Source organism: Oryza glaberrima, chromosome 2 (genome assembly GCF_000147395.1).
Source record: "Oryza glaberrima chromosome 2, OglaRS2, whole genome shotgun sequence".
Lineage (NCBI taxonomy): Eukaryota > Viridiplantae > Streptophyta > Magnoliopsida > Poales > Poaceae > Oryza > Oryza glaberrima.
This window is the reverse complement of record NC_068327.1, coordinates 7,225,832-7,297,147: the sequence shown is the minus strand read 5'-3', so window position 1 is coordinate 7,297,147 and position 71,316 is coordinate 7,225,832. Positions and strand designations below refer to the sequence as shown.

Sequence of the window (71,316 nt, the reverse complement as noted above, 5' to 3'; positions counted from 1 at the left end):
AAAAGGGAAAGGAAAAAAATAAATATGTTCGCTAGATTATATATACAAGGATATGTTCGCTAGATTTCGATTAATCATAGGGTACTAACTCTCGATCGAATTAATTTACACTTGATATTGTGGAAAAATACAAGGTGAAAACTAGATATGCAGATAGAACTTGAAAACTATTGTTGGATTAAAAATGAACGTTTGAGATTTGTCCATATTATCATAAGTAAAAATTTTACTGGTATGTTTACTCATAACGAGTAAAAAAGTTACAGGGAGTAAATTTTTTATTTATGGTGACACGGAAGAATCTTAGGTATCTATTTTTTTTTATTCAACAGTTGTTTCTATTACATATATGATTCGTATTATATATTTTATCTTATATCGGTCGAGTACCGATGAGTATAGTTTAATGCTCATCCTGGATTTACAATTTCTCAATAAGGTATGCGTGCACATATATGATAAATTGAGTATATTTTGTACACGCATGGAAATATATGGTTCTTGAGAGATAGCTCTGGTTGGTCCTCTTGTCGACAACATGCAATGACAAGAGCTAGCGGCTGACACGCGTATTCACACGCGGTGCCCTTTTGTGTGTCCAACCCAACAGCAAAATCTGAGCGTCACTGGACCACATCAGATCACGACGATTTAGTTTCGATTGTGAAAATGTCCAATTAACGATCCCAGATTAGTCACGCGTGGATTATTTCATAGTAGGATGTTTATTTTTCCATGCCATTGCTGCATGCCTCACGTACTTGTTCAGGGGCCGGGACAGCAATGTATCTTGACGGATATGATTTGCAATAATGTACCCACTTGTTGTCCGTCCGTCCGTTTGCATGGCCTCCACGTAAGCACAGAATTATTTGAGCCTAATAAAAAGAGGACTACTCCCTCCATCCATCAAAGTTACATATACATATGTATATATACATATACATATATGTATATATATACATATATACATATATACATACATACACATACTCCCTCCGTACTCGTAAAGTAAGTCGTTTAGGATAATGTTTAAGTCAAACCTTGAGAATATAAATCATGAATAACTCTTAAGTTGTTGAGTTTGAAGATGTAAAAATTATATGAATAGATTTGTCTTGAAAAATACTTTCATAAAAGTATACATATATCACTTTTCAATAAATATTTTTATAGAAATAAGAAATCAAAGTTGTGTTTTGGAGATCTTGCCGCTATCTTAAACAACTTCCTTGACGAGTACAGAGGGAGTATTACTTTTAACACTAAGACTAAGGAGAAATTAAATCACCTTGGATGTTAAAAAACAAAGAATGAATGCAAGCATACAACCAATGAGTATTTAGATGTCTCCTTGGTTCTAATAAAATATTTAATTTATATCTTCATTTAAATCTTTGAATGCATAAAGACTACAAATAGAAACAACTTATTTAGAAAAACTGAAATGTAAAATAGACGTAACTTTTGTGGATGGAGGGAGTACTACTAAACGCTCACTACTACAAAACTCCTCATAGATATCGGTTTGGATCTTTCCCATCTCTGTCCTTAAAAAAATGTAGAACCAGCATCTTTTATCACTGTAGGTGCCGGCTCTAGAAAAAGCAAGCACTAGTACTATAGGTGAAATTTTCTTATAATTTAGACCTTTCAAATATATAATTTTATTGACAACGGTGGCGTGGTCAAACTGAACTACCACGTGGCAAAAGCTGCTCAGTGGCAGTTGTTGCCATTGAAAACGTCAACCGGGCGCCTACGTGGCGCGGGGGAGGAGGGAGTGGTCTTGCCACGCCAGGCTCAGTGGCGTGATGCTGCCATGCCAAATATCCCCAGCCACCGTTGCCTCTTTCTTCCTCCTTCATCTCTTCACCTCTTCCAGCCCTCTCTTTTTTCTCTCTCTCGTCCGCGAGTTTCAACTGACGCCCCCTCCTCAATTCCTTCCAAATCCACTCAAAATCCAATGTTCTTGCCCCCAATTTGAAACCCATTTGAGTCGGCGCTCAGTTGACATATTCAATGGCAACAACTACCACGGGGTAGCTTTTGTAACGCCACGAACATTGGTGTTGCAGCTCACAGTTTGGCCACACCACTGCTATTGGCCAAAAGGTTCATTTTTGAAAATATTTTCCTAGGTGGTTTGTTAATAAAATCATATTTTAAAAAGGTCTAAATTATATAAAAAATTCACTATAGGTACCCGATTTTTTAAAAGAACCGACATGTATAGGTATCGATTAATTAAAAACATATACCACATGTTTTAAAAAAACCGACCGAACCGAGCCAAGCCGTTCTTATCCACCCACCCATCCTTATCCACACCAACACCTCTCTCCCCTTCTCCTGCTCTCCGAAGCCACCCCTTCCACCATCTTTTGCCTTCTCGTACTCCAACGACTACTACCTCCCCTCCTCCTCCCCCACCGCCAATGGCTACTTCTCCTCCTTTGCCCCCAAGACAGACGGCTTTGTGGCCAAAGGTGACCATCGGATCTAGATGTACAGCACAACACCCCTATCGCTGACACCTCCACCGCGCCTCGTGCTCCCGCCGCCACGCGGAAGGAGGGACAGTTACCTAGGAGGTGGTGAAGTGGGAGGAGGAGGTGGCTGACCTCTCTCCTCTTTCTCCCTCACCCCTCTCAATCTCTCACTCTGTCTCCATCTCCTTTGTCAGAAGCCCCTCTATATTTCCACCCATTGGAGGGGCGACGACAACAATGGAGGACACAGTGACTACCGCTCCTTCCCCTCCTCTCCTCTCCTCTCTACTTTTTCTTGGTGGCCTGGCCAGCGGATTTGCTGGCATGGAGGTAGGGGGCTGCCGGACTGGCTGCCTGGAAGTCGGGGGTCGTCGGATTTGGACACCTCCGACCTCCATGGCGATGGTTTAGGTGTCGTCGGTGAAGGCGATAGCAGCTGGATGTGTTTGTTCACGTTTATTCATGTCTTTGTGTTGATTTTGAAGATCTAGATGTGTTGTTTGTTTGTTGAAATAAGAATATACGGATTATTGATTGTTGTTCATGTGTTCATCTTCATTTTACGGGATTTGGAGCTTCATTCTGGGATCTAGGGCTTGATGAATTGGCTCGATTTGAGCTAGTCAAGAGTTAGGTTTTTCATTTTTTTTTCTCCTAGAAAACCAAAGGTATCGGTTATATATTCAGAACAAGCACCTATAATCTCTATTGGTGTTGGTTTTAAAACTGGCACCTATACCAATGGGTAGAGGTACTCCTAAATTGGTATCGGTTAGTAAAATGGTACATACACCTATAGGGTGCTCTTTTGTAGTGGCTCTACCCTTCCTACGGAATAGCTTATGTGTGTTGACATCAGTATGGTACTGTACGTTCAGATCTGATAGCTAGATACCAGATCTGATACCGTGATACCATACACGACACCCATTGGTACCATGCTGGCGTCATGATAATATTAGCGTGGTATAATAGGTACCATATCTGTTTTCGAGCAATTTTCATCCCTACCCGCATGCCATCTCTCTCGCCACCATCTGCATCAGCACATCAAGAATGTGGGGGCTGACTGGATCCGGTCACCTTGAACTCGGGGGCCGCCAAATGTGATGGCCCTCAAGCTCGTGGCATTTGGATACTTTGTTTCACAAGCTTGAGGAGCACAGGCTCGTACGTGGTGAAATCGAGCTGCGACAAGTCGACGACACCAATGGCTTCATCGATTTCCCCATGCATATGTAGCTAGCGTGTGACCCAGGTGTTCAGTGGTAATGGTGACACCAATGACTTTCTCAATGCATATCTCGGTACGTAGGTGGCCAGATCCAAACACCAAGAGGTCAGGGGCAGTCAAATCTATCCTCTCAGATGTCGGGTACGGCTAGATCCATGTGCAGCAGGCCTGCTCGACGGTAGTGTGTAGGTGTCTAGACTACTCTAGCCTTGACGAGTAGTAACGGGGTGTTTTGATATAGGGTTGTAAAGTTTTGGCGTGTCACATCGGGTATTATATAAGGTGTCGTACGTGGTGTTTAGACACTAATAGAAAAACTAATTACAGAATCCTTCAGTAAACAGCGAGACAAATTTATTAAGCCTAACTAATCTGCTATTAGCAAATGTTTATTGTAGCACCACATTGTCAAATCATGGAGGAATTAGGCTTAAAAGATTTGTCTCATAAATTAGTCGCAATCTGTGCAATTAGTTATTTTTTTAGCCTATATTTAATACTTTATGCAGGTGTTCAAACGTTCGATGTGACAGGATGTAAAATTTTTGTTTGGGGACTAAACGGGGCCTAAGTTGATTATATGAGTATGGATCTTATGTGTTTTTTACTTTGTGGATTGGCATGTTTCTTAGGAAAGTCCTACTGGGCGAGCGATCGCCCGGGGCGATCAGGGTGCAATCCCTTCTCCTCCACGTGGTTTCCTTTTTTGACACTACATTACTTTCATATTTTAGTAAATTTATGCACCTAAAGTTTGTATACCTCTAGTTTACACATCTAAAGTTTATACACCTAGAGTTTAGAGACCCAAAGTTTATAAGTCAAAAGTTTATATATCCGATTTAAATTTGAATTTGAATTCAAATATTTTTTTATATATAGTATTTCTATACATCTAAAGTTTATACACCTAAAGTTTATAGAGCCAAAGTTTATAAGTCAAAAGTTTATATACCCGATTCAAATTTGAATTTGAATTATATCCGATTCAAATTTGAACTTGAATTCAAATATTTTTATATATAGTATTTCTATACATCTAAAGTTTATACACCTAAAGTTTATAGATCCAAAGTTTAAAATTCAAAAGTTTACATATCCGATTCAAATTTGAATTTGAATTCAAATATTAGTTTATAGACCCAAAGTTTATAAGTCAAAAGTTTACATGCCCGTTTCAAATTTGAATTTGAATTCAAATATTTTTTATAAATAGTATTTTCTATATATAATTTTTTCTAACTTTATTTTTTTATTTTTTTAAAAAAATATGGTACAGTAGGAAGAGAAGAAAGTGAGGAGGAAGGGAGAGAGTAGCGTATAGGGGTGATGAGGGTGATTGCCCGGAGCAGTCACCTGCCCATTAGCCACACCCTGTGTTTTATCCTAACGTCAATTATGTATATGTAAATCTTGATCCATTTATAATTTTGTATACATAATGATTTGTTCGTGTATTATGATGATTGGTTCGAGGATGAGGATTTAATGAGAAGCCGTTTGAAGCATCATCTCGATTCGTGCATCAAAGCCAACGTTTTTTTTTTTACTCGTACAACCTTATATGCCGGTTTCTGGACCGATACCAATAGCTTCTCTTTCATGGTAGGGATAAAAATTCAGTATCTTTTGTGGGGCTTTTAATTAACTAGCGCTTAATAAGGTTTATATAGTGGTGAACGTAATAACGTCGTACAATCTGATCAAGCTGTCACCTCGTGCAAACAGCAGCAGAGGCGCCATGATTAAACCAAACCAACCAATTAAACAGCCGATCGATCGATCAATCACCGAGAGCATATGCACGTACGTTTAGCCAGCTCTTGCACACAGTTACACAACATTGTGAGCTCGTGCTTTTGGTACAATCGTACATACGTACAATGCACTGGTGGAGAAATTATCTTTACTCCCGGTTAGGAATCCCCTTTAATCCCGGTTTTTCAATCGGGAGTAAGGATCCGGGACTAAAGATATGATGAGGGGATCTTTAGTCCCGGTTGATGTTACCAACCGGGACTAAAAAGAAAATAGCGGCAGTGCAGATGGTCCCTTTTTCTTTTTCTTTTTTCCTTTTTATTTTCTCCCGAATCAAGTAGGCAAATCCCCAAATCTAACTAACATCTCAAATTCACATCACCAAATCCACATCACAAATCATAAAGTTACTTATACACACAAATCAAATACATCACAATATCCTAAGAAATTACTCAAATACATCACAAATCCAAACAATGAATCACAAATTTGTAACTTCTCGGATAAATACATCTCAGTGAATCATCACAAATTAAAAAAAAAGAATGCCGCCGCCGGTCGCCACGAACGACGGGCGCGGCCCCGCCGCCCGCCGCCCTCCACCGGGCGCAACCCCGCTGGGCGCCGCCCTGCCGCCCGCCGCCGGCCGGCCCGCCGGATGGGAAGGGGAGGCCGGCCGGGAAGGGGAGGAGGAAGGGGAGAGAAGGGGGAGGAGAGGAGGAAGGGGAGGAGATGGAGAAGAGAGTTAGAGAGGATAGATCTGAGGAGAGGGGGTGAGATTCGATCCGTTAAGTTGTAACTGTGGAGGAGAGTATAAGGGATAGGGATTATATACTACGTATTTAATTTTACTACCAACCGGGACTAAAGATCATTTTGGTAGTACCAACCATGACTAAAGTGGTGATCTTTAGTCCCGGTTATTGACACCAACCGCGACTAAAGATCCTCGGCCCCCTGACATACATCTGACAGGGGATGAACCAACCGGGACTAAAGATCAAAATATTTATAACCAGGACTAAAAACAATCTTTAGTCTCGGTTCTTTTTGGATCCGGAACTATTGTGGATTTTGTCGGACCAACTAAAGGCGGTTTCTCCAACAGTACTGGGTCAAGTTAACCCTACTACGCATTAGTAATCTTGGATGATAAATTAATGCTGTGGTTGGAAACTTCGAATGCGATGCACTGTTTGGATCGATGGATATCAATGCTGAACTTGTAGAAGGTTATCTGTTCATCGAGACTTTCTTACGTGGAACAGGTACGATAGTGGATTAGTTTAATTAATTGATTTGCTGGGTACTTGGGCAGATGTACTATGAATCTCTGTGGATTGATTATATATGTGCATGTCATCGATCTGTCATGCGAATGGCCACTACTACACCCGTCCCAAAATAAGTACTCCCTCCATTTAAAAATGTTTGACACCGTTGACTTTTTAGTACATGTTTGACCATTTGTCTTATTCAAAAAATTTAAGTAATTATTTATTCTTTTCATATCATTTGATTCATCGTTAAATATACTTTCATGTACACATATAGTTTTACATATTTCACAAAATTTTTTGAATAAGACGAATGGTCAAACATGTGCTAAAAAGTCAACGGTGTCGAACATTTTGAAACGGAGAGAGTACAACCATAGGTATCCGTGTACAACGTTTAATCGTCCATCTTATTTAAAAATTTTATGAAAAAATTAAAAACAATTAGTCAGCATAAAGTACTTCTCATGTTTTATCATCTACTAACAACAAAAATACTAATCATAAAAAAATCTAATAAAATGAACGGTCAAACGCTGAATATGAATAGTATAAAACTACACTTATTTTGGGACGAAGTGAATACCTATGAAGAGGATGGGTGGGGGTGTGTGTTAGTGACAGACATGATAATTAAGGTTGATTTATATGAAAGGAAGCTTTAGACTTTACTGAATTTATAGGCGATGATAACAAGAGAAGATATTTAATAGTATAATTCAGGGCCATATCTAAGATTTGATCATTCGGTGTAATTAAATACAAAATGAAGCCTTGTTTAAACAAAGCTACATAACTATGTTTATTTTTTAAAGGAACATATCCCGAAAAAAATAGCAGAGAGCTGAACAAATTAGATAGATATTTAACCCTCCCGAATGTATGATAGAGAAATTTAGGGGGCGGGGCTAGAGGGCTCTCGTAGTCCCCACACCAATGGTGGGGACTCGAGCTCCTCTTTCTCCATGCCAGATCCGTCTCATGCTTGTTGAACATTAGGTATTCTCTGCAATCTGTTGGAAGGAGTCTCCTTGTTTTATTCATATCACGGCCAGCAGCTCTCTATACACAACAGGAGAATTAGATATCAATTTAACACGCTCATTAATTTATCTAGCTATGCATTGGTACTAAATGAGTAAAGAATTGCACATGATCAACAGCGGCTGAGAGGATGCTCACCAGTCGACAATGTTGGTGGATATGCTCTAACTACGTACGTCTAGGGAGATATAGTTGTGTCGAAAATGCAACTACGTATACATACTAGTTAGTTTTTCTTTACAAATTAAAGTGGATAAGTAGAATATTTGGTTTCTTCAAAATGCGATCACTTCATTAGATACATATTCTTTAAGGTGGCCATGATTATCATCAAACTATTATTGGAGCGCGCTAATTAAGAGAATAAACATGTTTTAGTAGGATCGTAGACGAAGAAGAGAATAACTGATGAAAAATTTATGGCCTCGGTACCATCGCCCATCTTGAACGTACCACGATATGGGTTGATATGATTTCAAACGAATTTTGAAGAGTTTCGTTTCAATTGAATTGGGTTGATATGATGGCACGCATGCGAAAATACCCTCTCTCTTCCAACTCTTTTTATTATCCTCTCCTCTCTCTCTCCCACTAAGTCCCCTCCCGTCCACCCCGTCCAGTTTCCCCCCTCCTCTCCCCTCTCCTCATGACGACGGGCTCCGGCGGCAAAGGCAGCGGGCTCGGGCTCCGGTGGTGGCAAGCTCTAGCGGCGGTGGCGGCAGGCGAGGTTGACACGAGAGCAACGGCGGTGGGCTTGGGCAAGAGGGATCCCGCTCTCGGGAGATACAGATCCACCGTCCCCAGCCCTCGTTGACAGCTATAAATGTGACGATGGTGGCAGTGTACTATGGTGAGGACGACGACAGCGCCTCGGGGTGCTGGGGGCCAGCAGCGGGCTAGGGTTTTGGCCCATTCTTTGTTTTGAATTTTTTTTTGGTCGAAAATATTTTTCCATGCGGCTGCGCTGGGCACCACAGGAAAATATGTTTTTACGCAGACACCAGTATACATGCGGGTCGTCCAATCCCCCGAATATCGATTTTTGTCATATGAAAAAAAAAAACATGTAGTAGTGCATTCAAATGCCAACTGTCCAAGTCCCGACTGCCTGTACTATTCGTCGTTACTTCGAGCAGTATAGCACTACGTACTACATTTTCTACTCGTCACACAGGAGAACAAGTGCATGCACATTAATCCGGTGAACGTTCGAGCAGGAGTGGCAGTGAACCAAGGGATCCATCGTTTTGTTTATCCACCCAACTTGTACGACATGCTATAATTAAATGAATCCACAAGAAAAGCACACGGTGTTGCAGCACAGTGCCCCTGGAATTATTGCCCCTCCATTAGTTTAATCAGGTACACTGCATTGCGACCGAATGATCATTTGATTGACCTCCTGTTCCACTTGACCTCCGGCCCTCCTCATCAGCAAGACACACACATTTACTAAAACTATGTACGGAGTAGCAAAAGTAAGGAGTGACACTTACATTAATTACCAATTAACTTAATTAATTACGCGTGTGGTAAATCAACATCCATGGAGCACTTTTGCAAAGTGCGGTGCATATAGGAGTATATGCCAATTTGCAAAAGCTAGGCAACTTGTTCATTCATTTAATATGGAAGTTAATTACAATGGTTCCCTTGTGTACTACGAAAAAGGAACTTTTGTAATACAAGTAAAAAATTAACCGTCGAACCATAAAAGCTACAGCCGCATCGGGACATAGTAGGGTAAATTAATACGTAGTAATAAAATTATTTGTATTTGCACTTGGATGAAAGGGAAAGATCGTGTGTACGTCGTGATGCATGCAACTCATACTTGGATGGAGAAAACGTCGTCTTCTCTGTCTTTTCTTTTTCCCTTGGAGAATGAATTTTGTCTAAGGTTTTGATGGGTATGTATTATTTGTGATTTCAAAGAAATAGAAAATAGACTATCATAAAAATTATCAAAATCAACTCCAAAATTAAATTTTAAAATTTAAATTTATTTGGTTGCGGCCAGTAAGAGGGACAATGAGAGCCTAACACCCAATTTAGGTAGCCTCTAGTAGCTACAATCTCTTCTGCTATCTCCTCACCTTCGCTGCCCCTTCCCCTCTCTTCCATCGCGCATCCTCGCGACCATGAGCATGAGCAACGCCAGCAAGTCCGTCGGTGACCACCGGCGGATCTAGCAGCAATTAGGTCGGGGGCAACCAGATACAGCCGCCGCGAACTTGATAGTGACGAGAACGAGCAGTAGCAGCTACGAAGACGATGCATGTTACCTTGAGCTCACGCGCCTTCATCAAGAGTCTGTCATGGACCGCCATTGGCCTCCTCATCTCCCTCGCATTCTCCATGGTAGCAGGCCGACGGATCTAACAATGGAGGCTCCAGATGCGTGTACAACTTAGGGGATTATTGATTGTTGTTATGTTCATGTGGCATGTGTTGTTCATATGTTAATATGAACATCAAGAGGCTATTATTTGGTTTTATTTGTTGATTTGTTAATATGGGATCAGTGTTGAAGTAAACTTTGTTGTGCTCATGTGTTATCTGTGAATTAAACTTTGTAGTTGGGTAGATTAGGGACAGGGTTGGGGGTGCTCTGAGTATCGGCTCAAGTTGGCTTTCTTGTTTGTTTTTTCTTGGCTTGTGGAACACTATGGGTGCCGGTTCTTAATCTAAAATTGGTGTCAACATCACATATGAGAGTCGCTATTAGGGTGTCGATTAGGAAACCAATACCTATGTGTGATTCATAACCGGCACCCATTATATTAGGTTCATTAGGTTCTTTTAGTAGTGTCATGAAGGACTTAAGTAGGATGCATGGCCATCCTATGTAGTAGTGTTAGAGAAGAAAATGACTATAATTTGAAAGAAGTAGAAAACATTATGTTTTATTATCAAAGTTACATAAAACCATATCTATTATGATTTGTTACACATAACCACAGGTTTTGTATTTAAATGTGTTATAAAGCCTTACCTTCATACAAATCTCAATTAATTTCAACATATCTGAAACAATACTTTTGAAAACAGCAAAGAGTTGAACTATATATCAACCTTAGTCAAGAATTTAATAAAAAAAAAATCATAAACACTATGTTATAGGGTGTGGTTTTGCAAAATTCTAGAACCACAATAGCTGGGGAACGGTACAGTTATATATATGTCATCAGTTAAAATAGCTAATTTTTGTGAAGCTTAGACCATTAAATATTTGATTTTGTGAAATTCACTGCGTGAAAAAAAGTGTCGAGCAGTAGCAATAGTGACGAAAGTGATTTGTCCGCTGTGGCGATTCATTGTGCTTTCTGTGTCCTGCAGCGGTAACTCCAGATCGATCGGATGGTTGTGGAGCAATGGTCCTTTTCATTCCCTTTTCCCTTTTAAACACGAGAGAATAATATAATTGTAATGCACCCGTCTGGCCGGCCACGAAAATAAGGAGAATAACATCGATCGGTCGACCGGCGGGGGGAGCAAAAATCGGGCGCTCCACCCGCCCCACGCGCGTGACACGTGATGCTTGGGCCCCACCACGGTCCTCTGCCCCCACTTGCCATGTGTCTATAAAAAAATGTTTCATCTAGTGTACTCACAATGTTTCACTATGTATAGATCTAATGTTACAGTGAATTGAAACATTCTTTTGCAACAAATCACCCACATATTTTGGAAACCCTCTATTAAGGGAATTCGTTTCATTTTTTGTTCCACCAAAAATATTTCACCTAGTGTACTCACAATGTTTCACTATGTATAGATCTAATGTTGCAGTGAATTGAAACATTCTTTTGCAACAAATCACCTACATATTTTGGAAACCCTCTATTAAGGGAATTCGTTTCATTCTTTGTTTCACCAAAAATGTTTCACCTACTGTATTTATAATGTTTCAGTATGTATGTATCAAATGTTGCAGTGAACTGAATTTGCTGAAACATTGATTTTATATAAGGTGAAACAACGCCCGATTTAAACGATTGAAACAGTTTTGATCTACTTAGTGAAACAATTCCGATATACCTAGTGGAACATCGTGCAATATTTAAAAATAGGAAAAATTGGTTATATAGAATTGAAAGGTCACGTTTTTTATTTTATAGCACCGAAAGATACCGGTTCACTTTAATAGCACCCAAAGTTCACCCCGTTCCCATTTTTAACACATCCGTCAATTTTTTCGTCCGTCTTGATCGCTATTGACCCAGCCACGCACACAATATGATGTTCCTACCCCTCATTGACATGCATTCTACTTGTACTTGTGAGGGGTAGAAACGTCATATCCTGTGTGTGGCTAGATCAAGACGAACAGAAAACGATCGAAAATTGACATAAGCGTTAAAAATGGGAACATGGTGAACTTTGGGTGCTATAAAACAAAAAACGTGAACTATCGATGCTATATAACCAATTTTGCCTTAAAAATAATTCAATAATAAGCTAAAAGAATTTTTCGTTGGAATATATCCATGTGTGGTCTTGTTTTGAAGATTTAATTGCAACGAATTTAATGGTGCAATCGGATCATGATTTGGATAAATAAGTTAAGAGAAAAAATAGTTTAAAGTGTTTTTTCACGCATACGTCATGCTGACATTAGCGCCTGATTTTTTCCCCAAACCATCGGGCGCCCGATTCTAAGTTTCCTCTTGAAACTAATTCCGAACAGTTCCTAGCTAGCAACCTCATCTGTTACTTTGCCTGTTTGGGGTAGGAGTATCAGTAGTGACGTAGTGACGTGTCCATGACATCAGCAGATGTAATGGTAATAACATCTACTCCCTCCGTCCAAAAAAAGAAACAATCTAGGAGTCCCCTCCCCCTCCTAGTACTACGAATCTAGACATTATTTGTTCAGATTCGTAGATCTCCTTCTAGGTTGGTTTTTGTGGGACGGAGTGAGTGGGCACGTATCTAGTCCCTTGATGATATGTATGCTTACATTTATGAGGTGGGAAGAAAATAGAGTAGATAAACGAATGAGATATCTACAGAAAATTAAAAAGAGATGAAAGAAATAGATGAATAGATTATAATCAAACAAATAAATTAATAGAAGTAGATGATATGAATAAAATCATAAACGACTATCATCTCTAATACTGTAAAACTTGCTCTATGTTGCTATTATCTTCGTATCATAATAGAGATTTTGTCTATATAACTGTAGGTGTAAAATTATTATATTATACTCTACTTCATCCATTTCCAATTAATTGTCATACATATATCTTGAGGTTATTCTCAAATGACAATCATATTTGTATTTATTTTCTAAGGCTATTCGTTATTTATGCACGAGAGTAAATGAATATTGATGCATGCATCCATATATATAATCAACATATAATGTCGTGATTTGTTATTGGCTACTCCCTCCGTTTCACAATGTAAGTCATTTTAGTATTTCCCACATTCATATTGATGTTAATGAATCTAGACATATATATCTATCTAGATTCATTAGCATTATTATGAATGTGGAAAATGCTAGAATGACTTACATCGTAAAACGGAGGAAGTAGAAAATAGTGAGGATTGTAGATATATCGAGTTTATTACCGAAGTAAATATAGTACCAGATGTTTATTACAACTTCCCCACCAATATTTTCTTCCTAACCAATCACAACTCTCCACCATTCACTTTTTTCACCTACCTCCACTACACAACCAATCACATCCCTCCACCATTCATTTCTACCTACTTTCTTAATAACCGTATCTAAATTTAAAAATATTTATATTCTAGGACATAGGGAATAGTTTTTTAATTCTTTTTTTTTCACCCATATGTAATATAGGCATGGTTTAGTTCCCAACTTTTTCTTCAGACTTCCAACTTTTCCATCACATCAAAACTTTTCCTACACACAAACTTCCAACTTTTTCGTTATATCGTTTCAATTTCAACGAAACTTTTAATTTTAACATGAAATAAACACACCAATAATGATTAATCGGAACGGATTGAGCATACCTACTGCTATATAGTACGCAAGAAGAGATCGATGTTCATGCATGCCAGGTCAATAAGTACAAATTGCAAAACCAGCTAATAACGGTGTGCATTAATTGGCTTTGTCAGAAGATTGTTCGAGATGTTAATGTGACAAGACGTAATAATCGACAACAGTCAGACCGGCCGGTCCATGTGCTCCCTTCATATCTAATGGTGTGTTTAGTTCACGCTAAAATTAAAAATTTAGTTAAAATTGAAACGATGTGATAGAAAAATTGGAAGTTTATGTGTAAGAAAGTTTTAATGTGATGAAAAAGTTGGAAGTTCGAAGAAAAAGTTTGGAACTAAACTCGGCCTAAAAGCAAGTTACTCAGGGCATCTAAATTTTTAGTCCAGGACTAAAAATAATCTTTAGTTCTGATTGATAACACCAACCGGAACTAAAGATAAAAAAAATAGCTCTAACCTTTTAAACTAGGACTAAAGAATATGTTAGTCCTGGTTTTTATTGCAATCGGGATTATTATGGAATTTGGTCGACTGACTAAAGATGGTTTCTCCAATAGTGTACAAACGCATTTTCCTCCTATTTTTTCTAAAGATAGCATAAAAATCAACTTATTCCGGGACTTACTAAAGTGGTGTTTGTTTATACTTTAATATGAAGATGAAGTTTTAGATGAAGATGAAGATGAACTTAAAAAACAAATGTATCTGACATTTTAGAGAAACTTCTCTGTATATAAAGTTTTCATAAGAAATGTACCATTTAATAATTTAAAAATATGCCGATAAAAACTGAGGTAGAATATACAGTATATCTCAATAAATTAGAGAATAATGGGGTGCATCGCTAACCGCCGGCCAGAGACAGCCAGACAGGGCGGTGGCTGGCCATGCCAATGCAGGGCTAGCTAGCTCCTCCTACTACTGTATACATCTCCCATATGCATCTGCAGCTGCAGAGAGCAACGACGACGACTACTCGATCGATCGCTTACCATACAGTATACACATGTGTGCAGCAGTAGTGTTGCACACTCGTTTCACTGCAGCTGAGTTTGACGTCCAGAGACACTCGATCGATCAGAGCAATGCATGCATGCTTGCAAATTAAAATTGCAAAGGAAAGGATGGATCTAGCTAGACTTATTCTGTGCTGTGCGTTGATTTTGATTCCCTGCGAGAGCTTCATTATTTCTCGATCGCCCAGCAACGATGGATCGCTCGATGGCGACGCTTCTCCAATTCACCTTTGTCCCGTAAACACTGCTTCATTACCTTGGGCTGGCGATCGATCATCTAGAAGGGAAAAAAAATCTTGTTTCGGTCTTTATGTCGGCTTATTAATAAATTAAAAATAATTTATAGATAAAACTTTATATGTATGTACTTAACGTCTTAAAAAAATCAATATTAAAAATGGAATCATGCTGAAAGAAAATTTAAAATTCACTCTAAAATTAAGGTTGAATATTTAAATTTTGACAACGCCTTATAAAGGCAAATTTCGTGTCACATATAAGGGTTATTTAGATTGAAGCCAAAATTTTGCCGTACCATTTTTTTTTGGCCATTTCAGTGGTATGACAAGCTCAGTGTATTTAGTTTGCTATTAATTTTTGCTCATACTAATACAAATTGTATTTCAATAAATTTGGTATTGTCAAAACCCGTCCTAGTTTTGACACTGAAAAGAGGCATTACCACAATATTATAGGAAAAAACTAATTAACTTCGAACTAAGTTGCTGTGTTACTCAGTTCGTTTCAGTGACACAGTATGCAGTAGTATAACAAAGTACTACATTCGTTCTAAAATAAGTACAACCGTGGTTATCTTATTTGAAAAATTTACAATAAAAAGTTTAAAAAATTAGTCACACAAAGTAATATTTATATTTTATCATCTAGTAACAATAAAAATACTAATCATAAAAAAATTTCAAATAAAATAAACGATCGAACGTTGGACACATAAATAGTGAAAAGCTGTATAAAATTTTAGTACGGAGGGAGTACTACAGTACACGACAGTTTGATCCGTAGTATCCGTAATCCGTAGTACGTACACTAGGTCGGCATGTTCCAGTGTTTCATTCCCAAATCAGATTTTACCAGGAAGACTTGCACTGTTGCAGTCAATCCTGTCCTTTGCAAGATGCAGGAGTACCCACACCCTGTGTACTACATTGATCTGGTCCTGATCACCTGACACACATCTCTCTTGCTTTCACAACTTGTTCCATATCCCTAGACCCTGTATGATGACTCGCCTTTTCTTTACCCGTTCCATGTGTTGTTTCCCTTCAAAAGTACAAATCAATCCCTAAATGCGCACGTCCGTGTGTTGCGTATGCCCATGCATCACACAAATCTAGTACTCCCTCCTCTCAATTTGGCTTTGTCCGAATGTGGGGATATATAGCTGGCTATATAGGTCGAGATTTTTAGCGGCATATAAAATGAGATTAGGTATTAGTATATAATTAATTAAGTACTAACTATTATAAAATAAAAATAGATTTATTTTTTAAAAGAATATATATAAAGTTTTTTGCGATACACATCATTTAATGGTTTGAAAAACGTGTTTATGATAGATGAGAAAGGTAGCTGAGTCAAAAAGCTAATAAAAACTCCTCCTAAGTTGTTTAAGAAAACATTAACTTTTTTAAATACTTGTCCAGTTACACAATCAGAAATTAAGTTTTTTTTTAAGCGGAGTAATATATCTGTCTTTTTGTTTTTCTCTCCCATGTGGTGGTCCTGCGAAACTCTCTGCGCATTGTCTGAAGGATTACATTTGCGACCAATTAATCGAGCTCACTCCAGAACAGTGCAGACAAGCCTTACTACCTAGCAGCAGCATGACGTACTTGGACCTGGACAAAACTCTGAATATTCTGAAAAAACCACACACATGCATATTGACATGCACACCAAGAAGCACTGTTCACTTGGAGAAAACCTCTGACCAGTCATTACTCAGATGGAGCTGGCATCTCTCCCAACCACAACCTAGCTATATAATAGACTGGAAATGGCTCTCTTCCAATCAGTGGCTGTCCAAGAAAAATGACAAGAAACGAACAAAAGGATGGAACCAAAAAAAAAAAGGTATAGTACAACCAAATATTTGGACGATAGATGCATGGCGATATTTTTGGGGTGCATTACATGGATTGAGCCATATATCTTGTTGATTTCTTAATTTCACACCATCCAAAAAATACAACAGACAACTCTCTAGCTAGCTTAATTGCTTTTGCGTGTCCGTGAGAGAGATGTACTGAAGTGTGTGTCCCTCTCTCAAATAATAATCAAAAAAATATATATATATATATATATGATTAATTAATCAATTAAGCACACAATTAAACCTATACCCATCTATCCCTAAAATATCAACTTCCGGAGGTACGGCCAAATTCATCCTTAAAAATTGATTATTTTTAGGACGGAAGGTATGTAGCTAACTACGGCAGCGTACTTGCAGTCTCATTTTTTCGCTTATACTTATAAGCCAATATTTAAATTTTTAATCTTAAATTTAGAGTTGATTTTAGGGTTTTTTAATTGTAGTTTTATTTTTCAGCCTTTACTTTTATATCACTAAGAACGCGTATATAAAAGTTTTATTTATAAATTATTTTTCGTTTACAAATATACCATCTGACTTATTTCTTGAATAAGCCAAAAGATGGCCCGTTGGACTAGTTGCTGCCCAAATAATTACTAAAGCAGTGAAAGAAAGTTACATTTTGATCAAATTAAGTGAAGTTCAATTTTCTTCTGAAGCTGAAAAGGTAAGGGGTACGGTGTACCACACGCACAAAAATGGCTGGCTCAGTACTACTAGTCAGTAGTGCTTCGGCTACTTTTTCCTTACACTTTATAATTAGGATGAGTGATCAAAGAACACTAGCTAGTTAATTACCCAATTGATAGCAATGGTACCAAATTAAAGCCGTCATTTGAAGTTGTTGCTTAATCAATTGCCCCCTGCACTGAATATATATGCATGCAGGAACCTAGCTGCTAGCTAGGAGTTGTACATATACTCCCTCTGTTTCAAAATGTTTGACGCCGTTGACTTTTTATTATATGTTTAACCGTTCGTCTTATTCAAAAAAAATTTAAGTAATTATTAATTATTTTCCTATCATTTGATTCATTGTTAAATATATTTTTATGTAGACATATAATTTTACGAATCTCACAAAAGTTTTTAAATAAGACGAACGGTAAAACATGTGCTAAAAAGTCAACGGTGTCAAATATTTCGAAACGGAGGGAGTGTATAATGATAATATAGTAATGGTTGAGGACCATTGATGGCCAAATTAACAATGTAGTGCTTGCATGTAAAGATTTTTATTATACATAATTAAGTCATTAATGACTTAGCTTAGTTGACACTCTGCAGGTAGAGCCACTAGGCAAGAGGGAAGACAAATTCAGAAGACAAGAGCCCCAAACTGAACAAAAAGGCAAAGCTACAGGACACTTGAAACAAAAGGGGAAAAAATCAAGCAGAAATATATATTAAGCCTGCCTGAAAAAAGATTAAAAAAGAAGAAAAAAAAAACTGGAAACCTATGTACAGATTTAGGAAGCTGGAAAAAAAAAGGAGAGATTAAAATTAAAGAAGCTAGAGCTGTTAATTACTTGGTAATTAATTAGAGATTAATTATTATTATGATCGAATCACAGGTTCCATAAGAGGGCACCAACCGACTGGGCCCATCCATGGTGGTCGGCGTCGAGGCCGAACAGGTCGTCGTGCGCCGCGGCCGCCGCCGCCGCCGCGGCGGCCGCCGCGTAGCCGCCGTCGATCCAGACGGGGTCGCACCACGGGTGTTCCGCCGCCGTGTCCTGGAACGCGGCGCCGAACACGAGCTCGGCGGCGTCCAGCTCGTCGAGCCGCGGCAGCTCGACGATCGCCTCGAGCTCGTCGTCCGCCGCGCCGGCGCCGCTGACACCGCCGTTCTTGGGCGTCAGGAATGCGGCGGCGGCGGAGTCGGCCTGCACGGTGAGCGACGACGGCGGCGGCTGGGGGGGCTCCATGGCGGCGGCGCGGGCGGCGGCGGCCTGGACGTCGCGCGGGGAGGCGGAGGCCGGGCGCGGGAGCGAGGCGGCCATGTCCGGGAAGTTGAGGACGGCGGCGGGGCCCTTGACGACGAGTGCGGCGGCGTCGTGGGCGCGCGCGGCCATCTCCGGCGTCGGGAACGTGCCGAGCCAGATGCGCGACTTCTTCCGGGGCTCCCTGATCTCCGACACCCACTTCCCCCACGCCCGCATCCGCACGCCGCGGTACGACGGGTGCCTCCCGCCATCCCCTGATCTCCCCCTCTTCTCCCCTCCTCCTCCTCCCCTCCTTCCCTCCACCGGCGACTCCGGCGGCGACGCCCCACCCGACGACGCAGGGCTACACACCTCCAGCTCCGGCATTGCGGCCAAAGCAAAGCCTCGAGCTCGAGCTGGAGCTTGAGGTAGCAATGGAGGAGGAGTGAGGCTGCGTCGAGGAGGTGGATGAGTTGCCCGTTTTAGTAGTAGTGGGCGGCAGCGGGTGAAGAGGAGAGAGGAGAGAGAGAGAGAGAGAGAGAGCTCCGTGTTCACAGCGACAGCTGAGCTAACCTCCTCACCTCGATCGAGCTCGCCTCTCAATGGCTAATTAAGGAAGTGGTTACTATAATTAATCACGTAATTAACTGAGCTAATGACGCATTAGCAGTATAACCACGTAGTACTGGCAGTGTGTGTCAGCTGCAACCCATCATTGTGTGGCTAACTATGGCTATTATATATGAGATTTCTTCCGGTCCAGCGAAAAGTATCTCGAGATACCGGTACCTGACGGTACCAAATTACTTTCGATCATTGTATCGAGCTGGTCAGGATGGGCATTGTTAGATTCAACAATTGGAAAATGATTTGGTACCGATATCTCGAGATATTTTTTTTTGAACCGAAGTAAATCTCATTATATATATAATCTATAGTTAATTAGTCCCTTTATCCCTAAATATTTGACGCCGTTAACTTTTTTAAATATGTTTGACCGTTCATCTTATTCAAAAACTTAAGTGGTAGTAGCATATTTAACAATGAATCATATGATATGAAAAGAATTATTAATTAATTAAAATTTTTAAATAAGATAAACGGTTAAATATGTTTTAAAAAATCAACGGCGTCAAAATATGTAGAGATATGTAGAGAAGGAGAGAGTAGATAGATAGAAGAAATATATAGCGCCGCCATAATGCCGTATAGTTACGGGGACCCGATTTGGAGCAAGGATTCGTTGGGTTGCTTACACTTTTTTGGTTGGTTTAAGTACCTAAGTGGTTAGACTGGTACACACATTGCAAGCCGTTGCATGCAGTACACTGCTTTAGTTTCGATCGACCGATCGATCTCCGATTTAATTCGTTGCATATGCGCCCAGCTCTGATTGATTTTGCTACGTACTCTCTCCGTTTCAACTTAGGCCTGTTTATTTCAGCTTAAGATTATTATAATATAGATTATTGAATCAGATTGCTATAAGCTGGATTATAATAAACCGACATAGAATAAGCTGTTAGCCGTTTGATTCTCTGGATTATTAGCTGTTATTCACCCAATAATTTAGAAAAAGCACCTTTAGAGTGGATTATCATATTATAATAATCCGGCTTATAGATTATAATAATCAATCATAATAAGCTATCTGTTTGTTTCAACTTACTCCTAATAATTCAGATTATCATAATCCTAAACTGAATCAAACGTGGCCTTAATTACTAGTTGTTTCAGATTAGTTATTATAAATCAAATGTGTCTAGCTAGCTAACTTTGACTATTAATTTTTGAAAATCTGCATGGTTTGGCAACATTATGATAGGATTTCTCATGATAAATCTAAATATATAAATCTTGTGATGTGTCAAACTATATAAGTTTAATTATATAAATTCATATTCAAAGATTAATATCATTGACCAATTAAGGACAAATCTAGAACAAGTAATTTGAGATGAAGGGAGTACTTTTGATCACCTGTAATAATTAAGCAACTAATTTTGGATTTAATTTTTGTGTACACAGCGATTTCCTTAATTTGGAACGCAAGGATTTTAGGAACGCGTACATAATTGCAAGGGAAATATTTCATAAGTGAGGTTCTAAAAATAATAGGCCAAATTTGGTTTGGTTCGGAACTTCGGATTTAGTTTCTGTTTATACCAAGTTCATGCTCTTGATGCATTCATGTGGCAATTTAAATATTTAATCAGACTAGAAAAAATGCCCGTGCGTTGCAACGCGTGAGGTTTCTTTTAATTATTATTATATGGTTTAGCTAAGGTAAAATTCACCGTGAGAATTCGCTTGGATTTGTTTAGTTTTACAGAATCATGAGCGGCAATTAGGAGTCTGATCGTCTCAAGTTAGCATGCGAGTTTTTTTAAAGAGATTTCTTATACGACTCTTCTTCTGTATTTCCAAAAGCAATTAAATTTAAAAACCGACTCAAACACATATACGTATTTCCAAAAGCGAGTGAATTTAAAAACCGAGTCAAATACGAATGGCATACCAAATACCTGAAAACATCTTTAAATTTTATAATAGTAGTCATATGAGCTGGTCTGGTACCATGCATGCGTGTATTATATTATATATATACTACTAGCACATAAGTGGTTCCCTCGTTAATCGGACAAAAATGGAAATGTTGTAACTTTGGTTGAATATATACTAGCTGAATGCGTCATAATTAAAAAAATGCAAATTATGATTAACTAATGTTAAAATTTTTTTAAAAAATAATGGAGAATATAAACACTACTACATGACAAATACGACAAACACCCATGGGTCGTCTTCCGGCTAGCTCCACAAGGTAGCGGGCTAAACGATCTGGGTTCGAAGTCTCACCCCTTCTAATTATTTCATATTAGGTCGTTCCCTAATATTCGCGTTTTTTACTACATGACAAATATACACATTCACAAATACTTCAGTACAGAATTTCTGGTTTGATTCATAAAGCAACTCAGTAAAATCTAGCCATGAAACTAAATGAGCAGAAAGATCTGGCTAGATATGTACTACGATCCCCAATTGCACGTGTCCAGGTCTTGTATGCTGGTAAACAAATGTGTAACATTTATCTCCATGATAAATAAACTAGGAATCATGTGGCTTGGTTGTTATGAAACCACACGATAAGTTATTTTAGCTAGGGTGGTGACTGCAGGTCAAACAATCCACCACCACATATACACACATTTTGCCTGTAATTTACTTCATTATAGAGGAGCTTCTGATCACTTTTATACATCTACCTGTATAAATCAATATCCATGTTGGGTTAATTATCTCTGCTTGTGCACAGAACTGGAATATCACTGGTCGATTTCATCCTTCCTCTGCCAAGACTACAAACAATTGTGATTGATTCCCAAATAATTAGTAGACAGATTAACTTATCACACTGTAAATTAACCTTATCTATTGACCTTTGCTACAATGTGTGTATGGTCCCCTTAAAAGGACCTCTGTTATAAATATAATGATACAGTAATCAATTAATTAGAATGACTAGAAAGTCCAGATTCTAGAAAGAATCCATCAAGCAGAATCTCAACCTACTACTGGGCCGCCAAAAGCCTAAGGCCCAATTAGACACCACAGCTGTATAAGTATAATCTTGTCTTCAAAATTTTAAAAAAGAGAAATGTGTCCTCTAAAAGAGGGAAAAGAATTTAGCTATACTTCGTATGTGGTTCGTGGATTCAACAGTAATTAATTTCCAAAATATGCATGTGATGCGCTATATATATGCATGCATGAATCGGCAGCTGTTGCAGATGAAGAATCTGAAATGAAATTATTCTGTACTATCTGTACATGCCTGCCTAGTTAAACAGCATCACCACTGAGAATTATTATTTTGACGGTGTACAAGTGGGACCTGACAACCCATTCTGTTCTCTTTCTTTCATGGCCGCCTAGCCTAGCTAGCTAGCTTCCTCTGGCATGATGACGTGTGTCGTGATGTCAGCGTACGTCAACAACGCTCGGTTAATTTGGCCCTGTTTAGTTAACAAAACAAAGAATTTTACATCGTAACATTAAATATTTGGACACATGTATAAAATATTAAATATAGGAAAAAAAACCAATTACACAGATTACGTGTAAATTGCAAGACGAATCTTTTAAGCTTAATTGTGCCATGATTTGACAATATGATGCTATAGTAAATATTTGCTAATGACAGATTAATTAGGCTTAATAAATTCGTCTCGCAGTTTCCTGACGGGGTATATGATTTGTTTGTTATTAGATTACGTTTAATACTTTAAATGTGTGTCCGTATATTTGATGTGACAATAATCAAACCCAAAAATTTTCCCAACTAAATAAGGCCTTGAATTCAGAAAGAGCGATTGGCACGGATGCAGGGACTGTTAATATGTTTTGGAAACAGTTCGAACTTCACATTAGTCTAAAACATTAATAATGTCACAAATAAACAGCACCTCGATGGCTTTTTTTTCTTAAATATAGTAATGGTTGATATATATCATTCCTCGTGAATTAATCGGAATTATTGACAGTGTACTGGTTGCTAGCCCGAATTAAAGAACTTCTTGTTTATGTCAACTTATCTCTCTCTCTCTATATATATATATAGACCTAATTGGCAATTAATTAACTTATCAAAACTTGCAGGTCCAGGCGATTCATCGGTTTAATATTTGCTTAAGCAAAGTAGTTGAATGCATCTATAATTTACTGGAGTTTCGATCGATGTTCTGAGTAAATAATGTCCTCCCCATTATTTGTCGGCACCCTAGTTTTGCTCGTCGACAGTACTGCAAGAGTCCCTGTCAGAAAAGGTATGCAGATGAGCAGATCTTTCCAGTTATATATATGCCGGCAAGCTAGCGTCCCCATGTAATCCATGAAGCTAATTGCATGTTTTACTGACGTTAATTACAGATCAAAGACAATTATCTAGTTGATGAGGGTTAATGATTTGTTTATATATAATGTCTTCGTTCTTATTTAGTAATCTATGCTGTCAATCTTTTCCTATATGAGGGGTTAGTTTGATCACAAATAAGGCAAAAACTATCTTAATTAAGCCAGGTTTAAAATAGATTAATTATCGCTTCGGGCTTTAAAAACTATGTTTACTTTCTTCTATTTCATTAATTACACCAATGTTTTAAGTTATTTATTAAGTTAATTTCTTGAGTAAATAATTTGCGGAAATAATATGTTTAAAGACCTAAACCAGACATAGTCTTAGGGGATGTTTGGTTCATGGTCACACTTCCACACTTTTAGGTACCACAGTTTGTTAGACATGTGTTTGGTTTATATTGCAATTGTGGCTTGCCACACTTTTCAATAACATTGTCCCATAAGTCATAGACTCTTTTTTTTTTTGCCAACTTTATCACACTTTTGTGGCATAGCAATTTATCCACCACATTTTTGTGGCTACCACAACTTGTCTAACCTTAATTGTGGTAAAGTGTGACCAGCAACCAAACACACCTTTAATGTGGTTACGAATTGACTCTCTTTTAAAATTTTCATACGCATTATAATTTTATTGGTTCTCCGTCTGTTTTATAAATATATGACACAATCGACTCATGAGCGTTTTTGACCATTCAACTTATTCTAAAATTTTAATTAGTGTAAATATAAAAATTACGTCATATTTAAAGTGTCTTTAATGATAAAAACATGTAAAAAAATACATAATCCTTATGGACAGTTAAGACAGCTGGTCAATACATCCGCAAGTAAACAACATCATAAATTTAAAAATAGACAATACACCCTTCGTTCAAAGAAAAAAGGTTCCTAGTTATAAATTTGGATAGACAATGTCTAGATTCATAACTAGAACTTGTTTTTTTTTTAAGATGGTGTACATTGTAATTAAAAATTCCAATATGTAAAGGTGAAATTGCATCTTATATATAGCCATGTTAGGTATAAGGAAAACGAGGATAATATTAGGTGGATGATATATATTGTGCATATATGCTCATGTTTGGGGGGTGATCGATTTGGCTTGACATGCAGATAGCTAGCTAGGCGTGCTTGACTCTGGTTTGATGCTAGATTAGTATCTACCTATATACTCCCTCAGTTTCAAAATGTTTGACACCGTTGACTTTTTAAGTACGTGTTTGACCATTCGTCTTATTCAAAAAATTTAAGTAATTATTTATTCTTTTCATATCATTTGATTCACCGTTAAATATACTTTCATGTACACATATAGTTTTACATATTTAACAAATTTTTTTAATTAGACGAACGGTCAAACATATGCTAAAAAGTCAACGGTGTCAAACATTTTGAAACGGAGGGAGTAGGTTTCTGTAAATGTTGAATGCATGATTGATCTCCACAATAATGTGCATGCATATTATTGTCCGTACAGGTCGCATATGTTTGTCCTCACTCCTCAAGCGTACAATAACATACATATTAATTTGTCCATGAAAATCCAATGCATAAGCACTGGATGAAGCATGACCAAAAAAAGGTCCAATCATACATATCCCTGCGCACAAACAAAGTTAATTAACACAGAAGAAAACGTAACACCAACCCGAGAAAAAGGATGATTATTCGCTCCGTAAAGGCCAACAAATAATTAAGTGGCTGTTTTTCAAATGCCACTCATTTCAAATGCAAAAGTGCAAAAGTAAATTGGATTGCCGACCAAATTAAATTAAAAGAGCTTTGAGATTGTATATATACGTTGTTGTTGCGAATATTTAATGGACCGCGTCCGCGTGTGACAAATTAACCGGGGACAGGGACAGGAATGCCCAGATGCCAATCGCGTGATCCCAAAGAGAGTGACTGTAATTACTAATTTCCTCCTTGAACTGCTATCTCCGTTATTTTTTATTTGACGTTACTAGCTGATTCCCCGCGCTTGACTGCGTATGCAATTCTCAATAAATTTTTTTTTTATAATCAATCTAGGAGTAAAAAGAAAAAAAATAAAACATTAGGGTTTATCTGTCAAATGATACTGGTGCTTTAGTCTTAAACACATTAATAACTATATGTTAAATATTGTAAAAGTGATAGATATATTTATTAAAATATTGTGTAAATGATATGAGAGATGATGATTAGATATGTTTGCATGTTGATTTGTAGAATTAAATAAATTGTAGATGATGTTGTATGCTTGCATGAGGTATTATTGCTATTGGTCGATGATATGGCATGGTTGCATGTTGAGTTTTAGACTTAGTGAGCTTTAACTTTATAGAAAGTATAGATAGGCATCGACGCGGTCTCTATTGTTTTTGGAAACTATTTATAAAAATTATTACAATATAACTATATGAAATATTTTTTTCATGATGAATAATCTATTAATATCATTTTTACATATCAATACAAATCGTATTGTTTCTGTCTATATTAACAGTTTAAGATTTTGTGATTTGGCTGCATAGATATTCTATGACATCATCAAATTATCTATGTATATTTGAAGAGGAAAATAATCTATGTATATATATGAGAATGTAGGCATTATTAGTTATTAACTGCTTTCTCCAATCTCGTAGAATTAATTGATAAGTTAAAGGGAGCGCTGTCGTGCATGAAAATGAGATTAATAGATATATTTCTACGTACACTTACATTGTAATTACAATGTAAAAATCAAAACTTACGTGGTAATTACACTATAAGATTTAGTTTATACATTAACTTTTAAATTATTTTGAAAGGAAAGTGGAGGCACTACAGAGGGGCTTAGTATGAAGGTTAAATGACCTATGCCTTTGTAAATTTGCCACATTGAAAAAATGGCATTGCTATACATGAAATTGGCTAGGTGATACTGAAATTTTGTAAAATTCTAATCATACCGTTAATCTTTGAAGGTGTTTTTGGAAGGTGATGACTGATGAGTACCTGGGATCAAATTAACCCTAGCCAATAGCTTACTCCCTTGGCAACTCTCTGCCAACTGAGCAACCCATATTATTGTCGTAATTTTTTAATACATAATGAATAAGAGAATTAGAATTAAAAATAATTGATTGCCTACTTTTTTTAATTAGAAACACAGTTCAAATGTAGGCACCCACAATGCGCGCACGCTCACCACTATGAACGTATATGCATACTCTACCCCTATGAGCACCTCCGAAAGACTACACCTCCATAAGACTAGGCAAGCAAATCTCAAGATGATAAAGTCACGACAGACGTCTCGCTGTTGACGTGTACATCGCCTACCATTGAAAAAATAACTATCACGGGTGCCTCGCTATTCACAGGTACGTCACCTACTACTGAAAGAATAAGTAGATGTCTCGCTGTTGATGGATACATTGCCTACCACTGAAAGAATAATTAGCCATAAATGCGATCACCTGTGTCAAATCTAGAATTTGAACATGGGTGAGCTGATTCCACCACAAGAAACCTAATCAATTGAGCTATGCTCACATCGCAATTGATTGCTTATTTAAAAGAGAAGCAGCATACTTACATATACATATAGGAGACATAGCAATCACATAGGGCAAAAAAAAAAGGACTGAAATCAAGTCAAAATGTGACACCATATTTCTAGCAAAACTGATATATATTATTAGAAATAACTAAAGTTATACTGTTAATACTGAGATCCCAAACAACTAAATAAATTAATTCAATTAATTCCTATTTGCCAAAGCCAAGTGTGTCGACAGTCGACGAGTAGTAAGCGTGTGTCGACAAAGCCTGCATGAAAAGGTGCATGGCTGGCGTCGATCATATATACTAACATCACGCAAACCGCAAACACGAGTCGTTTTTGGATTTGACCACTCACGCATGTAGGGGGCCAGCTTCTATGGAGGAAGGAAAAAAGTAGGGGCATTGCATTTGTATGGATGGATCGGAGCTTGAGGTGAGAGGTGATGCGTCGGCTTCTTGTCGATCGATCTGTCTGCAGGCGCCTGCCGTTCATGATCCATAACTAACCCTCACACGTTTACATCTGTGAAAATTTAAATATAAACGACCACAAATTAATGATCCTTTTTTAGATTGTGCAAATAACAAAGATTTTTAAATCTCTCCAGATATAACTGTTTTAGGATGGTCTAATTATTTGCTCCCATGTGTACACTATTATAACTCTATTTAATTAGCCTGCTATATACTTAAATGATAGGAAAAGAATTAATAATTACTTAAATTTTTTGAATAAAACGAACGGTCAAACATGTGATAAAAAGTCAACGGCGTCAAACATTTCGAAACAGAGAGAGTATATTTGTTGTTTGAGAAGGCCAACCTTTGAACATCTTAGGCTGTGTTCGCTGGAATGGGTTGGGAACCCATCTCCTGTGCATAGAAAACAGAGCGGTCCATTAGCACGCGTTTAATTAAGTATTAGCTATTTTTTTAAAAAAAATGAATCAATATGATTTTTTAACCAACTTTTGTATAGAAACTTTTTAAAAAAAGCACTGTTTAGCAGTTTGGGAAGCGTACGCATGGAAAATAAGACGGAGGGAGTTGGAAACCACGACATACGAACAGAGCCTTAGCCAGCGGTTACAGCTCCTTTGAAATGAAGGGATTTTATACTAGCAATTAAATGCATTTTTTCATGTTAAAAATCCTAAGAAATCAACTGCATACCAATAGAGCTTTTAACATCCATGTCATAAGTCCACAAAATCACAGTGAAAACAATATATCCATGCATCGCAATCTCAATTAGAACCTTGCAGTGGTCCATATATTAATCTCGAACACTTGGAGTGCACGCTTTAAGTAATTATTTTTTTTCCTCTTAATTAAGAAATATCAAGATCGGTAGGCCACAGTACCCTTGACCTACGCAACTGTTTTGCTATCGACAAGAGATCATCTTTTTCGTCCCGTTTATGACAAGATCCTTTTTCTGCTGATCAAGGACCACGACGAAATTCGCCACTGTTTTTGTCGACCCCCATCTAGACCTTTCCGCAGATGCTTTAATTTAGGCCTTCTTTTTCTTATTTTTACTTTTCAAATATGCCCCAGTTCCAATTCCTGCATATTTTATATGCATGCCAACGTGTGGCTACGTGTGCACGCACGTCAGCCAATTCACTATAGCTGATGCAAAAACGATCAGTTTCACACACTTTCCCGTTCTCAAAATGAGATGGTGGCCCATAACAAGACAGCTTAACCTTTAACGAGCTAAAAACCTAGCTTGGCTCAGAAAACTAGGATGGATTGTTAACCTCGTGAGCTAACTGGTTAGTGAAGTTTAGCTCACTTATGACTACACTACGAGTTCGAGTCAATCCGAGCTAAGCTTTTAATAAACAAATCTATTTTTTTTAGAAAAGTATTGTTTTACCCGGTATCTACATACCGGATGTATACGACCTTTTAAATTAGAAATTAAGTTAGCCCCTCAAACAATCTAATCTGAAATTTAATTGACCTAGCTTGGGTTCTATTCAAATCGCTGCAACCACTATGCTACATGTCCTTTCACAACACCAATCTAATTAATAAGTCACAAGTTTCGAGTGTTTTTTTTCCATCCTTAGTATGACAGATGGATCGTGTCTCGATCGACATGTTAACAGGGGCACCGGCAGCACGTACTACTGGTCAAAAAGCGGCTTCCGTGAAATGGAAATGACAGGACCATGATGAACACACACACACATGTTAACATGATGACCATGTGTGTGTGTGTGTGTATGTATATATATATATATATATATATATATATATATATATATATATATATAGATATATATATATATATATATATATATATATATATATATATATATATATATATACATATACATATACATATATACACACACATGTGTGTGTGTGAGCATGACCAGATCTATAGCTATATTGTGATGCCATGCAAGCATGCACACAAACCATCGATGTTTGATTGGTTGATCCCTGGATTAATTTAATTTACCAGCTGTTGCAAAACACAGCAGAAAGTGACACACAGCAACAAGCATGCAGGGAGAGAGAGAGAGAGAGAGAGAGAGACGCTTCAGTAGTCTAGTCTAGTCGATTCTTGCATATGCATTTGGAATTTTGGATCGATCAATTGTGCAACAGCTGCGATAGGTTACGCCTTCTGCTTCCAGCTATATATGTATCGAGCCGTTAGAAGTACTGCAAGTAGCTGCAACTGTATTCTCCTATATAACCAAAAACAAAGTGTATTGGAGCTGTAACACATTTGGTCGTTGTCATTGAGTGATTTGATGGGCATTCTTAGGTTAAAAGTAACTGGCAAGTTATTCTATCGAATATCTCTGTTACTTCACTACTCGACATCATGATTAATACATTGAAAGGTTTCAACCGTGATCATGGACACACTGAGGATGAGTGACTATTTATATGTGAATGGATCCCACACTGAGAATGAGTGACTATTTATATGTGAATGGATCCCACTCATTCAAATACGTGTGATGGTCGTGTTAGACACTAGATAGTATATTACCCGGGGTACCCACAGCACCAGTATCTTAACCTCTAGACATTTTGTACGAGCAGCTATAGAGGTATTGTATATTCAATAACTTCCTTAATTGTATTCAAATTTTAAGATGATTGAATTAATCAAACGACTCATGAATATAAGGGTTCCTATGTAGTACACCTTCCGGCTAAAATTATCTGTCGTTTCCAACAGAAAAAAAAAGGAGAGAAAAAAAGCTCCAGATAGCTAGCCTCTCCATGCATGTGGTTGTAAGCAATTTGCTGTGAACACAAGGACAAATATATGTTGCTACCTAAATATCTAGAGTTCAATTAGCTACTAGATCTCTCATTAGCCTGGCCCCACAATATGCATGCTCCACCTGAAACATGAAAAATTCTTCACTGTACGTAATTAACAAGTAATCCCCATGCCATGGCAGCATGATCTGGCCCCAAATTAATAGATGAGAATATAATAGCTGTTGCCATCCATGGAGATTATGATCGGATCTAGCTAGCTGACCCTAAGATTAGAGAGAGAGTACACACACCATCTAATTGAGATGGAGAGGTCACCAAATAGTTGATAATCGGCGACAGCGACTCCACCCATTGCATTCAGCCGACTATTCCACTCATGCATGCATACTACGTAAGTACGTTCCTAGATCGTATACTATACTACATATCCATGCTCAATTGGCACTAGTTAAGTATTACTCAATTAAGCACAGTAATTAATTAATCCCTTGCGACATCGATCTATCGAAGCAAAAATAGCTAAAATTTAATTTAGGACGAAGTAATAAGTGGTTTAACTTGTGCGGGCACGCATCTTGTATATATACGTACCTAGGTATATATAGCTAGGCAATAGTTATGCGTGTATATTTGTAGGTCGAATTCATTCATTGCCACGAGAAATATAATGAAACGAAATGAAATTAAAGATGCTGATCAGCAAAAGCTGATTAATATATAGTCGGCCAATAATTAAGAGGGTCGCTATATTGATCGACGACGACGAGGCAATGCAGCTTATATAGCTAGCTTGCATTGCAAGCAGCAGTTGATCTTGATCAGTGACTTTGATACGTACTCCCTCCGTCAAAAAAAAAAAAAAACTTTTAGAGTTTAAATTTTATCCCACAAAAAATCAACTTCGACCATCCAACCTACCCTCGACATGTAAAACGAGAAGTTTTATCTTACTATTTTTATTAAAGATTAAGAGTATTTTAGTTATTCTCCATCTCCACTAATTCTACCTTAGGATGCTAGGAATGGATTTTTTATAGGACGGAGAGAGTACCATACTAATATATGCTTTTCCTCTCTGAGGAGGGTGAAACCTCACCTACTGTCACATTGACTTCATGGTTGCATGGACAATATTCCAGACATAGCAAGCAGGCCTACGTACTATATGTTTAAATTTAAATAATATGTCATACTATAATATATTATCTTCAATGTATGACGTCGTTAACTTTTATACTAGAATATAAACATGTCTTATTAAAAACATTAGTATAAATATACAAAAGTATAAGTTAATACTATATTTTATTTGATAATAAACCAAGTCACAGAGCAGGAATCGGCTGGAATCCAGATCGGCTACGATTAGGATCGGCTGGGTCTGAGTTGGACTAGGTAAGCCGATGCAGCCAATTCCGACAATACGACTTGGTGTATGACATCGGGTTGAATTGAGGTGCTTCAAGATGATTGCCGCACATGGATAGAGTCCTGAGAAGGCAGTTGTATCTATTAATTAGGATATTTTATGTAATTTTCTTATAGATATGCTTGGGCAAAAGTCTGCCGTAAAGACTTATGGTATCTTAGAGTTTGTTAGAGATAAGAGTCGTGTCCAATATGGACATTGTTTGTAATTTTCGGGTATAAATAGATCCTGAACCCCATGTAATCAAGTAACACACACGTTCAATACAATTTCGGCGCATTGCCACCTTTTTGCTTTAGTTTTATTTCGACGAGTTCTTGCTTTTGGGTTGAGCTGCATCGGTTTCGATCTTCAACAAGAGGTAAAACTTGTTATGACGGCTTGCATTCTCGGGATTAGTGCTTCCATCTTTATGACACTCTAATCTTGTTTATGTAATTCGTCGAGTTATCATATATTTTATATAATCTCTAGCAATACCGCTATCTAATCTACAATCGGCTAACATCTGTCGAAGAGGGCAGCCGATTAGGTTAGATTTTGACATTGACTCAGATTATATAAGATATCTACCACTCTATGAAACTTCCAGCGGCTTGATTGTCTAGATATTGTTCTTCTTTTCATACTTAATGCTGCATCAGTTGAGTTTGATCTATTAAGTCGTGCTTAGAATATCAATCTCTAGCCTGCTTTCTGGTTGCCGATTAGGGTAGCATCAGAGTTTCAGCCGATCTTATCTGATTTAACTACATTTGCTCCACATGCTCTGTTGATATGTTAAATCTGCCCTTTATGTCAGGATATTATTGCATTTACGTATATTAAGCTTCTGTTTGTTATATTCTGCTTGTTTTAATATCCTAACATAGAGTTGTATCGGAGTATTAGCCGATACATGCTAGATCCATCTGATCGGCTATGCTGTAAACATATATAGTTATGTTATTAACATATATTTCAATCTAAGTGATTTATACTGTCTCGGCATGGCGACCGATCTATCACAATCACTTGATTTAAGTATATGTCGATATAAGAATTATATATTGTTAATATCTACAGCCGATCGAATAGATTTAGTTTTTTATTATCTATTTCCAATTGCCGATCGATTTACGTATGACATCAGCTCAGAGGTAAATGATGTGTCATCGGCAATTAGCCGATCGGCTATCATTTATGGATTTAACCACGGTTACCGTGTCTTTGTTTCTTGTTGATTGTAGAATCAAATCAACTGGCACGCTAGTATACCCGAAGGCGAGTGTTGGACCTACACTGGAGTTAAGCAGATCTCTTAGGCCTCGTGTTTTTCATCAACAGTCATAGATTTTGAAATAGAGAGAGTATTATGTAACTTTATTTAGTTTTCGAAAAGATGCCCGTGCATACAACTTCTTGCAGAGAAAGAAAGCACAAAATCAATTAAGACTTTGTCTCCATCGTTAATTAAGCAACCACAATCCATGTGGGCCGTCCGATCGGTAAGGGATGTCGGAAACTTACGGCCCATACTGATCGAAAAGCTTGAGTGCGTGAAGGTGGCCCATCAAGCGCGCCTGGTAATCTGTCCGGCAGCTTGGGCTTAATATCCGACGACGTCATCTCAGGTGCAAAAAGTCCATTTAGACTCCCTCAATTTTCAGTCGAGATCGCAAAACCAGAAATAGATCATCCGAGTCCATGATTTGCATATAGTCTACACAAAGTGTTAAAAAGAACCGTTAAAAGTATATTCGTGTAGAATTAAGTTCTTCAATCATCACAACTATATAGAGATATAATACAGCTAATTAGTTGACAAACTATATATACAGCCAGATCATCTCGAGCCATCCATGCAGGTCCACTCGTGATCAAATTTATCGATGCTAAGCAAGCATAAATATGAACAGAAAACTAACCCAACTATCTAAAGCCAGAACGGATTGATGGCAAAAAATAAAAAAAAAATGAAGAAGCGCAAGAAAAAGTTGTAATTAGCTTCCCCCCATATCTTGCCGACTTTGCCAACCTCGAGGCAGGCCCTCTCGAGCACGAAGATAGTCCCCGGCCGCCGCTTCGTCCTTTCCCTTCTCCTCGCCCCCCTCCTCCTCCTCCTCCTCCTCCTCCTCCTACGGCGGCAACTCCTCCGCCTCTAAAAAAATAATAGGCCAAATTTTGATTTGTACAAAAGATTTAACTTACTAGAAATTATGATGATATATTCCAATGCAAAATGTTCTTCCTAATCTAAATATTGAGGCTCACTTATTATTTTCTAGGTCTATCTTTATCTTTACCTATTATAAAAGTTTAATATGTTTTTGCCAAGTATTTCGTACGTCGCTTTCTTCTTCTCCCTTCCGATTTTCTTTTCTATGTCACGCGGTTAGTCTCCAACGGACTCGACTCGCACGGTGCGTCATGCAGGTGTACATACACATCCACCTGGGCCATCTGGGGCAGACGCCATGTCGCACGAGCAGCCCACCTAGCTAAGCAGCCCTAATGAACATACATAATTTTACCAACTCATATATTCTTTGCAAGCCCCTGCTTCTTTATCAACTAACTACCCTGGCCAACTTTATACTTACATATTAAGTCAACATTCCCATAAAAATACATATTTAAAACTTTTGATAATTTAAGCTAGCCAGATATATGAAAAATCATATGTTTAGATTTTCATTTTTTCAAAAAATACTACCATATAGAAATTAATAGTCAAACTTAGATAAGAAGAATTTTATTCTATTGACATTCAAAAGTTTTCCTGATTGATAATTGGTATGATTCATCTTCAACTCTCCAAAAGAAAAAAAAATGAATTGCTCAATCCTTATCAAATTCATCACTACTTACCTTTTACATTTTCCGCACACAATCGTAGTTATATATCTCTACTATTATAAAGATTGAAGATGTTTTTGCCGACAATTTGGTACGTTATCCGTGTATGAGTCGGTTTTTAAGTTCGTTCGCTTTTGGAAATACACATCCGTATTTGAGTCGAGTTTTAAGTTCGTTTGCTTTTGGAAATACAAAAGGAGTCATATAAGAAATCTCTTTAAAAAAAAACTTGCATGCTAACTTGACATGATTTTCTAGAAAAATATATATCTAAGCGTATTCTCACTATGAATTTCAGTGAACAACAATAAGATTAAAATAGCCTTCGCCCGTTGCAACGCATGGGCATTTTTCTAGTATATATATATAATCTAGCTAATTAGTATGTTGTTGAGCGGGCGCTGACAGCTAGGCCAGTGCTGGAGCATGCGTTGGGGGCCGGTGCTGGGGGGCTAGTGCCACACCTTCTTCTTCGCCTACGCTTCCATCAACGGCTCCTCCTAGCTGCACGATGGCTCGTCTAACGGCGCCACGACGTCGGTGCTGCCCAACTTTGGCACCTCGGCTAGGCTATGGCCCCTCCAGCACCTCGGCCACGCTATGGCCCCTCCAGCACCAGCTTCGCCTTAGGTCGCACCTCCTTCTTGACGGTGTGTCGTCGGTGTGGCCCGCGTAGACCTCCCCTATCAGCTGTCGCCGCAACCATGGCGACTGACTTCTCCTTATCGACGCTTTTGTCATTGTTATCGTAGTCCCCCTCAGCTCCTCCGATTGAGAGTCTTCGTCGAAGTATTTTTGTGGAGACCTGTTGCACCACTGATCATCCTCGCTATCCCACTCATTGCCAGGTATTTCGCCCTGCAATATGGCCAACAACAATATGGTGGTGTCCTAATCGGTGGTGCCCTATCGTTGTTCTCCTCCCCATTGGTGGTGTTGTACTACGGCTGGTGTTGCGAGTCATTCATTGCCGGCGAGGGTGGAGAAAGGTGGATGAAGTGGAGAGAGGTAAAGCACGCGAGAAAACCCCCATTAATTGCCCTCTCCTTATTGGAAAATAGTCGTGGTGTGGGAAGTGAGGAAGCGTGGCGTGACAGTGAAGGACATGACCGATGTCCAGCTGTTCGTCTTCCAAGGAGTTCACACGAAAACCAATGATAATGGAGGTACGCGAAATAGTAGTGTGAGAAAGACAACCAAACAACATACATGCGGGTATTTACAAGCACGCCACCTAGAAAATGTTATGGACACGGGCGGCCGTCTAAATTGCGTCGCCTATGCATATAAACACATTTTCATAGTCGGTGTCTTGAGACATCTGCGAAAATCGTGTTACCATGAGCGGTCTACTAAGGCAGTCGTTCCGGAATACATAAATGATTTTCACAGGCAGCTACCTTAATCGGTCATCCGTGGTATTCCGTTTACACGGGTAGCTCTATACCCCACTAGAGTAGCCTAAAAGTAAGTGTTTCATGTTTTTCTCCTCTTGTGAAATTAACGAGGAGCCTGCGAAAGCCCTTTTTCTACTAGTGAGATGCTACGCAGGGTGGACTGGGAACAAGGAATATTATATATCCCACCATATTATGCAAAGTCGATACATACATATCGCGATTTGTGCTGTTGTGTTGCGCACTAGCTACGACCCTAGCTAGCCAATAAAATCATCTCGTTAGTCGTCAACCAACACCAGATGGTGATCGATCGATTGGTAATTAGCAGCGCTTTTGTTGCCTCCAATCCAAAAGCTGGAAGTAGAGAGTTGCAAAGGGATAGATGCTGCGTGTCTGTTGACTCGTGCTCACGCACATCGATCGATCAGCACACACATTTCCTGATCTGCACACACGTATAAATTTGTTACAACAATTTATGTGCGAAATAAATCATCCGTTGATCTGAAACGACGACATCTGTCCTATTATATATCCCAACAGTAAGCACCCAATTCAACTCCGGCCATGGCCACTAAATGATTCTGTTATGATAATGTATGCAAATAATAGAATCTGATGGACTATTTTGAAAATATTGAGTGGATTTCTTTATGGTGGGAACATGTCAAGTGCAGTAATAGCAGACTCAAAAAAAAAAAGTAAGTGCAATACTCCCTCTGTCTCATAATATAAGCATTTTTAGCATAGTGTCAAGTCAAGCTATTTTAACTTTAACTGTTAATAGCAAAAAATTTAAAGAGATCAATAATGTAAAATTGATGTTACTAGCTTTATCATTAAACAAACTATCATAATATGCAATTCTTTTTATTTAAAATATCTTATTTTTATAGATATTGTTGGTCAAAGTAGCATCTCGAAGACTGTGTCGAAGTCCAACATTGCTTATTAGGCCATCCCCAACTCAGAAACTATCAATTTTCATACTTGACATGTCATATAGACACTATACATAGAAACTATGTATCCAGTGTATGGTGTCTTCAAATTAAATTCTCATCCAATCATCTCTCTTCTCTCTCCTTTTATCCATCTATCCCCTTGTTTTCATTCTTGGTTCTTGTGTAGAGATAGTTTCTTGCATAAGAAATGATTTCTTGATCTTTTTACCTCTGTCTTACCACATTAGATTTTTGCCTATGTGGCAATGTATTTAATGTTATAGACACTAGATGACATGGAGGGTTGGGGATGTCCTTATATTTTGGGATGGAGGGAGTAGCTTAATTGAGGCCTGTATATTGAACTTTATTGTAGTTCAATTAGGGAAAACGCTACTACGTACACGTACAAACTTCAATTAAAAAAAGGGATGGAACCAAAAAAAAATGACTATTGGGATTGGATCGGCAGTACTGATATTAATATGCGTTAGAAGTTTATCCGGACAAGAAGGGTGAAATTAAAAGGAACTAAATTTAATCATGCTGATGCTAGCAATATTGATGTGTAGTGAGGAAATGAGATCATGTGACATATATACGTCACCTGACCTTTTGTCACTAACATGTGGCCTCATAACAAGCTAGACCCACATATCAGTGTGACATATAAAGCCTTCCTCCTGTTCCCTTGCTTCTGTTCTTCGGGTTTGGTTTCTTATTGTCGGGGTTAAGCCCTTTACTTAGTTTTAGTTACCTAGTTCTCTTCCTAAAAAAACCCGAAGACTATCACGATATGTTGACGTGCAAAGCTTTTACGTATTTTGTTAAAAAAAATTGACACAAAGTAACCTAAAGTTACATGAGAGGTTCCGCGTCCGTGTAATGAGATATATAGTAAGTTGACTACGTATAGACGTATAAAAGAGCTCCTAGGTTTCAGTCTCCTATTTCACATGTTGTTTTCATGAAAAGAAAATATTGTGCGACTTATGTGGCACTAAGATAATCGAGACTAAAGTTTGGATCTGTATAACTTTTTAAATTGTGAGATTCATGCAAGTATAACTTTTTATTTATGAATACCATAGTAGAAACTAAATATAAACTCGGGGCATCTACAATTTGTATTTAATAATTTTTAACTTGAAAGGTATTAAATTAATAGAATAGAAAGTGAGATGGAATGAAAGGTTAATTCTAATATTCTAGATATATATATTTTTTTAAAAAAATTAAATTTTGGAGCTGTTAATAAAATTGTCTTATATGGCCTTTGTCTTGATAGATCCATGGAACAAGTTGCCTTCTTTATTCCAACAATATTACAGCAGTGGAATATATAGTAATTAACAGCAAAGTGAGACGGATAATAATATTCTTTCTGGTCGTCGCTGAATTGACCACCAAAAAATCCCTATCTAATTAAGCTAGCTGAGTTTGGGAAGTAAGGTATCAACCAGAAGCCACAATTGTCGTCGCCACTATACCTGAGAAAACGACGTTGCTGCCAGCTGCCCGCCTGCTTACATACGATCACGTCACGGCCATAGATCATCATCTGGGAGTAACAACTGCACTCGTCATCGATCGCTTGACTCGAGAGATATATTCCGATCGAAGAAATTAAAGGAAACTAAAAGAAAAGGGGGGGAAATAATTCCAGCTTTTGCTTGAATTGTTCTTGGCTTTTTCCCCCAAAAGTCCAATGTACGTACTATGTAGATAGCGTATATGCGCCGGCCAAATTAAACAAGAAAAAACCTTAAATTAGCTCGATGGAGAGAGAGACGAGAATTGAAGGTAGGTATGATCAGGTAGCTGCTTGTCCACACCGCTGTTCCATCGGCGGCGAGGTCCGGCGACGATGGATCGACGTCCGATCATGATCCGACGGCGGGCGGGCAGCGTGAGGAAGAGAACAAATTAACGAGGCGCCGCATTTAAAAAAGCTAGAGGAGACGACGACGTGGACGTTGTGAATTTGTGATATGGTGGTCCTCGATTGCGTTGCAAATATGGATGCAATTTGTTTGGAGCTAGAGAGGTCAAGAGGTTCGGTTTCGCAGACGACTGCAGTGTATTCCCACCGCCTAGCTAGTCAGCGGTCGTCGTCATCGTCGTCTTCTACCTCCGGCCGCGAGACCGACTGACCTGACCGATCGATCGATCCGGATCGTCCAGTAGTAGTCTCTCGATGAACTCCTGATCGAGAGAGAGACAAGTACGTCTTCTCTCTGCTGCATCGTTGCGTCGATTGAATCTAATGCAGAATTGCGTGCAGATGCATGCACCGATATGACCCATCATTTCATGGCAACTTTGATGGATCACAGAAAGAAGGAAAGATGGATCATTACGTATGCATACAAAACGCATAAACGTCATTACTTTCTGGTGAAAAACTGAGAACTGAAAGCTGAAAGAGCATTAGCTAGCTAGAGAACGTGGCGGGTCAAATTAAAACTAACGAACTGGATCGAGATAATGGAGATAATAAGGTCTATCCTCTCTTTTTATAAAAATATTTTGAAAAAAATTGACAAGATTACTACAAAATATATCTACACAAACATGTAATTCCAAACTAGAAGTCTAGAACTCGTACATGTACATTTATAATTATTATATTGTTATAACTTGCAAAAGTGATATATTTAATAAAAAATGTAAAACCACCCGATAAGTAACATTCTACCCATGAGTGATTTTGTTGAGAATGCCCACACCCTCCTACCCAGTTTTCTTGGAAAACCATCCCGTTACACATGTGTTTAACCGAATCAGAGTGATATTTGCTAAGTTAGTTAAGTCAATCTTGTTAAAGTGTTTGCATTAAACTTATTTTTCATATCTCATTGAATTTATTTATGCATATCGCGAAACTTAGTGCAACAATATTTAAGCTCTCATTAGCAATTCTATTTATGGAATCTCCAAGAAAAGTGTCAACAATATACTCCTATAAATATTTAATTTTGATAAAAAAACACATTGACGACTTAATTTATAAAAACATGTTAATTCTGTTAATCACGTACACACTTGGGTGGTTTTTGCAACAAAAAGAGTAAGGGTGGGTATTTGCAACAAAATGACTTGTGCAGTGGAATATCAAACCTCAAGTGATTTATTTAAACATGTATAATTGTATAGTGGCACATTACATATTAATCTATATTGTTATTTTTTTATAATTATTTCCATAAATAATTTATATGGTAGTTTTTTTTTTACAAATTTCCTTGATATTTAAACATGTATAATTAATTGTATAGTGGCACATTACATTCTATATTGCTAATTTTTTAAAATTATTTTCATTAATAAATTGGCATAAAAAACGATAGAAAATTCTCTCAACCTCACAAGAGAAAAAAAAAACACTTCCTCCGAGGCAATGTTGATCATCGGTGTGCAAATTAACAACTGCCATCCATTTACGACAATTTCTTTCATGAGCGCGATTGCTCGTCCCAACTGTGATTGATTGCGTTGGAGGGAACATTTCTCATTTCAACTGAAAAATAATTAAAGCTAATATAGCTGCCAAACCGGCTGGCCTGGCCTTTTTCAGGCAGCCGTAACATCTGGTCTGCGATCGTTGAGCAAGAAAACCAGCCGCAATCCATGCATACACACAGTCACACATACTACAAAATCAGGATCGCTACTAGTTATTGCACGTTCTTATTACTAATTAACTAGATGAATACCCCACCACGATTGCTACGAAAAATTAAGTTACTTAATATGTAAAAATAATATCTAATATGATTATCAAAATTAAAATAAATTATAATTTTGAGCCTAAAAATAATTAATATTTCATGGTTTTTATGAGAGAAGAAGAAGAGACAATTTGAACCATAGATGTATCATCCTAGGGCTAAAAATAATCGAGGTGATGTGGCTTAATAAAATAAGAGAGAAATATCATTAACTTAGGATTACTGTTCATATGACAGCAGAGAGAAGTTCCACACGTTCCTTAATTACAGTGGCTGCTGGCGGAGTACGTATAGTCAGCAAGCAATAGTGCGTACGCGCGCGCGGCGCACGTTTAGAAATTGTGCAATGATCAGAATGTCTCATCAAACCAAACTAATCTGTGCACTGCATATGCATACAGGGGTCGGTGCCAAATTAAGCTGCAATATATGCCATCAGTGTCGTGTCAAGTTCACTAATGCAGAAACACTTTCTGCATACCGTTAGATTGCATTCTCACAGTCAGGTGTAGCACCTGCCCACACCCAGGCAACTGCTTTAAAAACAGCGATTTTCCCATGCGCGTTCAATCCAACCGCATGCGAAAAATAAAATTGAATTTTTCGCATGCCAAGCGTTATGTCCTCCGATTTCAAACATTATTTTTGGCCAAGAAAAATAAAATTTTCAAAACGAAGATAATGTGAGTGCATCTATATATTAACCCACGCTTTACAGATAGAAACGAAATTCCTAACCTCACGAAATTTATATGAAAAATACATCCACATTATTGTTACATGATTTTAACCATGCATATGGTATGTAGAATCATACCCATAAATTTCTACTTGTTCACAAATAGCATTAATGTAGAGTACTAATCAATCACTTACTATTTAAATTTGAGTAAATTTCATAATACTCCGCCTATTATGGTCCAAGTTACATAAACCACATGGATTTTGGCACATGGCATATATATAACCCTAGGTATTATGGTTCTAAAGTTTCACAGAACCACGCCGTTCGCAATTTGACAAACTCCAATGTTAAAATTTAAAAAGGCTATGCTTATGTAACATTCATATAATGGATATAGAACTCATAAATTTAAGATGCAATTATAGAACTCGAAAGTGTAGTAGATTAAATTCAAAATGATTAATAGTATGGTTTGTAAAACTTTATGCCATAATACTTGAGGTTATGTGCCACGTGCGAAAATACCTGTAGTTAGGTGCTTAATTAGTAGCTCTCCCCAAGCTTGTTGACAATCGGGGGACCAACCCAGAGATGATGGCACATGGCCCATCTCAAAATGATGGTCTACAATACAGCCCCTCGTGTCGTCCACTCGCAGAAACTACGCGGCCTGCCGGGATGGTGGTGGCGGGGTCAAACCCCCCCTTCCCGAAGCACCCTACGTCTGGTGTGAGCCGAAAAGGCACGCGTGGCAAGCCGCGTGGTGGTGCGGCTCGAGGCAGCGACTCCAGCACCGCCGTGGCCGAATCTGCCCCCCCCCCCCCCCAGCTGCTGGATCTGGCGCCACCACTACCAGATCTGACCGAAGGAGATGGCACAACAAGACGATGGCGACAAGAGACTGTGGCAGAGGCCGGTGGCTTGTTGCACGCGCGGGTGATAGAGCAGGGGTAGGGGAGGCTGGTGCATCGCATGCAAACGCGGCCGGTGGTGGCGGTGGCGGAGGCCAAAGCAGCGCAAGGAGGCGTGGCTAGTGGTGACGGAGTCCTGACGGCTGTCCGGTGTGGAGAGCGGAAGGCCGCGCTGAAGCACGCTGAGACTGGCCTATAGGAGGCGTAGGTGTAGCAGTGTCCATTCGCCGATGGAGGATGGATGGTGGGTGGAGCAATGGAGTGTTAGCTTTCAATCAGCAGGTGGTCGGATGACGGGTGTAAACGTAGCCCGGTCTTGGCAGAGTTGGCACCGATAGTGTTTTGGGCATCGTCTTCCCACTTGGGGGCGTTGTCGAGTTGTCCTCTCTCCTCTTGTAGGGCTGTCAAGTCAAAACCCTATCTTGGTTCTCCTTGAGACCTCAATGGACGACGATAGCAGTGCCATCGTCGTTCCTCTCCTTGGAGACATCGTCTAGGAAGCCCCCCTTGCCAAAACTTTTCCCAGACAACTGGTGCAAGCTCACTCTAGATGTCTTGTCCTCTTGTGGCGGTGCCCTAACTTATGCAAGTTGACCACGTTGGAGGGCCTTAGGGGGAGAGCAGTTTGTCCATTCTTCCCTCTCACCCTCTCCCCCTCAATCCCAAAGATGTGACTAGAGTTAAGTTTAGTGCTCAATTGTTAGGGCTTGGTTTTGGGCATTCTCGGCTGTAGTTCCCTTGTTGGTTTAGCAGCGGCTGATCCAGTGCTAAGCCTTTTCCCTGGCTATGTGTAGGTACGTGGGTGCATGGTGGTGGATTTTTTTCCTCATTCCTGGCTATTTCCTTCCAGTGCTCTAACCTTGTAATTTTTTCTCTATTCAGTGAATCATCTCACTGTCTGGTGTTGATCGTTCAAAAAAAAATCTCAAAATGCATGGACAGATTCCCATGGGGACCTCGGGGGGAGCCCAAGGCCGGCGTCCTGATGAAAGAGGTTGTAACACGTAACTCAGCTTGACTCGAGGTCCCTGATGCTTTCCCATCTATTGGTGACAAGACATTTGTCTACCTTGGGGCAAGGTGTGTGAAAAACAGGGTGGCGACTATTATGCCTGACACTCGTCACTTTGCCCTTTGTTTGCCCTAACAAGGGGGTGTGAAATCAAGGGATGTGGTTGACTACCAAGCCCCTGCCAGGGCTACCTCTTTTACCATCCTTACCAGATACCTACTACGGGCCCCACTAACAAGACGGCACGGGTAATCCCTATTTATGCTTGACTGCATGGATCGAGCGGCGGGGTGGGGGGGTGACAGGCTCTCGCTATGCTCCATTCCCACTGGGCCCTATTCGGGCTTGCCCCAAGGCCGGTAGAGCGCGCGAGAAGGAGGGTTGATGACAAGACTTCCCATACCAAATCCCTGTAAAGTTAACCCCTTCCTCGAATTTCGGTCATGTGGTGTCCTGCCGGAAAAGTATAATAGAGGAGAACCGAGACCAATTGGATGAGGGAAACACTTAGATACATACCTTGAAATTCCTTGGAAAATCCAGAAGAGAAAGAAAGAGAAACTATTGAGTAGCTGATATACTTGTAAAATCTCGTGTAACTCTTTCTTGCTCATTTGTTTCCGCATTAAACAGGGACCCTGCTCCCCATCACACGTGCCTAGCTAACCTCTTGGCTGAACTTGCAGAAGCGGGTCTCGCCGAATCCCGCCATTGGCGTACACACGCTGATAAAGGGAGTATCGAACTCTCCATAATTTTACATAATTAAATATGCATGATATATATTGTGCGAAAGCCAAAAGCAGGTGGGTTGACAATAGAGCAGTCGTTTTATATATATGTGTTGGTTATCGGCTGTGACCAAGTTAAAATATTCGTATCTGCAAGTATTTGAATTTAAATTTAAAATATTCTAGACGTTTATTGTCAGCTAGCTGGTTACCAGTTAAAAACAAATTGTGTTGTGTCCAGTTAATTCCACCGGATACAGACTTTTCTTTTTTCTTAGGAAAAAGTACGAATTACCCCCCGAAGTATCGCGGTCGTCTGAATTACACCCCTGAACCACAAAACCGGACATTCTTCACTCCCAACTATGCAAACCGGACGAATTACCCCCTGGACCCAATCTGCGGTGCTTTGGTCTACGTGGCAGTCCAGTCAGCATTTTTTTATTAAAAAATAGGTGGGCCCCACCTGTCAGTCTATCTCTCATCTATCTCTTCTATCTCCTCCTTTCAGACGGCGAGGCGAGTCTCTCTCTCCCCTCTTTCAGACGGCACGGCAAGGCGAGCACGGCGGCGGCGGCGGCGGAGGAGGCGCGGCGGCGAGGCGAGCGGCGATGGCGAAGTCGGCAAGGAGACGGAGGCGAGGCGCAAAAGGGCGTGGGCGGCGGCAAGGAGACGGAGGCGAGGCGGTTGGCGGGGGGACGACGTTGCCGCCTTCTCGTCTCGTGCTGCCTCCTCGTCTCGCGCAGCCGCCTCGCCTCGCACCGCCCGTCGCCACCCAGCCGCACCCGCCAACCGCCTCGCCGCCACTACTGCCTCGCCTCCTCACGGCGACGTCGTCCCCCCGCCAACCGTCTCGCCGCCGCTGCTGCTCGCCTCCTTCGCCGCCGCCTCGCCTCGCCTCGCCGCTGCCTCCTCCGCCGCCGCCACCTCGCTCGCCTCTCCGCCGTCGTGCTCGGCTCGCCGCCACGCCGCTGCCTCCGTTGTCGCCGTCTAAAGGAGGAGAGAGAGAGAGTGAGAGATAGAAGAGATATAAGAGAGAGAGACTTACATGTGGGGCCCACCTATTTTTTAATAAATAAATTGCTGACTGGATTGCCACATAGACCAAAACCACCGCGGATTGGGTCCAGGGGGTAATTCGTCTGGTTTGCATAGTTGGGGGTGAAGAATGTCCGGTTTTGTTGTTCAGGGGTGTAATTCGGACGACCGTGATACTTCGGGGGGGGGGGGGGTAACTCGTACTTTTTCCTTTTTCTTATTTTGAAAAAACCTTCACCCGAACATGGTTGTAATCCAATTGAACTAGCTTTTCTTGTTGAAAACTCTTCGACCCATCATTCCATTGTCCAAATTACATGCACCTGAGTTTTTTTTCAGTACTTTGGTGTATACAATTGGTCCTCTCTAGTCTTACATGTGGATCACGCATTCAGGCATTAATTAGCAGGTAGCAGTATAGCACCACAAGTGCTTTCCGATATAAATTAATTAAAATCATCAAACAAATTTATTACATATATTTGAAAAAAAGGTTCAGATGAATATCTGTGGTTTGTGTTATATTAGGACTAAATAATTAATTATGAGAAGTAGAACTGAGAAATTTCACCAGAATTTTTTTTTTCATTTTGTATTTAGTTGTCTTTCTTAGTATATACTCCCTCCGAATATAAATAGTTGACGCAATTGATTTTTAACATATAAAGTTTGATCATTTGTACTATTAAAAATTAGTAAAAATATAGTTCACGTCTAGAGTAACTTTAATAATAAAACAAGTCATAACAAAATATATAACATATGTATAAATTGTTTTAAATAAGAGGAGTGATCCAACTTTACAGTCAAAGCTAGTCGAATGGCATCGAATATATGATCGGAGCGTTTCTTTAAAAGGTTTCCATATGATAAATAATAGGTATCTACCTAAATGATGCTTGTGTTGTAGTGGAATAACACTCTGCCTATGTTAATACTATGAGATTGAGGTAGCTGGTTATGACCATACAGAGAACGGTCTCATTGTAGACACGTCCTACTTATATATGTCTCTAGCTAAATTAAGTTTGGAGTACCTCCTTGGAGAACGCGTTATATACCACCCTGGACGTACGGACGGACCGTGTACAGTATAGAAAATTTTTAACCTAACAGGCATTCTAATTTCTGAAGGCAAACACAAATCGCATCAAGGTTGAATACAACTCTCCCTTAATTCGTAAAAAATGCGCACCGTTTAGCTTTTTTATAGAGTATCAATTCGAGCTATGAGTTTGACCATAATTTAATTTAGAGAAAATTCCTAGCATGCTAATGAAATTCCAGTGGATTCCTTTCATGCCTTCTGATGAGTTTAATTTGCTTAGTATCTTATATATTCCCTCGAACTTTGCTTCTGATTCCTTCCATACATATTTCATTAGTTGACAATTTAATAGCGGCATAAAAGTCAAATATACCCAAAGGCTTGGAAAGAATATGTATAAATTCATGGATCGAGTCTGTGTTGCTGGAGGTATAAGAGAGTTTGTTTGCACAAGACTCTTATATTTAAGAGTTTGTTATACGAGGTGCATATTACTCATGATTAATTAAGTTTATTTTTTTAAGTAATGAAAAAGAAAATGTACTGTATATCTATATTAAAAAGAGGGTATCTACCATATATATTTGGTGCTATATATACAGCAGATTTGGCACTTGATGTATATAGTACATAAGTAAAATGGTATACTAGTCTCATTGCTATACTAGATAGCATCTACAAAAATCTATGCTTACCTTTTTGTGAATATATGTTAAACCTTACATATATATAATACAACCTCATATATATGATTATTATAATTATTGTAGTCACATAATTTTTTACTGTAGACTTTACATATTCCTACATTCCTTCTATGTTCAACGGAAAAAATCAACTATTTTCACAGATATTATACAATCAACTGATAGTCAAATGATGGAATAAGTGTAGAAGGGATTAAAACCAAAATTCGAGAGCATACAAGGGAGTGGCAAAACTCATGGGCATGGGTATGAAAGGGATCTGCTGAAATTTCAGGGACATAAAAATTTTCTCTTTTAAATGAGAATAATTAATTAAGTTTATAAAATCCAACAATTATTTAAGGTTAAATCTACTTATATCATTTTTATGATTTCACATTAAGTAATTAAAGTCAATGATAGTCAAAGTTTAACCAGAATTTGTCTGAAACCTAAGAATTTAATTGTGACATGAGGGAGTATATATTACGGTGGCCGATAATGCATAATTATATATTTTTTTTCCTTTACTTCCTTAAGACTATGATGATATTAGCTCCAAAACCCGTATTTAATAGGTCAGATTGGATCCTGATTACCCTACTACACATGTAAATATATGTTATCTTTTGTATGATTATATGGTAGACGTATACGTGCATACACCACTACATACATAACACCATACTTACCTTGTAAAAGCGCGCTTAACATATGCTCTAATATAAGAGACAAAAACTAACGACGACATTATCCTTGATCTCACTAAATTTCTATTGAAAGGTCGCTTGCATGTGGGTAATATTTATAAAATGGGTGGAGTTATGCATCCACGACTCCATCACCACATCACTAGTGCTTTCCATGCAACACATGTAGATTGATTTGTAGATACCGTTGAACTAGCCCATTAATAGTAAGAATCAAGAGAAAAATATGCTAAGATTAAAGTGGATTATTATTCTCCGAGCTACGACTACTCGATCGATCCCCTAGAGTAAAATTGACGATGACTTGATCATACACTGACAGTACACTTAGGGCCCCTTTGAAACACATGATAGAAAAAACACAGGAATAAAAAAACGTAGAAATTGAAGTTGTATATTTTTCCGATCCTACAGGAATTGAAAACACAGGAAATAGAGAGAAGAGCCCTTTGATTACACCACAGGATACACTCAACAAAGGAAAGTTTCACAAGAGGTCTAATCTCTTGCTTATTTTCCTATGGAATTGATCAAAGGAATGCAATCCTATGGAAGTTTTTCTATCCTCTTCCTATGAATCAAAGGGCTCTATAGGAAAAAATCCTTAGGAAAATGAATCCTCCAAAATTTCTTTGCTAATCCTCCATTTCAAAGGGGCCCTTAATGCTAGAATAATTCACCTAAACGGGTATAGACCCGACCCGCTATGGAACCTTATATATATATGCAGCGGAGCACGAGGAAAACACAAACACACAGCGACCACGAGACCTAGCTCGCTCTCAGCTCCGGCCAGCCACGTCCACACCGGCCGTCGTCCCTGATCGATCGGATTCCGGCGACATGGAGATCCCGCCGCCGTCAGCTGGTGGCGGAGGCGGCGGCGGCAAGCCCGACCGGAAGACGACGGAGCGCATCCGCCGCGAGCAGATGAACAAGCTCTACTCCCACCTCGACTCCCTCGTCCGCTCCGCTCCCCCCGCAGTTAATTCCATTCCTTCACATTCAAATTCAAATTCAAAATACCATCAAAGAAAATTACGGATTCTTGTAGCGAACTGATTTACGGAATATTTAAATTTGGCATCTAGTCACGAAATAGAAAAAAATTATTGTTGAATTTGGGTGTTGCGATCATGTTTAATTCTACGCCTTATAAAATAAAAGGTTGTCAGCAATTGATACCAGGGTATACACGAGATTGCGGTAAATTAGATGAGAGACAGATATATGATGTGATGTGATGTGATGTGAGCAGGGTGGGGCGGCGGCGGCGACGACGAGGCCGGACAGGTTGGGGGTGGCGGCGGAGTACATAAGGCAGACGCAGGAGAGGGTGGACATGCTGAGGGAGAAGAAGAGGGAGCTCACCGGCGGCGGCGGCGGCTCCTCGTCGTCGTCCGGCGCCGGGGCGGCCACGGCCGCCGCGCCGGAGGTGGAGGTGCAGCACCTGGGGTCCGGCCTGCACGCCATCCTCTTCACCGGCGCGCCGCCCACCGACGGCGCCTCCTTCCACCGCGCCGTCCGCGCCGTCGAGGACGCCGGCGGCCAGGTGCAGAACGCGCACTTCTCCGTCGCCGGCGCCAAGGCCGTCTACACCATCCACGCCATGGTCAGCGATCCATCTGATCTTCTTCCTACACATGCAGCTCAATTACCAACCAATATTAATTGCAATTAATTAGGGATAAATGGTTGCTAATGATCTTGCTTTTGCAGATTGGAGATGGATATGGAGGCATTGAGAGGGTGGTGCAGAGATTAAAGGAAGCAATACGGAGCAACTAATCAAGGATTCAAGGTTGCTATGCATGCATGCAATCTTCTGACGAAATTCCTACCCAGCTACAAGATGGTCATAACCTATATATATATATTTCGATTCAAAACATAATTAAATAGCCAGCCAAAATTTCACTCAAACACCTTTGAATTCAAAGCGGACCACCACTAGCAATGGAGTGCTAGTTTGTCTTCAAGCATGCAATATATGCATGAATTTAACTATAGAGCTTTGAATTAATCCTAATAACTCGTGCGTTGACTTGCTATCTGACACGGCCAAAGTCAACGCGGCGATGATCAAGCCAGCTGCTCTGTTGGTGCAGCAGCAGCTGGTATATTGTTTGGAGTGTGATATGGAGAAATGGACTAGTTCGTCGCTAGCTACAGAGTTTACACGTACACTGCACTACTGGAGTGAGAGAAAGGCAGAGATCCATTTCGATCGATGTTTGACTCTGACGCGGTAAAACATTTACGCTAGCTATGATATGATTGTATATCAAATTAATTATGTTGTCATATCATATCGCGTGTATCAGGTGTGTTAATTTGAGCATTGCACGTGGATAATAACAGCTGATTTGCATGCACTAGCTGATCTTGCTTATTTTATGGCTTGGTGTTCAATTATTATTAATTCTGCTTTAGCACCGCGTAGTGAGAATTTGAGTTGATCAGCTTTGTCGGATATGATGTTGGGTGTGTCGTTGTTCAATCTCCATGGCTATGCAGTATATGTATAATAAAACTATAAATGAATGACTATATACAGGAATATATTACATATATATAATTGTATTCAATTAACCAGAATTAGATTGTTTGAATTAGATGTCAAATAATTAATGGGAACAAAGGCGCAGTTTGGTATCATCCCTCAAAGGAATATCCCATTGTTTCGCTTACGTATAATCCAAAGAGTTTTCAAAAAAAAATGACAAGAGCAAAAAGAAATTTGACTTCTATATATAAGTTGTCAAAAAAATCAAATTTTTTTATAACTTGAGTTGTTGGATTTGAATATACATATTTGTAGAGTAATATATCACATATTAATCTATTTTGTTAAAACTTTTTTTGATTTTTTTATAACAATTTTGATGGTATGAGAAAAGTAAGGGGACATCTCTCTTGAGTGATGAAAGTGAAGTGCATGAGTTTTCCTGATCATTGCATATACAAATTCCACAAATGTTTCATTTTTTTTCATAATTGAACAGACCCATTTTCTGTTAATGATCTTAACGAAGGAGAAATTTTAAGTATTATGGAAATGTATTTATTGTTGTATATTTAATGTAAAACTCATGTGTTCCATATAGGACCTTAAGGGGAAATATATGGTGGAAATTAAAACACAACTTGAGCGAAAAACTTGAGAACTTTTTTATAAAATTATTGTAATTTAAAAAAAACTCATATAGGCATAATGTACTAGGAGTCTAGGAGAAAATACAAATTAAGGCCAACTGATTGAAGGAACTAACTAGGAAGATGCCATTTATATATCTAATTATCCAGCAACCAAAGTGTGTACTACATGTGACGAAAGTGGTTTGTTCTCTTAGAGGCATCAGCACAAAGACGACAATTCAACTCTTACGACTACCTGTCAAATCCACTCGTTAAAGAAAGAAAGTAAAAAACAGAGCCGTTTTCAGAGAGTTTCAGTTGATGAGACATTGAGACTGTATAATCTTCGCAAGCATCTGGTGAACTCGTGCAACAACCTTAATCAACAATAGGACGATCCTGGTCCATCGGAAACACCAAACAAGGATCTTTGAGAATTTGGGAAAGATCAGCATTCTCTGTTTTTGTACACTTCGATTCTGTTAACCGTTTTCTACTAGATAAAAAGGGAATTATATTGATACTCATAATAAGTAGTACATTCTTGAGAAATTATTTTGTTCTACATAGAAAAGTAACTAACTTAGCATGCCAAACATGAGAGTTTTAACCGAATCCTTTGCGGCCCGGTACGAGAAACCCTGCAATGACTTTTCTGCAAACGCAATTATATTAACCAGTACTCCCTCCGTACTCGTAAAGAAAGTTGTTTTAGACAGTGACACGGTCTCCAAAATACAACTTTGACTTCTTATTTCTATAAAAATATTTATTGAAAAGTGATATATGTATACTTTTATGAAAGTATTTTTCAAGGCAAATCTATTCATATAATTTTTATATTTCCAAGGTTTGACTTAAACAAACGACTTCCTTTATGAGTATGAATGAAGTATGCATGCATGGTTTCGCCTTTTCTTTAGTTTCCTCATTGATTTTTGTTTTCTTAACTACTACTACTTTTGTATTCATATTTATTCCCGCTGTTTTAAATAATACTAGGAGCCACTCCCTTTGCTTTTACTTAAAAAAGTCTGCACGAGCATGAATCGAAACAGTTTCTACCAAATTCCCAGCTAGAATATTCTGCATCCAAAATTGATTGTATGCATGTAGTAAGTCTGAAGAAAGCTTAATATAATGTACCCCTGTCGGTTTACATGCATGTTTTTGCCGGCTTGTACTTAAACGAACGCATGCGTGTGTGTGTGTCTACATACATACATACATACATACATACATACATACATATATATATATATATATATATATATATATATATATATATAATTTTTTTCCTATATATATATATATATATTCTTTTTTTTAACTGTATACGCTGGTTGTTAATATGGAATTTTAACTGTTACTATATATGAAAAAACTGTTACTATTGACCAGTAAAATTCTAACTTTAACCACCAATAGATTTAAATGGTTAAACCATGATATATACGAAAGTTTCGCAAGGATGTAACATGTATAGTACTTCATTAAATGAAATTCCTCTAAGTATTTCTTTTTTCTAAAAAGATCAACTATTAAAATTTGAAGATGAATAGTATCTCGTAACAAATATTTGAAGATGAAGAGAGTATATTAATTCCCTCTTATACTCTAGAAACATAAACACTAGGCCTATTATGGTTATACCATTATAATTAGGGGCATTAATCTTGCTACCGATGTGCATGTTATGTACTCCCTTTGATTTTATTTATTTGAGGCTTAACCAATACTCCCTCCGTCCCAAAATATAACAATCTTTAGTCCTCGGGATTTGTTCAGGATTTGTCCTAGAATATAACAACTTCTCCATCAACATTCTCTTCCTAACCAATCACAACTCTCCACCATTCACTTTTCCCACCTACTTCCACTACTCATCCAATCATAACCCTCCACCACTCACTTATACATACTTTCTTAATAACCGTGTCCAACCCTAAAACTTCTTATATTCTGGGATGGAGGGAGTATCATATAAGAGAAGGAAGGAGAAAGTATATGCTAGTGATGCTAGCCATATAAGGTTGTGTTTTTTCTCCTTTCTTTCCCAACTCACCTCCTACTTTTCGCTCACACATTTTTTAAACTGCTAAACGGTATGCTTTTTTAAAATATATATATAAGTTATTTTAAAACATCATATTAATTATTTTTTAATTTTTTAAGCTAATACTTAATTAATCACATGTTAATGGGTAACATCAGTGGGTAACATCAGCTAGAAGTAGAAGGTAGCATAAGACCATCATCTTTTTCCCTTTCTACTATATTATACTTCCTCTATATTTTAATGTATGACGCTGTTGACTTTTCGTCCACTATTTGACCATTCGTCTTATTCAAAAAATTTACGTAATTATTATTTATTTTATTGTGACTTGATTCACCATCAAATGTTCTTTAAGCATGACATAAATATTTTCATATTTTCACAAAAAATTTGAATAAAACAAATAGTCAAACATTAGTCAAAAAAATCAACGGCGTCCTACATTAATTAAAATATGGAGGGAGTAGTTTTTCTAAAGTATCCTGTGAATCACACGCGCATATGTAGCTTGCATAGTTACACAACATATGCCTCCTTTAAATGCCGGAGCTACCAAAATGGGCTCATAATAGCCTGAAATTAAGTAGTCCCTTCACCGACAAAACACTAATTACTACTGTATCATCAACAACGACCTGAATTTACAGTAGGGGAAAAACAGCTTGAATATAAGCTGAAATAAGTTGAACCCATACCATCATCGCTAGTGAAGAGTTTGATTGCAGATAATTAGTTATGCTTAGTATAAAATGCAAAAATCCATCTGATCTATAACAATAGGTAAATAAATCACATCTCTAATTTATTTACCCATGCTGGTTCTTTCAGAAATAATATTTAAATACTTTGAAAGTTGCGTTGAAGACACTCGGCCCGGATATTAAGGTTCAACTTTATTTCTTTTTTCATCAATTAGTTTATGCAATTCTGCCCAATGATATTGTTACTAGTAAATTTTACAGACAGTAGCCAACACTGTGGATTTATTTATTCCATAACCCATGAGAGAGATGTGATAATATGCACACACTACTAATTCAGTACAGTGATTTAATATCACTTATATCTCATCATATCTTGGATGTCATGTAGAATACCAAGTCAATGCAAAATCTATTTTCTTTTTTTTTCACCATTAAATCTTTCACCAAATCATAAAAAATCTTATGTGGCGGCTAGCTCATTTAATCCTATGTAAAACATCTTAGGTCGAGTATTAGGACTGTGCCAACAGAAATACTATGTGCTAGCCCAGCTTTCAGGGGCCCAACAATCACCAAAGTAACTCTGCCCTTCGGAAAATTAAAGGCAGCCACTCAGACACACAGTGATATCCAGCAAATGCACGACGGATCACATGGAGTTTCAGCCCCAGGGCCAATCACATCTTGCGCAAGTACAGCCGTTGCTGGTATCTTCAACCATTCCTCTATTATCTCCTGGCCTGGTCCTGCTCAGCTGCAACTGTAACGGTTAGTTCAGTCTCATACTTCTTCCGTTTCACAATGTAAGTCATTCTAGCATTTTTTACATTTATATTGATATTAATAAATCTAGATATATATATTTGTCTAGATTCATTAACATCAATATAAATGTGGAAAATGCTAGAATGACTTACATTGTGAAATGGAGGGAGTATGTACGTATGGTTTCAGAGAGTTCGACTGTTCCAGAAGTTAAGGGCAATAGACAGTTGGATGCAGGCTACTAGTCATTACCTGGTAATTTTCTGCCTTTTTTTGTGGTCATTGTAAGTAATTCTTGACAGGAGATCACACATGCATAGCTCCATTTCATCTGCAATGTCAGACGCTGTCAAGATTAAGGAGTAGGAGTTTTGTTTATAGGAGGGACGAAAATGTGAGTGATGGATAGCATGATGAAATCGCAGGTGCGATATTGATGAATGACTGCAGCAGCATTACACTAATTGCTATATATATTTTTTATTTAAGAGCAGCAAGGTCTGTTTGTAACTAAAACAGAAAAGTTTTCAATTAAAAAAAACTAACAGCACAAGGTCTACAGCATACCAAGTAAACTAACGCTAGCTAGAAGCAGCCAGATAGATCAGAAAAACTCGAAAACTTTGCAGCACAATTCTGTAATGTAATGTGCTGATAATGTATAGCATGAAAGACTGCGGCACAAATCAGTTCCAAGAAACTTACAAGAATTAACAAGCGGAATTAGACCAAAGCATCGCTTTTTACACAAAAACAATTGTAAAATCAAATTTGGTGCTTCCACATAACAACTGGGCCAGGGAATCTTACCATACCTGTGCTTCCATTAAATTGAGAAATTCAATTTTGCCACCACAGCATGAAATCCAGCTCGAGGCATGGTTAAGTGTACTGAGTAGGTGGCAAGCACCGATCCCCATTAAATCAGCAGACTTTCGGGGAGGAAATCCATTCTGCATGGAAAGAAGACTGCCCAATATCCATGGAAGCTAAAAGTGCCATGGCCTCGCTCTAACCTACAAATTTGGACACAGATTTGAGTTAAAGAACTCACAATGGAAGCTTCATCATGTGAATTGAAAGCGAGCAGATCACCGTCATGCTGAACTAGCTGGACGAATCAAACCATTAAATGATAGACAACTACTAACAGTGTCAATGGAACTGTAGAGCATCTTTCGCATGTATATATAGGCGCACAAAGGCAATTCAGTTCATCAGCTCAAGCACCTCAACCAGTTCAGTCATCCATTCTGTCTTCTCTGCAGATACTGAGAGCCAAGATGAGTAGCAAGGTTCTTCTGATCAGTGCTGTCCTGGTGGGGCTCCTTTCTCTGAGCTCATGCAGGAGCCTGGGAGAGTTGTCTGAACAGAAGACCTACTCTTCTACTACTCAGTGTATTTTTCTATCCTCCATACCTTCTGTGCAATATGCCATTATTATATTGTATCTAACGTGGTTGATGTGGCGATGTTAAAGAACACTGCATATAGCATCTAGTTAGTAAATGCAAATACAAAATAACTAAATTATGCAGAGCAACTAAGAATGTAGTGCTAACTCACTGTTAACTCGGATGTACTATAAGGTACGGTATATCACATTTGTTTGACCATATTACAGGACAGCAAGGATATGCCATACTGTTTTTTATGTCTTTCAGAATTAACAGTTATAACAGATGTGATATTGTATATGTTACCAGATGGTGGCTCCCCAACTCCATCATATGGATCAGATGGTGGTTACAAACCAACACCAACCCCAACACCAGCTTACGGCTCTACACCAACACCATCTTATGGCACTACACCAACACCATCTTACGGCACTACACCAACACCATCTTACGGCACGACACCAAGCACCCCCAGCACACCTGATGTCCCTGAAGTTCCGACAAAGCATGATTTCTGTGGATCCTGCGAGTAAGAGCCAGTATATGAGTTCACATTATCAAATATCACAAAGAACAAAGTCTAAAATGGTTTTACTTTTTTCCTAAAATTACAGTTACTGGAAGAACCATCCAGATGTTATCATCTCAGCTATTGGGTCCCTTGGCGACATTGGCAAGACACTCGGTACTGCTTGCAGTTTGATCACTGGCAAGAAGCTAGAAAATCTTCATGATGCACTTTCAAACACTGGAACTGATGGTACTGGTGCTCTGCTCCGCGAGGGAGCAGCTGCATACCTCAACTCCATTGTGAACAAGAAATTCCCTTTTACCACCCAACAGGTTAAGGATTGCATCGTCGTGGCCATGACCTCTGATGGCGCTGCTTCTTCCCAGGCTGAGATCTTCAAGAAGGCAAATGATTATCACTACTAGTTCAAGAGGTGTTTCCTGGCTAAATTATTTGCTCCTATGTGTTTCTTCATTGATGTAATATTGCTGTTTGATAAATCCATTGTATTCTTTTGGTTTGCAATGTAATACCACCATCTAAGATATTTGATTTTTATAAATCCATCACAGATGGCACTGCAAGATTTTGCTTTGGTGACCTATAAAAGCAAGCTATAGCGTAGTCACAAGATCACACCATAACTATGAGATATTTGTGACTGCTGTAGCGCTGTCTGTTTCTTGGTTTTACACTGACAAAGAAGTGTAACAATAGCTGGGCCTAAAAGTACATGGCTGAGGAGTACCTCTGGTAGTCTGGTTCATTGATCTTGAAGAGTGAAACCTCTATCAGAAAATTCCAATATTCTGATCTTTCCTAATATACCCAACAATAATTCGGCAAAGATAAATTACATTAACAAAACCAAAAACGAAATAAGATGGCTAAAATTGAATGGAGAATGATATAGAAAATTTATGACAAAAAGAAGGGTCACTTATTGAAGGAAAAGTTACTGGTGAATTGGTGATGCTTTAGCATCAAGATGGATGATAGATAACTGACAGTAACTATGGATCTGCTTGGTTTATAGCCAATGTAAACCAACAAAAATATTGGCAAGCCAAAACATAGGTGCTACCAAAATTTTGGTAAAGTTAGGGTGTTTGGTTTATTGCCAAAATTTTGGTAGAGCACTAGAGAATGGAAGCAAAACAAACACATCCAGTATATCCATGGAGGCAATACAATAAAACAATAAAATACAAGCATATTGGCATTGATAAATCATTTAAGCAAACTTTGCAGATTGCTCAGCTAATTGTTAATTTATTGATGAAATTGAAATGTGCACTTCTGTGTAAAATAGTGCTTCAAGTAACAGAGTAAACAAGAACCTGCAAGGAGCCAAGGATTGTATTTGCAAGACAATGTTACGATTTACTTGGAAGAGACAAAGTGCCCATCAATATCTTTGTGATGATTAACTGAACATGGTACCCAATGGAGTTATATTCAACAGGAACGTGAGATACTTCCTTAACAAGATAACTGCAAAATCCTATATTTTCAGTATAGACACTATTGCACTAGAATATTTTGTTAGAGAACACAAAAATGCTTTGCATGTCTTTGCTTTGTGACTGGGTATGAAAACATTTGCTCTGCATGGACCAATTGTTCGGCATCTTTATCATTTTTCTGTGGATTGAAGTATTCCTCTGTTACAAGATACAATGGTAATAAAACGCCTGTTACATCAACAACAACAATGGAAGAATGGAACGTAATCGTATTAGAAACTACAAGTGGGCATTGTGAACGGTAAACTGCGAGAAGAAGCCTTACGAGGTTTTCCTCCATCTTCCCATCTCTCTTGAATCAATGATTGTGCATTCCATTCCTCAAAATCAGAAGCATCAGCTGGATCCACCATTGAATTGCTCGCTTCAAATCAGTTTCAGTAGCATTGCCACTAGAACACTTTCAGCTCTTATGATCCATATGCGACTCAAACCAGTCGAAGATTTCCCCATTCTTGAGGCTGGTAAACTCATGGTACGCATATGCAAGATTCAGCTCCTCCGTGACATGCCTCTCCAGCCGGAATTCCTCCGGCAAGATCTTCGCCTCCTCCGCCGCCTTCTTCCACGGCGTGCTCCTCCCGTCATTCTTCAGAAACCCCTTCTCATCCACGAACCCCTTCCGGCGAAGCACATCGACCAGCCCATCGGCGACGGCGAGGGTCAACCCGGGTATCCTCGCCGCCAAGAACTGGGCGCTCACGGCGAACTCGCCGCATTGGATCTCCCGCACGCTGACGCGGCTCCCTCTGAGCTTGCCCATGCTCGCCGCCACCTCCCGCGCCCTCTCGCCGTCCTTGGGCATTTGCACGAACAGCGCCGGCGGGTACCTCGCCGGGATCTCCTCCATCGTGGCGAACACGCCCTCGGCGATCATGATTGCGACGCTGCTGAACCTGACCCTCGCCGCCAGCGCGGAGAGGAAGTACCCGCCTGAAGAGGCGCCGATCCCGACGAGCGGGAGGCCGGCGAGCTGGTTGGGGTGCCTTTCCTTGACCCACCACTCGATGATGGACTCCACGGCGGCGAGCTCGCCCCCGTCCCCGGTGTCGAGGGACCAGCACTCCGCGCGGCTGGACACCGCGAGCACGGCGTACCCGCGGCGGAGCGCCTCGCGCGTGAAGCGGCGCTCCTCGGGGAGCCCCGCGCAGCGCGGGCACCCCGGCGAGGCGTCGAAGAAGTCGGTGGCGCGGATGGTGCACCCCGGGGCCACGAACACCGCGGCGCGGGGAGGCGTCGTCGGCGGCGGCAGCTGCCACAGCACCTCGTTGCCGCTCCTCCGCTCGACCCTCGCGTCGAGGCGGACGGCGGCGGCGGCGGCGGCGGAGGCAAGCTGCTCCGGGGCGGCGGGAGGAGCGCGCGGGAGGAGGAGGACGGTGGCGAGGAGGACCAGCGCGCAGCACGACGCGATCAGCGCCGCCGGCCTGCGGAGCTGCGGGATTCCGGCGAGGAAGGCGTCCATTTCGCCGGCGATTTTTGGCGGCGGCGGCGGCGGCGGCGCTAATGGAGAGAGAGATCTTAAGCTCGGATGGATTAGAGCCCGAGATTAAAAGTTGACTTTTCTCCACCTGTTGACTTCATCAGGAGGAGGAAGAACGAACGAACTCAAATGGGCCGTCATCTCCTCTACGCCTGCTTGGGCGGCCCATAATAGTTATGGCCCGTACACGACTATGGAATAAGTTCACTTTTACTCACTTAACTAGTGACGCGCAAGGGATGAGTCATGAGACCTACTCCCAAGTCCCAACTCCCAAGCCGTGGGAGGACAGTGCCGCCTCGGGCTCTAGGAGCGGTACAAGGTGCAGCTGCTGGCATAGAGTTTGTTGGGTTCAGATCCCTTAGAGTTGGCATCAACTCCACCTGGATTTTAGCAAATCTTGGCCATCGTTTTATTCCTATGGTTGAGATCCTAATTGACTCTCTTTATTGATGTAGATTTGGATGTTTCTTTTCAACTAATCTATTTCCAACATAATCAGGAAAATAAAATAAAGCTCTCAAAAAACAGAAAATAAAATAAATGTATTCTTCTTCCTCCCCCAATTAATTGACTAACATAGAAGAACTTTTTTAGAAGAGTGGTATTGTAGTCATGTAGATGATGAACATGGACAGGATCTTGCGATGGTGCAGAAACTGGGCGAGCTCACTATAAGCAAAGCCTCATACATTACACCAAGCTCCTTGATGCTGCTGTACAGCTGGTAGATAGAGCCGATGGTAGAGGACTTGTTTATACTGAAAAAGATAAGATCAGAGAATGGAGAACAAATTAAGGATATGTTGAGGTGTACTGATTTAATCTCACCGGTAGGTGACAAATAATGGCTGAGATTAGCCTAAATCTACCAGGTGGAGTTGAAGCCAACTCTAGAGAATATGGACCCGGGTTTGTTGCATCGCGTCCACCGCAAGGCAGAGCAGGTACAACACGAAAGGACGAGATCGCCGTGGAGGAACTATCTTGATGGCAGCGGCCTTTCCTCCACCCCCATCCTCTCCCTAACTTGCTACCGAGGCACTCTCCTCCCTCCCTCCCTCCAATCTGCTGCGTGAGGCCTTGTACTACCTCGCGACAGCACCCCGCGCCTCTTCACCTATTGTTTCCTTGTCGTTGGCGTCGCGTGGGGATTGGGAAGCAACTCAGCGTCAGCGACGAACTCCAACGATGACACCACCTATCCTCTCAAGCTCCGCAGTGCCGCTGACGCATCCAACCTCGGCTACATCCCCCACCTCGATCGACGGTGGAGACACGAGGCCACTGCTTTAGCTCGGAGCGAATAACGGAGAAAGCGGTTGGTTGGGCCACTGGAGCCATCGTCCAATCCCCATCCCTCCATCGCAAACGTCTGTTAATGTCAAATTTTGGTAAGGTTCTTTAGTGGATTCGGTAAAAAAAAAAGAGATCAAATAACTAATAAAAGTTTATCTAGAAGAGACTAAGTACAAAGAGAAATTATCAACATCACAGCATAGTAGTTTAGTTATATCTATTGATTAGATAAGATTTAGTAGCTTTTCTTTTATCTTTAGAAAATTTATCTAGTGTCTGATCAAGGCTTCTAAATTTTCTTTTATCTTTTAGCAGTTCGGTTCTTCCTGGCGCTTGACGAGGACGAGGCGGTGACGCCGTGATGGTTTCTCTCGATGCCGACAACCCCCTCCTGCCGTTGGCGGTCGCAGCGGCGCCTTCTGTCACCAAGGCCAAGTTTAGTTCTAAAATAATTCTTCAAACTTCTAACTTTTTCATCACATCGAAACTTTCTTACACACATAAACTTCCAACTTTTTCGTCACATCATTTCAATTTCAACCAAACTTCCAATTTTGGTGTGAACTAAACACAACCCAAATTTAAAAGAAAATCAAGTTTACTTAGCCCCGAAGAGAATTCTTAATGGTCATTGTTTCTCACAAGATGGAACGAACAAGAACACGGAGTGGACGATAATCTCCTGGTAGAGAGGGAGGAACAAATAGGTTGATAGATTCATCATGAATAAAACTTTACTGCATATGACAGCAACCAGAATAACCGGAACGGTTGCACATGCTTATAAGTTAAGCCATAAACATTCAAATGTGTGCTGCTTTCATAAACTTGAATCAATCTCAGACATCTACAGCAAATGCAATAGCATACATGTCAACATAGTACAGGTAATATCAAATGCAACATCCTGTGACAGAATAGTCAAATGCAACATCATCTGTCAAAAACATCAGTTCGCTAGGTTTTATTGGTTTATCATTCAGTCCCACACGCTCTACCTCTCTAACTCACCTTCCTTGATCTCTGTATATGGGAGTATAGTTTGACAAAGACAAGCCCACGATGATCCATCCAGTAACAGCATCAGAACATGGAGCAGGAAAAAAAGGTGAAGCAATTTAGATATTGAGCACAATAATGTTGCATTGCTTCATCCATGGTTTATTATTACTTGTTTTTGAACTGGAAGGCTTCTCACGCTTTGATTGTTAGAAACAACAACGCTAGTAGAGCTACTCCAGGAGTGTCTTCCCTATCTTCACAGAAGGACATCAGTTTCATGCTAGCATATCTGAATCGAGTTGCTCAAGATTTGGAAATATTGTCTTCAACGTGGATGAATAGTTTGGAGCTTTTGCCTGCAAAAATGAAAAGACATAGGCAATGACAATTCAATCTCAACATAGCACTGGACAATAGTAAATATACATGGAATGTACATGCATTTCTTAAAAACCAACAGAAATTATTTTGTCTAATCTGACTAGCATAACAGAGTTTATAGTACAGACTATTCAAGCTCAATAACATCCTAGCTATTATGTTTGTACTTCGATAAACAAATTGTTGGTGGTTAAATTTCAACTGTAGCACGATTACAAAGATTCGTGGGAAATCAAGGATGAATGCAAATTCAAGCAATGACGACACTCTGATGTAACTTTCCATTCAAAATAAAATAAATGGAGTTGTTTGGAAGCCACTAAATGATGAAAGGCTTTCACAGTTGATGAATCATATGTGGTTAAATTCATCAGAAGCTGGGGAGCAAATATAGTAATACGATTGTGTTATCTTGGCCCTGCGTGGAGAAGGCTCCTTGCTTATTCCCAGTTCTGTTCATCTTTCAGATTATTACCAAATTTCAATTTACAAGAACAGTTGATGACTAACTACATAAGAATTGCAGTACTTACGCAAGGATTCCGCTCAAGATATATGGTAGTCAGCTTCTCCCGTGAACTAGCCAAAGCAGATTCTATCCCATCTAGTGATGGTATTTGGTTGTCATTCAACCACAAGTCCTCCAACCTGCATGGCCAGTGAGGATGGTACCGAAAGGAGTCAGAACCAATTTTTTGGTTATGCTGTTTACTTTTTTTTTTTTTGTCTCCGAGGGTGAGAAGCAATCTGCTAAGTGTAAACAGTGTTACCTGCTTAAGGTTTCAACATCTTCGATAGCAGTTAGCTTGTTGGATGAAACATCTAAAACACGAAGGTTCTGCAAGGTAGAGAGACCCTCCATCTTTTGTATTCCATTATGACTGAGGTATAGTTCCTCTAGTGCAATACATTCCTGAATAAGAGAACAATGGACTGGTTATCAAGTAGCGCTTCACAAGAAAATCAGGGGATGCGAGAAAGTAATGTCACAGTACTTGTAACCCATTCATTGAAGTCAGTCTGTTGCTTTGCAAGCTTAATTTTTTTATTGCTTTCAAACTACATAGGTTGATTGTCTTTATTCGATTTCTTCCCAGCCATAGCTCCTGCAGATTTGCCAAGGTTTCTAGATTTTCCATCACCTGAAATTCAGTAGATAAGTAAGAATACATGTACACAATGCATCATTATACATCAAATCTGACTAACTTGACTGGCTGGTGGAACTTAAAATGCACTGCAAACTGCTTACCCTCAATCTGTTGCTACCAAGTTCAAGAATTTGTAATGCATGAAAGTGTTCGAGTTCCTCCATCTTTGCAACTTCATTCTTTGAAACATAGAGTTCCTTCAGTGTGCTGGAAACCTTGGACAGCCCCTTTAAGGAAGATATCTCATTGAAAGATACATCAAAGACCAGAAGGCCTTTGAAGATGCTGGCATCAGGAATCGTTGTAAGTTTGTTATCTCTAAAGACCAACTCCTGAAACAGGGGATGTTTTTAGATATTATTATCAAATTATTTTGACAACACATGAATTCCGCACAGTGACATTGGAGAAGTAATACCAAGTTGAAGAAAAAACTTTATGCGATTAATCACTTTGAAACCACGATAAATGTATTTAGTATAACATGTTAAGTCGTTTGTATTTTCAGGATAGATGTAATGTGGACAAGTCATACACCATTTCTAAATCATATAATTTTTTTTCATAGATGTAGTTTACTCTAGCTACCTGTACTTGTTACTGGTTGAAACAAGGAAACATGGCCGAATTGATCACCTCAATATGTATACGGTATACATATTTACCTAACCAAGTATATCTAAAGGCACAATTTATAGAGTTCTTTTCTTACAGAAATCCTCTGTGTCATGATGTAACTGCAACAAAAAAAGGTTGTTGCTTTAATAAAAGAAATAGCAGAAATGGTTTACACAAGCTTATAATTGGGTAAACAAGAGCATTATTACGATCGCACGAGCCCCAAAAGGACTGGCGCAACCACACATTCCTAAATCCCTAGATTCCCAAATAGAGAGACGGAAATCACAATCACCTGCAGCCCAGCGATGTCGGCCCAGGTGGAGAGGGGCGCGACGGCGGCGTCGTCGAGGAGGTTCTGGCGGAAGGAGAGCTTGCGGAGGCCCGGGAGGCGGCCGATGCGGGGGTCGACGGCGGCGAGGCGGTTCGCCGTGAGGTCGAGCTCCTCCAGGGTGGGCGGGATCTCCACCTCGCTCAGATCGTGCAGCTGGCAGCTCGTCAGGTCGAGGCACTGGTCCGCCTCCACCTCCATCGGCTCCGCCGCCGCCGCCGGCGCGTCCACCGGATCGCCGGACGCCATGGGGGTTTCCCCGACTTTCCAGAAGCTTCTGGAACAACGCCGCGGACTGAAGAAGGCGAGAAAGAAGCACACGCGACGCGAGAGCGAGCGAGAAAGAGAGATATTGCAAGTGGATGGGCCTAGTTTGGGCTCGAAATCGAAAGGCTAGGCCCAGTGGCCCATATCGGAATCTAATAAGAATAAGTCTACATGGCGTCCCTCAACTCATGCGCCAGTTGAAATGCACCCCCAACCGCAAAACCGGGTATAACCTATCCTCTAACTCACAAAACCGTTGCAAATTGACTCCCCCGGCAGTTTTGGAGGTGATTTCATCCTATGTGGCACTTACGTGGGGGGTTAACTTGGTTTACATCCCATGTGGCATCGACGTGTCGCTTACGTGGCACTAAAATAAAAACAAACCTAAATAAAAATAAAATTTAGGCCACGTGTCAGTTACTCAACTCCTCCCTCTTCCCTCTTTATACTCGGCGTTGATCAAGATGGAGTGAGCATCGGGGCGGTGAGAGCTCGACGGGAGCAGTAGGACGACAGGAGCGCGGAAGGGGGGCGGGAACTCGATAGAGCAGTAGGAGCAGTAGGATGGCGGGGCGGGGCTCGAGGCAGCAGAACAACGGGAACGGCGACACCTCCTCTCCTCATCGCCACCTCCACATCCGCGCCCTCGCCGCCGCCTCCTCTCCTCTCCCTCCCCGCCGCGTTGATGGCGACGTCCAGGTTGATGGCAGTGTCGACGGTGTTGGTGTCGGCAGCCAGGAGCTCGGCGGAGCGGTGGACCGGCGGGAGTAGCAAGACAGTGGGAGTAGAGAGAGAGAGAGCAGAGGTAAGGAAGCCTCGCCGCCGCCTCCCCTCCCGCGCCCCTCCGCCGGTGCCTCATCCCCGTCTTTCCCTTCACCCTCTTCTCCCTCCCTACCGCCGCCTTCCCTCCCGCGTGCCCTCCTCCGCTACCTCATCCCCGTCCTCACCTCCTCCTCTCATCCCTCCCCACGGAGTGCGGAGTAGACACGACGAGGGAGAGGTGGCTGCGCTGGGCTTCAGTGGTCGGGAGGAGAGTAGCGAAGTGGCGGGAGCGAAGCAGGGAGGTGGAGGAGACGTGGAGGTTGATGGAGGGGCGGTGATCCTCGCTGGTGTCGAAATCCACATTGTCATCGGGACAAGGGGTCAAGGTGGAGGCGGAGGACGAGGTCAGTGTTGGGAAGGAGAACAGAGGGAAGGAGGCGGCGGCGTGGGGAGCCAGCAAGGACGGGAGGGAACTAAGCCGGCGTGCGGAGTCGTCTCCTTTGCCGAGATTGACGTAGCAGCGCTTACGCGCCGTCTGCTGCAGAGAGCTCATCCGCCGGCCCTGCTGGCCTAGCCGTCGAACTCTGCCGTGCTCTGTCTCGCCGTTGCCGACGCCATCCACTGCCGTCTGCCGGAGTGCCGGTCGCTGCCATCCACCTGAGAGAGAGAAAAGGTAGCTGACACGTGGGCCCGGAATTTGTTTTTATTGTGTTTACTCACTGACATGTGGTCCCATTTATGTTTATTTTAATTTTAGTGTCACGTAAGCGCCAAAGATCAAGTCAACCCACCATATAAGTGTTACGTAGAATGAAACCGCCTCCGGAACACCCGAAGAGTCGATTTGCTATGGTTTTGAAAGTTAGGGATGAGTTATATCCGGTTATGCAGTTGAGGGATGCGATTCAACCAGTATGAGTTGAGGGAAGCAAAGCAGACTTATTCGAATCTAATAGAGTGAGGCCCAATAGGCCCAATAATAAACTGGGCTCTCCTCAAATTGGAGAGTCCATGAGAACCCTAAAACCCTCCTCTCTCTTCTCTCCCCTCTCCGGCCATGGCGTCGCGCCTCCGCTCCTTCTCCCGCCCCGCCGCCGCGTTCCTCCGCTCCGCCGCGGGACGGAGCCCGGCGGCCTCGCTGCCCCGAGCCGTCGCTCCCGTCACCAGGTAAAGCAGGCAGGGCTGAACCCCTCGCTCATTTTTTTCTTTCCCCTTCGCGGAGATTGAAATCTTGTGTGTGGTGCAGGGCGGCGTCCATGGGGCGGCTGGTGGGGCTCGCGAGGTCGCTGCAGCCGCTGCACAGCGCGGTGGCGGAGGCGCGGCTGACGTCGCGGCTCGGGGCGGAGGTGGCGCGGGCCGTGTCGCAGGGTACGCTCTGCAGCTCCTTCCCGGGAGTCTGAGTCTGATATCAAATCTAATCTTTGCATCCTGCATGTGAGTTGTGACCGCACCCGGTTGCTTTGCTTTGATGTGCCTTGTTTGTTCTAGTTCATCTTGTGCCTAGATTCGGCTGGGCTGATGTAATTGTTGTCGGAATATGCTTAGTTTTTGTCATCAATAAAATCAAATTCTTTGATCCCGAGTAACTGTTGGATATGGGATTAAATGTCTATCCCTGGGTCTGGTTTGTTGAAAGCAAAGTTCTCTCAGTGCTCCACTGCTTCTGCAAACCAAACGACATTGTAAATTGGCAACGGAATTACTATGAAATATGGTGGAAACTGACAGGGTCACACTAGATAAGAAATGCTGGGATGATAAGAACTTGTAGGAGTATTGTTCATGCTCTTTATGCTGTAATTCTGTGTCTGCAGGACATAATTGGTTTTCTGTTTGAAAGACCATTAAGGCCACCACTAGATCGATTGTACCAACACTTTGTTGGACAGTGCAGTGTATCCATCCTTAAGGCATATTGGAAATAAATACATTAACATCCCATGAATATAAGAATATTACATTGAAATGCCACTTTTTTTCCCAGAAATGGCAACTTGTTCTGAATACTCTCATTTGGTTAGTTAAGGTACTCAGTGTTCTCTATTTTCCATATGGGAAACATCAAACAAGAGAGCAAATTGTTAGGATACATAAGCATGTTATTTGATAGTCAGTTTTGCTTCTTAATAGGGTGCCTAACATCCAGTTATATATATATATATATATATATATATATATATATATATATATATATATATATATATATATATATATATATATATATATTTTCTGTTGTTGAACAGGAAATACCACATGCACAATATTCCACCGTATCCATAACTTTGGGGAAAATGTTTTGTACTTGTACTGTAGTGCTAGTCTACTGCTACTGCTACACTATGAGATCTAAAGCAGTTCTACTTCTTACTATCTCTTTCAAAATGCTTCACATTGTTGGCTGCTACTATTCAATTTTTCAACATTATTTTTATCAAGATATTTATTGAAAAAACAAGTTGTAAACTAATTTCAAATTAAGTTTCATGAAAAATGTAACGTAAAATCTTTTCATTTACCATAACTGAATAGTTTAATAAAATATTAATGCTCAAACTTTTCAGGTTATCAAATGCAAAATTTGCGGCCTTCTGTTTCCCCTTTTTTTTTTTTGGTTGGGTGGGGGGGGGGGGGGGGGGTTACACACAGAGGGCTTAATGAACATTGTGCCAAGCTAAAGGCAAGATCCAGTAGAATAATCAATAGTATTACTCTTCAGAAAAAGAATGATCAATAACATTCCCCACCAGAAAAGGAATAATCAATAGCATTGCAATGAAATCCTGCTCCAAAACATATACCGTCCATTAGAGGTGCCAAAGTCATTTAGTGAACTTTTTCTGCTCAACTGAAGTTTACAATGCATTATTCAATCTGGGAATGGAATTTATTTTGGTCTGTTGGACAGTTTGGATCCATATTGTCATTAATTGTAGCATTCACTTTTTTTTTTTTGGATTTCATGAAATTGGTTTCATACTGCCTATAATAATTTCAATACAGACGTGTCTTTTTCGACACTGTTTGTCGTGTCCTTGCCTCCTGCAAGGCATTCTAGAGTTTTGGTTCATGTCTCCAATTTTACCATGAATCCGTGATGCTTGTTTAGTTCATGCCTCCAGCAAGCCAAGCCAGAATTTGGTATTGCTAAAACTTAGAAAGCCTGTTTCGAACTATAGCTAATATTCTAGCAATTTCCTTGTCCTTGGAGTGCATTCATTTTGGCACCACCAAATTTCAAGGGTGTTATTACACTGTACCAAATGTTGGTGCCAAACAAAGCAACCACCAAGTATTGGTGTTATCAATATTTGGTTTGTTTTACAATACCAAAGCAAAGCAAACACCCCCTTCAATGATTTTATATTACGAAGTTCATCAGTGCTGAATTTTTTTTTCTGTTTTTTTGCGCCAACACATAAGCAACTTCTCCATACCTGTAATACCCCATCTTTGGTGCAGATGTATGTAGATGTTTTTGCTGCAGGACAACCTGAAACTGATGATCTCCTGGATGTCTTGCAGAGACGGGTCTCAGCGTGCCTCGATAACGAAAGACGACACTCCGGTGCTGCCGCGCGCGGCAGACTTTCTAAGCCTTTTGTTTTCCTTCAATAATCGGTTTAATTAGTGTGGACTGCTGTATTCAGGGACATCCACAAATATGATAGTATGTGCCTATGACCACATCTTACCTGGAAGCAATTGATATTTTTTGCATTTCGTTTGAGTTAAAGCGTCCACTCAACATGGTTTTCTTTTGTAAAGAATCTGGTTGAATTGGGTCAACTGCTGCCTGTTTCATCCATATCAGAGCTAAACTTTATATTAGTCTGTGTTCATACATTGTAGTTTCTGTCGTACTTTGGCATACAAATATATGTTTGATATACCTCTCTGAAAACTTCAATTGCCGCGGCTACATGAGACACCATATGGAGTTTAGTAATTCACAGGAATTGCAGATTACCAAGTGTATTAGAATCACCCGTTTACTTTATTTATCGAATTCTTGGTGGACAAGTACAATTAGATAGATTATTATTAGCTGTATATTTACATGAAGATGCGCAGCATGTAGTTGGACGATGTGGAGCCTGTTACACTCATTAAGCTCAAGCTAAAAGAGCAACAAAAGCCCATAATAAAAGTCAAAGGTATAAACATATATACATGCAATGCAACATTGCCTATATAGTTAAACCATATGAGCTGCCTATATAATGTCTTTTAACTTATAAGCACTCTTCATTGGTCAAAGCTAACATACAAGCTTAATTAGCCACCACAAAAGCATCAGCTATAGCTTGTTGTACACTTGTCCATGCAACTTCAGTTTCTTTTTTTTTTTTTTGGAAATTATGCAACTTGAACTACTTTCTACGTTTCACAAATGTAAGTCATTCTAGCATTTTCTATATTCAAATTGATATTAATGAGTCTTGATAGATATACATGTCTAGATTCATTAACATCAATATGAATGTTGGAAATGCTAGAATTAGTTACGTTTGTGAAATGGAAGAAGTAGCTATATACTACCTCCATATTTTAATATATGACGCCGTTGATTTTTTTGTCCAACGTTTGACCATTCGTCTTATTCAAAAAATTTATGTAATTATCATTTATTTTATTATGACTTGATTCGTCATCAAATGTTCTTTAAGCATGACATAAATATTTTTATATTTGTACACAAAATTGAAATAAAACGAATGGTCAAACGTTGGTCGAAAAGTCAACGGCGTCATACATTAATTAAAATATGGAGGGAGTATATAGCTAGCTAGCTGATGAGCATGCCGCCGGTGGATTTGATGGCCCCCTCTCCGTCGTCAAGTGTCTGCGGCTAGTGTTGGTCGGCTTGGGCGATCCAGGGGCGGCGGCGGCGGAGAGCTTCCTGAGGATGTGTCTCATGGCGTCGGCCTGGAAGAGCGCCGGGTGCGTCCTCCCGAAGCCGTTGAAGCGCCTGCACACGGCCATGTGCGCCGCCAGCGCCGCCTCCCGCTCGCCGCCCTTCTTCTTCCCGGCCTCCTCCGCCACCGCCTCCGCGCACAGCCCGCACACCCACCGCCCCGAGAACCGCCGCCGCACCGCCCCGGCGTACGCCGCCGTGCACTCCTCCGACATGCCGCAGCACTCGCACTCCGCCTCCTCCACCACCTGCTGCTGCTCCTCCGCCGGGATGCTCTCGCCGCCGCCGCCGCCGCCGCCGGTCGTCGTCGCCAGCAGCTCCATCTCCTTGTGGCCATGGCCGTCGCCGCCGTGCCCGAGGTGGTGGTTGCCGATGAACGTCGCCAAGAACGGCGCCACGGCGGCCACCACCGCCGACGAAGCTTCTCCATTGGGAGCCATGGACAGCTTAGCTTGCTGCTGATTTCTGTGTGTGTTGCTTAGCTTAATTACTAGCTTAGTAGCTATACACCCTACTAGCTACTACGCCATGGGAGCTAATTTATAGAGCTTTTGTGTGTAGGCAAGAAGAAGAAGAAGAAGAATCAAAGGGAGCATGGACAGTGACATGAATCAGATCAGATCTTGTGATCAAAATTGAGGAGCAGATTCGCCGGGTAAGCAGCAGCAGCAGCACGCAGGATTTGATTGTTTGATACGAGCAGAGATTAAAGTTTGTGGACAAGGTGCTCGCTGCGTGCTTATCAGCTTAACTAATTATTACGCCGTACTTATCATCAAATTAAAGCTTTGTGTGCACTATTGTGTGGTGTGGTCTCATGATTGGTGACACGAGTAGCATGCTTGCATGAGTTTATTTTAGTGTCTCACGTATGTGATGACGTACGTATACTAATCATAGTTGTAGGTGTATCTAAGTATTTTAGATAAGGTTCGAGTAGCTTGTTGCAAACCCAGTTATATGGATGACAGTATGAGGCTGGTTTGAATCTAGCTTCTTAGAAAAAAAAGGCCGAAATGTATTTCATTTATCTAAAAATGTAGAGGTTGAATTAAATTTCATTAGGGATTGTTCAGTTAATAAAAGGGTTAGAGGGGATTGATATTGCATCTCAATAGGTGTGTACAATGATTTAAATCTCCGGCTAAACCCTTTAGCGGCTATGGTTTTCATCAACTATAGCCAGCTATAGCTGCAGCTAAGCTATTTAGCGGTTTTAAAAAAAAATGACATGAATCACAGATAAATAGTACATCACTATAAC

General features: G+C 40.1%; 6 protein-coding genes, 1 long non-coding RNA gene and 1 pseudogene across 9 annotated transcripts; 3 read left to right on the top strand and 5 right to left on the bottom strand.

Annotated features, from left to right (window-relative positions):
* Positions 1 to 18,150: 18,150 nt before the first annotated feature.
* Positions 18,151 to 19,299, bottom strand: LOC127763869 (ethylene-responsive transcription factor ERF039-like). The gene has a single exon (XM_052288669.1). The coding sequence runs from the start codon at positions 19,241 to 19,243 to the stop codon at positions 18,500 to 18,502; it is 744 nt and encodes a 247-aa protein (XP_052144629.1). The 5' UTR covers positions 19,244 to 19,299; the 3' UTR covers positions 18,151 to 18,499.
* Positions 19,300 to 48,401: 29,102 nt separating this feature from the next.
* Positions 48,402 to 50,102, top strand: LOC127764478 (transcription factor bHLH162-like). Its single transcript, XM_052289363.1, has 3 exons — positions 48,402 to 48,724; positions 48,999 to 49,352; positions 49,460 to 50,102. Exons 1-3 carry the CDS (start codon positions 48,584 to 48,586, stop codon positions 49,526 to 49,528), a joined length of 564 nt encoding a protein of 187 aa, XP_052145323.1. The 5' UTR covers positions 48,402 to 48,583; the 3' UTR covers positions 49,529 to 50,102.
* Positions 50,103 to 53,973: 3,871 nt separating this feature from the next.
* LOC127764176 (uncharacterized) lies at positions 53,974 to 56,116 on the bottom strand. The gene is made up of 5 exons (XR_008015818.1): positions 55,973 to 56,116; positions 55,637 to 55,890; positions 55,222 to 55,422; positions 54,659 to 54,737; positions 53,974 to 54,395 (listed from the first exon to the last, which is right to left on the bottom strand). It is a non-coding gene; the product is annotated as an uncharacterized LOC127764176 (long non-coding RNA).
* LOC127764175 (protodermal factor 1-like) lies at positions 55,663 to 56,899 on the top strand. The gene is made up of 3 exons (XM_052289011.1): positions 55,663 to 55,804; positions 56,113 to 56,335; positions 56,421 to 56,899. The coding sequence occupies exons 1-3, from the start codon at positions 55,690 to 55,692 to the stop codon at positions 56,740 to 56,742; spliced, it is 660 nt and encodes a 219-aa protein (XP_052144971.1). The 5' UTR covers positions 55,663 to 55,689; the 3' UTR covers positions 56,743 to 56,899.
* LOC127764174 (uncharacterized) lies at positions 56,190 to 59,476 on the bottom strand. The gene is made up of 2 exons (XM_052289010.1): positions 58,109 to 59,476; positions 56,190 to 56,329 (listed from the first exon to the last, which is right to left on the bottom strand). Exon 1 carries the CDS (start codon positions 59,303 to 59,305, stop codon positions 58,247 to 58,249), a length of 1,059 nt encoding a protein of 352 aa, XP_052144970.1. The 5' UTR covers positions 59,306 to 59,476; the 3' UTR covers positions 56,190 to 56,329; positions 58,109 to 58,246.
* A 1,934-nt stretch (positions 59,477 to 61,410) lies between these two features.
* Positions 61,411 to 64,422, bottom strand: LOC127761122 (protein phosphatase 1 regulatory inhibitor subunit PPP1R7 homolog). Of its 2 annotated transcripts, XR_008015204.1 has the most exons (7): positions 64,070 to 64,422; positions 63,258 to 63,488; positions 63,001 to 63,147; positions 62,776 to 62,918; positions 62,539 to 62,653; positions 61,794 to 61,980; positions 61,411 to 61,645 (listed from the first exon to the last, which is right to left on the bottom strand). XR_008015204.1 is itself a non-coding variant. In XM_052285346.1 (6 exons), the coding sequence occupies exons 1-6, from the start codon at positions 64,352 to 64,354 to the stop codon at positions 61,900 to 61,902; spliced, it is 1,002 nt and encodes a 333-aa protein (XP_052141306.1). In that variant the 5' UTR covers positions 64,355 to 64,422; the 3' UTR covers positions 61,411 to 61,899. The 2 variants fall into 2 exon arrangements, 1 of the variants encoding a protein (XP_052141306.1); XM_052285346.1 differs by having other exon boundaries at positions 61,411 to 61,980.
* Positions 64,423 to 66,170: 1,748 nt separating this feature from the next.
* Positions 66,171 to 68,864, top strand: LOC127761320 (uncharacterized). Of its 2 annotated transcripts, none has more exons than XM_052285594.1 (3): positions 66,171 to 66,304; positions 66,384 to 66,505; positions 68,660 to 68,864. In XM_052285594.1, exons 1-3 carry the CDS (start codon positions 66,195 to 66,197, stop codon positions 68,683 to 68,685), a joined length of 258 nt encoding a protein of 85 aa, XP_052141554.1. In that variant the 5' UTR covers positions 66,171 to 66,194; the 3' UTR covers positions 68,686 to 68,864. The 2 variants fall into 2 exon arrangements, with proteins under 2 accessions (XP_052141554.1, XP_052141553.1); XM_052285593.1 differs by having other exon boundaries at positions 68,597 to 68,864.
* Positions 68,865 to 69,142: 278 nt separating this feature from the next.
* Positions 69,143 to 70,585, bottom strand: LOC127761319 (uncharacterized; annotated as a pseudogene).
* Between the last annotated feature and the right edge of the window lie 731 nt (positions 70,586 to 71,316).

What these genes read in the sequence shown, in the direction of transcription:
- LOC127764478 (XM_052289363.1), top strand. Translation starts at nt 48,584, where the DNA reads ATGGAGATCCCGCCGCCGTCAGCTGGTGGCGGAGGCGGCGGCGGCAAG. An exon ending in TCCGCTCCGCTCCCCCCGCA is followed by an intron (nt 48,725 to 48,998) that starts GTTAATTCCATT and finishes TGATGTGAGCAG; the next exon opens with GGTGGGGCGGCGGCGGCGAC. An exon ending in TCTACACCATCCACGCCATG is followed by an intron (nt 49,353 to 49,459) that starts GTCAGCGATCCA and finishes TTGCTTTTGCAG; the next exon opens with ATTGGAGATGGATATGGAGG.
- LOC127764174 (XM_052289010.1), bottom strand. Translation starts at nt 59,305, where the DNA reads ATGGACGCCTTCCTCGCCGGAATCCCGCAGCTCCGCAGGCCGGCGGCG.
- LOC127761320 (XM_052285593.1), top strand. Translation starts at nt 66,195, where the DNA reads ATGGCGTCGCGCCTCCGCTCCTTCTCCCGCCCCGCCGCCGCGTTCCTC. An exon ending in GCCGTCGCTCCCGTCACCAG is followed by an intron (nt 66,305 to 66,383) that starts GTAAAGCAGGCA and finishes TGTGTGGTGCAG; the next exon opens with GGCGGCGTCCATGGGGCGGC. An exon ending in GGCGCGGGCCGTGTCGCAGG is followed by an intron (nt 66,506 to 68,596) that starts GTACGCTCTGCA and finishes TCTTTGGTGCAG; the next exon opens with ATGTATGTAGATGTTTTTGC.
- LOC127763869 (XM_052288669.1), bottom strand. Translation starts at nt 19,243, where the DNA reads ATGCCGGAGCTGGAGGTGTGTAGCCCTGCGTCGTCGGGTGGGGCGTCG.
- LOC127764175 (XM_052289011.1), top strand. Translation starts at nt 55,690, where the DNA reads ATGAGTAGCAAGGTTCTTCTGATCAGTGCTGTCCTGGTGGGGCTCCTT. An exon ending in CTACTCTTCTACTACTCAGT is followed by an intron (nt 55,805 to 56,112) that starts GTATTTTTCTAT and finishes ATATGTTACCAG; the next exon opens with ATGGTGGCTCCCCAACTCCA. An exon ending in GATTTCTGTGGATCCTGCGA is followed by an intron (nt 56,336 to 56,420) that starts GTAAGAGCCAGT and finishes CTAAAATTACAG; the next exon opens with TTACTGGAAGAACCATCCAG.
- LOC127761122 (XM_052285346.1), bottom strand. Translation starts at nt 64,354, where the DNA reads ATGGCGTCCGGCGATCCGGTGGACGCGCCGGCGGCGGCGGCGGAGCCG. An exon ending in TTGGTAGCAACAGATTGAGG is followed by an intron (nt 63,148 to 63,257) that starts GTAAGCAGTTTG and finishes ACTGAATTTCAG; the next exon opens with GTGATGGAAAATCTAGAAAC. An exon ending in CTTCAATGAATGGGTTACAA is followed by an intron (nt 62,919 to 63,000) that starts GTACTGTGACAT and finishes TCTCTTATTCAG; the next exon opens with GAATGTATTGCACTAGAGGA.